Source organism: Abramis brama (genome assembly GCF_963993115.1).
Source record: "Abramis brama genome assembly, chromosome: 21".
Taxonomy (NCBI): Eukaryota; Metazoa; Chordata; class Actinopteri; order Cypriniformes; family Leuciscidae; genus Abramis; species Abramis brama.
In genome coordinates, this window is record NC_139983.1 from 19123199 (window position 1) to 19188635 (window position 65437).

Here is a 65437-nt window from a genome sequence, read left to right on the forward strand (position 1 = left end):
CACCTAGAAATGGCTACTTTTATGTTCTTTTCAATTATTCAGTCACCCATTTTAAATGCTTGCACTTTAACAAATGCACAGGTTTGTGAAAGTCATCTTTGAGTTAAAATATTAAAAAAATCTCTGACTTTTCTTCGTTTATTTTGTCTTAACACTTGATCATATACATTTTTAGTTACTTAGTAAAGTAGGCCTAAAGTAAACTGAACCCGAGAGAAGGAACGAGGACAAAAAGAACAATTAAACCATTCACTACCCCCCTCTCAAACTTCCCAGATAAATGTTTTTCAACAGCAAATGAGTGATCACCTTTACCCCTAGGGTAATATGCATGAGCAAATCGCTGTTCTCCTGTTATCTCCTGTCTGATCCCCTAAGTTAAGCTTGGGATTGAACCACACGAACTCAAAACAAACGGTGAGGGCGGGGGCTTAGAAATACACTTTTTTTACTTTCTTTCTTTTACATATAAATATATGTTTCCCTTGGGTTTTCAAACACTTCAGTAACCACAATTCATTCAGGGCGTATTTTCACCTAGCTCTAAATACTTTCGTCCACTTTTCGCTGATGAGGTAACAGTAGCGCACTCGAACTCTTTTAGGATAATCGGGCAAAAAAACACTATTATTTAGAACTGTAGCCTATTATAGATTTACATTTTAAATATATCTCATTGAAGTTTTTTTTTTTTTTTTTTTGTAGTTATATTTCACAAGATAAAAAAAGAATATTGCGTGATACAATTGCGAGTTATAAAGTCGGAATTGTGAGATATACTCGCAATTCTGAGGAAAAAGTCAGTCTTTTCCCCCTCATAACTGGACTTAATATAGCTCGCAATTGTGACTTTATAAATTGTGAGATAAAAAGTCAGAATTGTGAGATAAAAAGTCGAAATTATCCTTTAAATTGTTATATTCCGTAGCGGACACAAGCTTCCAGAGTTTGGCCAAAAGAGAGTTTGAACGAACTTCAATCTATTGTGTCCTGAAAACTTCTTATTGAAATTCCATTAAAACAGTGAACCCCCCTGAAAGTCACTGTATAATAATAATTTGCACACAGGGTGGGGTGAGAGGGAACCATGGCAAATATCCTACCAGGACAGCAGTTAACTGTAGTTTAGACCAAGCAGCCCCCTCTACTTCCACCTCACGTTGGCTGGCTGTAGTTTCCGCCCTGCTGATCTGTCCAAGCGCGCGCGCACCCCGCGCAGTGATGCAGAGCCATGTGCGCCAATGTGTACCACACTTTGGAGGAGAGCAGTGGTTGTTTTTGTCCCTCGTCTGTTCCAGATTCTGTACACTGGGAAATATGTTTCAGAGTAAGTGCGCTTCTTTTTGACCACTTCGAAAGCTCAGTCATGTATTTTGTTGTGTGTATGTTTAGAAAAACTTCCTAAGTGATTGTAGGCTACACAACTGTTATTACTCATGTGCTAATTCATAATTATTTGAGCTTGTACCTACATTGATCCAGAATGATGATTTTTACATGTTCTGTTCACTCTTCTGACCTCTACTGGTTACAACTTTTCAATGGCTAATTATTTTGTTTCACTTACAGGATAGTGCAAAGTACAATCCTTTATTTATTGATAATTGTAACTATAGCATAGTATAATGTCAGATGAAAACAGCTGCTTAATATTTTTGTGGAAACTGTAATATTTTTTGTTTTGTTTTTTATGAACAGAAAGGTCAAAAGAACATATTCTTTTAAAAAGTTAAAAAAATGTGTATTTAATGTTATTGTGACCTTTTTTCATGCAGAAGACGTTCCATCAGTGAGGCGACCTGTTGAGTCTTTCATTTAAAGACTTCAAGTCATTGCATCAGGTCTGACTGTGATCTGGTTTACCAGACATAGATTGAGGTGAGTCCAGGACAAAATCTAACTCTGGTAATGGTTACTGTCAAGAGTTGGTTGATTGAATGAAGCTTTGTTTCATGTTTACTAATTTTTGCAATAAGTAACTGCTATTGCCCCATGAAGTAGTTTTTGGCCCTCTTTCTTGGCATTGATAGACACACTGTTCCTCGCCTCCCTTTGAATCAGACTAGTGTGTGTTGTAACTTGGTCACTGTCTGTATCATGGAAAGCATCTCAGAGTGTATATGTAGGATAGACACAATTTTGCTCTTATTTCTTTGCCAGGTCTCTCACTCACTAACCAGTCAGTCATAGAGTGGTAACTCCTGAGTTGTGTGTTCACACAAGGGTGAGTAAATGATGACAAGAATGTTAATTTTCTGTCTCAAATTTTTTTTAAATCTCAGAGACATTTAGTATTCAATCCAAACCACGACAATGTAATTTGAAGCAATTTCACAACACAGATTTTTCTTATAATACAGACTGATTTAGATTGCACATACAATTTTAGAAGGCGGCTAGGATTGAAAAAAATTCTGTTTCTGGTGCAGATTTTGCTTGATGGCATTTAAAAGCTCTTCATAGATGAAAGCGAGAAGGAACAGAAGTAATGAGAGAAAAACAGCAAGTAAATACGTCCCAAACAGAGCCGGAGAGAACAAAACCAGCTCAAACTGGACAGAAGAGGAAACAAGAGGCTGAAAGGAGTGAGAGAGTGAGGGAGAGGATGAAGAGAGGACTAGAGATGACTGAAAAAAACTCACATTCAGTGGCCACTCCGGATGGCGGATGGGGCTGGATGATTGTGGCTGGATGTTTCCTCACCACCGTTTGCACACGTGCGGTCACTAGGTCAGTTCATGACTCCCCACAGACATGTTTTTTTATATGCACTTCTTTGCTTGCCAGAAATCAAGGTGATACCATCACATCACCTCTGTTTTGTCAGTTTAAAGAGACCATATTATGGTCTTGATTTTGTTTTTGGAGTCTACTAGAATAGGTTTTTAATGCTTGAAACACATTATTATATATATATTTTACATTGTTGCAGCAACTCTCTTCCCAGTCTGTCAGTAATGCTCTTTTTAGTTTCTGTCTCTATGAAGCCCCTCCTTCCAAAAGCGTAATGTGCTCTGATTGGTCAGCTGGACAAGTGTGTTGTGATTGGTCAACTGCTTCCAACATGTTTCAGAAATGCCATGTCGCTCACCATAACAGCGAGTTTCAACAGTTCTAAGGCAACTCCACAATGCCTCGCCTTTTGGCGGGAATTATTTAAATGAGGAATATTGTGACGTGTACGTTCCTGGAAGAAAACTCAAGACTACAGTCGAAGCGTTTCAGGGAGATCAGAAACAGTGCTTACTGATATAGAGAATAACTCCCTCTGGAGTGGACTTTGTGCTTTGTAACTTTGCAGACATTTTTCATGCTCAAACAGCAACATTACACATTAAAGGAAGTTGAAAATGTAATGAAGCATAATAGATCATCTTTAATGTGAGACTAAATTAAACTAAATGCTGTGGAAATGGCCTTTAAACTCAACCAAGATGAATCATTCAATAAGCAGGATAACTACCCCAGGAAAAATACCCAGTTTTGGATGTTGATTGAAAATGTTGTACTTAAAAGAACTAAAATGAATGTTGCAGTAAGCAACAGATGACCTTTAGCATATTGCTTCCTCAAAACTGTCCATTTTCATGCTGGTTGCAGGTGTGTTTCCATCTTTTTTGTGGAATTCCAGTCATACTTTTCCAGAGATTATTCTGCAACTGCATGGATTCATTCTCTGCTGGACTGCACTACAATGTTGTGTGGTAAGACCCGTATAAGGCTAAAGAAAAAAATCCTCTAGTGTTCACCCTACAGCAAAACTCTGTGACTTAGAGGTGGCAGCTCAACTATATTGATTTTAGGAGAACTTTTAAATCTGTGTTTACAGTTTTACAGTGCATAGTCCACACTAAACCAGATTTATCTGGCTGCCAGTGAGAAAGAATATTCACAGAAACACATTTTATTATTTATGTGGGGGTTTTGGGTGTATCTTTTGGTATTTATTTTTCCACTGTTTCTTTACAAGCAGTTAGATTATTTTGTCATATCAATTGTGATGCATACATACACAATATTCATTAATCATGAGGATAAACACCCATATAAATGCATACAAATTGTAGGGTTTAATTAAAAAAAGTCACATATGTTAATACTAACTGTAAAAAGGGATTTTAAGTAGCTATTTTCACCTAACACTTTATACTTTTTATATATATATAAATAATGTTTCTGCATGATGAACAATTCATCTGTTCCTTATCAGTTGGTGGGCTGATATTATTTTTTTATTTATTGGTATAGGTTGATAATGTATATTTATCAGTCAGTATTTCATTGTGAATGCTCATTTACCCTCTTTTTACATTTAGATTACTGTAATCTAACTCTCATTTAAAGTGCAAATTAAATAATTTAATAACACTTAAATGTAAACAAAAATATTTTTTTTCAATACTGTAAATTCACTTGTGGCTTTTAAAATTTTACATTTTTGTATTTTGTTTTTTTTTATTTATACATGCACGATGTGAGTACAACATGTAGGCCTACTGAATTTTAATATTGTCCATTAATCGGTTATCAGTCATAAAATAATACGAACTTCCACTATCATGCAATCCACCTCATTCTTTTTCTCTTTCTCTCTTTATAGCACCACTGGGTAGTTATATAGGCAACCGCCTCTCTTCTCGTATAGCTGTCATGATTGGTGGACTTCTTTCCTCTGCTGGTCTGGTGCTCAGCTCACTGGCCACTAGCGTAGAGTTCCTGTATCTTACACTGGGTGTTCTTACAGGTTTGATACAGATTGCACACACAGCAGCATACACAACATTCTCAATATTTCAAACTCAAACAGAGACTTCTATTTCAACTACACTGATAATCATCATTTTCCCCTGTAACTATTATGTTAAAGGTAATGAAAATTGCTGTTAATTTACTCACCCTCAGGCCATCCAAGATGTAAAGAAGATTTTTAGCTGAAACTGTGGTCCTTGGTGATTCATATAATGGAAGTCAATGTGTGCCGTCACTTTGAGATAAAAAAAAAAACATATGCCGACAAATCAAAATGAATACCCGCGACTCCTGACAATACATTGAGGTCTTCTTAAGCAAAATGATTGGTCTATGCAAGAACTGATCATTATTTAAAACAATTTTTTTACCTCTTATCCACAGCCTTGGCAAACGGTCAAGCATGAGCGTGTCTGGAGCGCGAGCTTTCTGTCGCATAATGACGTATGTGTAGGAGCGACCTCGCATGTGAGCTGAGCGCTGTTAAATTATGATTTCATATAGAAATGATTATGTATTAATTTTAATTTATTAATGCAAATAAAAGTCAAAGGCGTATAAAGTGAATTGCAAACATTTTAATGAATATATATAAGAAAAAATATAAATGTTTATGTGACAGAAAGCTTGCGCTAAGACTGTCGCTAACTCGCTCAGGACCGTTTGCCAAAGCTGTGGATTAGAGGTAAAAATGTTGTAAATAATGTTCAGTTTCTTGCATAGAGCGATCATTTCACTTCTTAAGACCTCAATGTATCCTCAGGAGCTGCGGTATTAATTTTGTTTTGTCTGCATATGTTTTTTGAATGCACCCATTGACTTCTATTATATGAATCACATAGGACCACAGTTTCAGTTAAAAAATCTTCCTTTACAGTTCTACTGAAGAAAAAAAGTCACTTAAATCTTGGATGGCCTGAGGGTGAGTAAATTAACATCAAATAAAACACTATCCCTTTAAGGGTACATTATGTAATTTTTGGCCCTCTAGCAGTTAAAAATCAAAACTGCTTGCATTTGCCAAAGGCAACTTCACTACTAGGTTTAAGAGATCTAACCAGTTTAGATGGAAAGGATCTCAAGCTGACTAGCTGAAGACGTTACTGTAGATTTACCCATTAATAGACACAGTACTTCCTTGAAAATAAATTCCAGCACAGCACTGCAACAACCATAATGGAATGACCCTTCACAAAAGATAATGATTTAATGAACTTTGTTATGATCTAAATATGGCAGTATCTGTTCAATAAATTAGCCTACTTTACTCACCTTTTGAGTAATAAAAAAGGCAACTCTTCGTCACTTTACAACATTTCAAATCCCTCAGTTCTCAACATATATAAACGCAATTTCCAGTTGAAACCATCCCGTCATGTCTAAAATATAAACACTTATAATAGGCTTATATTCTTTTATAATAGTAAATCAGGATAAGACAAAAACTCGTTTTGAGAGAAAGATTGATGATGTATTGACACATTCTTTAAATTTTGTTAATTTTGAACATAGTGTACATAGTGTACCTTTAATTTACAACAAACTAGCCATGCATATCTGTAGTCTTGAATACTAGCCTTCCTGATTTTCTGCACAGGTTTGGGATTTGCTCTCAGCTACACTCCTGCAATCGCCATGGTGGGTTCTTACTTCAGCGAGAGAAAAGCGCTGGCTTACGGGATCGCCATGTCAGGCAGCGGCATTGGAACCTTCATACTAGCACCAGCTGTGCAACTCCTCATTGAGTTCTTCTCCTGGAGGGGTGCGCTGCTCATTCTGGGGGGTTTGGTGTCTCACCTGTGTGTCTGTGGAGCCCTTATGAGGCCTTTGGAAGGCCAAAGAGGGAGGCAGAAGGAGATGGACTTGGAGGGTAACAAAAAGGTTGATTTGCTGAATGTGAAACTTGCTGATGGAGTCCTCAATGTTGAATTGAGTGCACAGGAACAGAGATCAGTGGAGATAAGACATATAGATACGGATAAAATGATGAAAGACAGAGAGTGGAAAGAACAAGCTGACAATATGCCATGGGATGGAAAAGAACAGATGGAGGCAGATAAGTCAGGGCCCTCTGCTGCAAAGCATACACACTCCGATGAGAAGCTAAACCATAGACAGGATCTCTCTGAAGACTCAGAGACCGTGAACGGAAGCGCAGATGAATGGAACATCTCAGTCCCAGCTTTAATACAATCAGATGACTTGCCAGCTATCCCAGAATCAAAATCCGAAGCAAACGCTAACCACACCACTCTGGCACAATCAAAGGTGGTAAACACAAACATACTGAAGGAGTCCAAGGAAAATGTATGGTCTATCATAAGGAAACCCGTATTGAGAGAATATTCCTTCCTGTTGATACCAGACTTCCTGTTGCTGTTGGTGTCCTTCCTGTTCCTTGCATACGGTTGCAGTGTGCCATTTGTGTATCTTGTACCATATTCACTGAGCGCAGGCGTCAGCCCTCAACAGGCAGCATTACTCATGTCCATACTTGGAGTGTCAGGGATTGTCGGAACTATCACTTTCGGATGGATTGCTGATAGAAAGTAAGTACGGTTGTTGTGAATTTTTTTTTCATTTTCTCGTAAATTACAATATTTGAGAGTTACATCTACGCTAGACATTGGTTTACTTCATAGAACCTGTGGAGGTAGACATTTAATTAAATTTGAGGTACTGTAATCTGTCTTTAAAATCACATTCATGTCTACTAATGTACTGTGCTGGTATAACACATTACAAGTAATCAATTACTTTTCCCAAGTAACTAGTATTTTCCATCCATTTCCATTTTCCATTGCTTTTAAATTTACTACAGAATACCTGAGTTACTTTGTCAAATAAGTAATGCAAGTTTTCCCATTTATTGACCTCTCTTGTCCCCATTTTGAGAGAAATTGCAAAATACATTTAAACATGCATTTACTCATCTCACTTGCACAAAAACAGATTCAGTATTCCTTAAAATTAATAAAAACGGTGAAATGCAAACTCAGTTTATTACTCAAACCTGCAATATTTAAATATATTAATTAGCACAAATATACTTTATGTACTTAATCTCACTTTATCAACCAATGTATCAACCAACGACTGAAAAAGGACAAAAGCACTGAAATGTCATTAGAAGCTTGAACAAACACGTATTCTAAAAATGTATTTACCGTATTGTTAAAAATATCTTATTAATTCCTTGAACGTACTAAAAATACTGTTAATGGAACTGTTTATTACTGTAATTCTTAACAATTCCCATCTAACTCTGTGGTTTGATCTGTATCTGTGTGTGTTTATGTTTAGGTGTTTGAGGCCATATAGGGTGGTGAGTTACATGCTGGCTGTGGGGTCAGAAGGGCTGAGCTGTCTCTTTCTGCCTCTGCTGAGTGGTTTTTCCCTCCTCGTCCCCTTTTCTCTCATCTACGGTTACTTTGACGGAGCTTACGTGGCACTTATTCCTGTGGTGACCTCTGACACTGTCAGCTCCACCCAACTGACCTCAGCTCTGGGAGTTGTTTACTTCCTCCACGCCATCCCCTACCTCATCAGCCCACCTATTGGAGGTCAGAGAAGATTTACCCACTCTCTCTTTCATGCTTACAAACTTTCCAATACATGCCAAGAATCAATCACACAAGTTACTGTAGTTACGGAGTTACTGTTTACACATACAGTTGCTTATTCACTTGTATGTGCCTGCAGTATATTTAAAGGGTCATGAAACCCCCCTATTTCAGCGCAAGTCTAGCTCACACTGTTTTTGAAAAATGCAACTGAAATGGGCGTGGATGGCTGTGAGAAGGGGAGGGGAGTGTGGGTGTGGTATTGCACGGCAGGGATAACTGTTATTGCATATCATTACAAATGTGTCGTAAAACGTAAGCAAAAAAAGTTTTTTTTTTAAAAGCTGGCAATACACTGACACTATTTCTGTCATTTCAAAAGTAACTGAACACCCTGTCATCAAATTCTATCGAATAAAACATATTAAATGTACATATTAATTATAATGTCATTATAAACAACTATATACTTTATATACACACTATAAATTAATATATTTATAGTGTGTATAAATTAATAGATTTCCGGTTAAAAAAAAATTCCGTGCATAGCCTAGATCGACGCGCCACCAGAACAACAATAGTAAAGATGGACAGCGACATAGAAATATACAGTGACGGCAGCGCGCAGGGTTCTGTGGAGGTGGAGGACTTCTCTCCTCCTGCATCACCAGGGCAAAATAGCGAGATAATCGATGGCGGTGCAGGTCCTCTGCCCTATTTATTTGAACCATTAGCCCCTCCCGTGACTGTGGAGGAAAACATGGGCGAACCGGAGGCCGCGCGGATGGGAGAAGTGTCAGAATGGTAGCGACTTATCAGATAACAAAACCCATTCTGCAGGCAAAAGTCCGACCTGAAATTAGCCTAACGTTTTTATTCATAAACGTATAATTTTGCAACAGGTGTACCTGTGGTCACTGTACCAGACTGTCTCCAAGAGAAAACTTGTGCTGTAGGGAAGTTGCACAGGTAAACGCATCTTGACACTCCTTCACTGTATTGCATTTTAGTATCATTACATTTTTTTTAAATATATATATATATATATATATATATATATATGCATTCATATAATATACACAGATACACCAATATATTTATGGAGAAATATACATATAGCGTATACATTTTTTTATTTTAGATTCTACTTTTACTTCCTAACATGTAGGTGATGCACAGATGTGATCAGGTTGGTGGGGCAGCATGCATAACTGCTCATCCAGGTTTTGAACCTGTCGCCTTAAACACATTTGTTTTGCAAGCTGTTTATGGCACATATCGCCAGCTATTCGGTGACATGGATAACACAGTACTCAATAGGTTAGTAATAATCTTACCTGGTGTTAACTAAACAAATCATTTCAAAAATTACCATACATTTACAATGTATCTCAGTTGTTACAGACACCTCGCCTACAGGAATTTTGTCCGGTGGTGCTGGGGGTACCTTGGCCGACACATTAGGGTGGTGATTCCCTCATGTGCTGTTACCCGCATCAGAGAGCAGTTCCCTGACATTACTGGAACATATACAGGTTATCAACCTCCTCCACTTGACTAAATAAAAATAAATAAAAAAAACAATTCCATTTTGCCATGTAATTTTTTTATTTACTTTCAATCACAACTGATCACAGACAGAGGGTGGCCTAAATCGTGACGTGTGTTGTGCAACAGCTTCACTCTTTTCTGGTCTTTGAAATTGTGAGCACAGGTGGTCAGGAACTTTCAGTTCCTTCAGAGATTCCTGAAACAGCTGTGGCTGCTCCAACACACTCTCAAAAAGCAAATCCTGCAATCTTTCAACATAATCTGCAAAACATTAAAATAAAATTGTATACACAGGTGCTTCTCAATAAATTACAATGTTATGGAAAAGTTAATTTAGTTCAGGAATACAACTAAAAAAGCTGAAACTAATATATACACTCACCAAGGATTATTAGGAACCCCATACTAATACTGTGCATTCCTGAAATACATCATCTTTACCACGACATTCTTATTTTTTGAGAAGCAAATTTACAATGATATATATAGATAGATGGATAGATAGACAGATATAGACAAAGACAGACAAATGAATAGATAGATACCTGTAGACACAGACAGATAGATAGATGTACAGAGACACAGATAGACAGACACAGACAGACAGAAATATACTGTAAAGACAGACAGACAGACAGACAAAAGCAGACAAATAGATAGATATTTACAAACAGATTGATAAATAGACAAATAGACAGACATAAACATAGATAGACAAAGACAGATAGACTGAGTGAAAATACCAAATGTTGGATTTCTTTTCATGAGTCGTAGAGTGTGCTCTCCTCTTCTGTAGCGGGGGTACTGTATGTGCCATCGGAGCTCCCCTGAAGCTGTTGTTGCTTGTTGTCTACCACTGTTTTCGTTGTAGTGCATGGCAGCAAGTTGAGTACTAAAAAGTAAGAGCTGAAACATCAGATCTGGTAGTGCATGATCAGATAAAATACAGAAATGTGTCTAAAAATAAACTATGAAAATTTTAAATGCAATTCAACTTAGAACAGACAACTTTGAATAAGAAACTCAACATACCGGCACAACATCCCCACAAAAGAGAATGCCACGCTTTTTGGTGCAAACCTGAGGATCAGGCTGTGATAAGACTCCAGTCCAGACGTCTGGTAGTTAGAACTCAGGTTCTCCAAGTCTTTCAGCAACTTGGGTGCCAAGATGACCTGTGTTAGCTTTTCGCATGCAGCAGTACCTAAATGTAAAATAAAGTAAAACCATGAAATGATAAATTACTAGTTTATATAAAATACAAAATTTAATTAATTAAACTAAATTTTTTTAAAAATTTTCATTACTTGGTTTAAGCCACAGTCTTGCCTGGTCACCAACAAGAGGAGGATGCTGGCATCTTTGGAATTCCCCTTCATGCTCATGTATGTCCTGTACATGGTTGACAACAGATCTCCATTTTGCCACGATTTCTTTTCCTGTTGATGATGAGGCTCCACACCAGTATAGGTGATTCACAATGCTTTTTTTCCATGGGCCAACCTCTTTGCAGATTCTCTGTTTTGCAAGCTCATCAATTTTCTTGCCAACACCTAGATTAAGCCAAAGCATTAATATGGTAGACATTCCAACACATACATAACATATAATTAGGAAACATTGTTTTTAAACTCTCAGATAGCTTTAGCTATTATTAAATCTTAAATCATTTACCTTTTGCCATGTGCCATGCATCATATCTGTGCAAAATATTGGGCCTATTTTCTCTGATGAACTTCATCACACCAGGATGTCTATCAGTTACAATCATGTGCACAGTCACTCCTCTCTGCTCTAGTTGTCTCAGACTTCTCTCAAAGCCCTCCTTCTCCATCCGCTGACTGTTGCCGACTTCATTGCTCTATATAATCATATCAAACTTTGTTAAAAAACTAGAAGTTTAATTGTGTTCAAGGAAACTTTTTATGATCTACTTTCCACTCATTCAACCGTAATAATAAAAAAAATGTAATGCAACCATACCTGAATGAGCTGAATGTCCATAATCTTGTTTGCTCTAAGGTCCATCATCGAGTATGTTCCATACTTTGCACTGTGTCCTAAAGAATGGCATATTAGCATGTATATTTTTACTGCTTGTCTCTGTAATCTGAGTCTGTCTGTAGTCATTTAAAACAGCACATTTATATACAGTCGACATTGGAAATGTTATATTATCAACATAACTGCACATACCAGGGGAGTCAGCACGCATGTCCCCACCCAGAACTAGATTCCTTCCTTTGAGTGCTTCTGCAATCACTGAATTTTGATGCTGTTTCCACTGCCAATTGATAGTTGGTAATAGGAAAGTCCTTTGGTGTTTCAGGTACGTAGTGTGGCAAATCCCCTGAATGTTGAATGCCTGCATAAACTGACCCAAAATAAAAAAAATTAAATTTAAATTTTAAAATTGATTAGTAAGCAAATCACACATGTTATTAGAGAATACATAAATCTTACCTTGGTGACCTGCAAGAAGGATGAGCCAGTAAAGAGAACAGCAGCAGCAAGCTGTAGATTTCCAGCTGGTATGTTATTGACATACGGCTGGCTGGTCCAAACTTTGTGAAATTCACAATGAGCACAGGTCTGGTCCACATGTAAAACCGTGCCCACTGTTCTGCTCTTTATTTCACAGTGTCTTGAGCAGACAGGACAATTCTTGAACAGCTCCATAAGCCTTTCCTCATAAACAATGAATTTTTTCATTATATGTGGAGGTGTTGCAATTACAGTGCTACAACAAACAACATTTAAAAACATTATTAACAATAATCAATTATTAATGTATGTTTAAATAGAAACTAAAGTAAAAAAGCATGAACGGTCTAGGAGTACCTCTCATTATAGATGCTGCTTTCACTCATTCCTGGTTGGAAACTAAAGTCCGAATCCTCAGCCTCTTTTCTGGGCCTTTTCAAGGGGGTAGAGGTAGCAAGAGGATCGTTCTCTAGTGGAATACATGGCGTGGAAGTGTTGCAACCAACATGCCTTTTATGTAGCTTCACCTGAGTGCCTATAACAATATATATTTCGAAATTAATTAAATACAATTGTGCCATAATACACTACAATTAAAAGAAAATACAACTGGTAAAGATTTTTTATGTTCAATACTGTAAAATGTGCAACATACTCTTGCTCCTTCGTTCGGGTTTCCAACGATGTTGCGTTGATATGTGCTTCATGTCTGGATGTGTTTGACATGAAGCATCTTTTTTGGCGGGCTGTTCAGTCTGACAAGCCATCTCGCAACACAGGTTAGGCTGACAATACAGACATATTAATTTCCAAAGACATATTTCACAAACAAATATATATATATATATATATATATATATATATATATATATATATATATATATATATATAAAATTACAATGTGTATAATTACAATAATTAAGCATACCATTGATGTATTATCGAAATATCAAAACTTTTAAGAAATGCTTATTTAACAAAGTCATGTAAAGCAATTAGTAACAATTTAGACACACACATACCTCTGAAGGGTTAGAAAAGTCATCGGGACTTGGTACCGCATTGCTTGAAAGACGCAAGGTGGATTTGTCGTCAACAAGGCCGAAGTCCAACATTCTCCAGTTCGCGAAGCTCTCTCGAGAAAAATGTTTGCTGCATATATATAAATTAGATGTGTCCGTTGTGGATGGCCAACCAGCCGCACGGAGCCAGACTCTAGCCCTGGCAGCATCGCGGGGAAAGCTATGCAATGCGCTTGAACTTTTGCACCACGCATACAAACACTTGCGTCCCATGATCGCCTCTCTCATCGACTACGCAATATCACAGTTTGTTTGACAGGTCTATCATTGGAAAGATCCACGTGGTATCATGATTAATTCAGTGAAATGTCTTCTCATTGGATATGAAGGCTCAGCCTCATTAATAATTATGAGAGAACGATGAGTCATCACTGTACGATCCGTACAGAAAAACGTCACATCCTGTGACGTGGACTTGATGAAGATTTCAAACCCGGAAGACGAAAATAGCCGATACAAACTCAAATTTAACCATTTATATCCTATTATTAAATTTTACAGATTATAACATTGTCTTCTATGGTGTTAAACACACCTACCTCTGTTAAAATCTCAGAAAAATTGGTTTAGGGTTTCATGACCCTTTAACTAAATCAGAGTGTTTTATGAAATCTCTCTCTCTCTTTCTCTCTCTCAGGTTGGCTATTGGATCAGACAGGCTCCTACACATCTACATTCTTCCTCAGTGGAGTCTCTCTGATCTGCAGTGCTGTGATTCTGGCTGCTGTGAGAGTGATCATCCGCTGCACTAGAGGGAGCTCTTGCTTAAACTGACTCACAACCAGGTACAGGAGATTTCTAAAGCAGGAGAAAAGTACAGCAATATTGCTGTCAAGAAACATGAAAGTGCCTCCTCTGGAATTAAACAGGGTTATATGAGAGGTTTTTTTTGTGTTTCTGATCCAAAGCTCTCATCCGTCAGATGGACTGCCACAAACACACGCTCAAACACATGGCTCTACTGTACAAAATACAGGATTTTATTAAGAATTTGGTGATTTAAAGGTGACATTTTGTGCTTGAGAGTAACTTCTGTCATTGTTCCAAATATTTTAATGAGTTTGCTAAAAAATAAAGTGTTTCATTTGGTATTGTAATGTGTCTCTCAAGCTGATATCTGATTGGCTGGTCAGACAAATGAAACAATGTCCTTTGCTCAGTAGTTACATGTATACTGCTTTATTCACAGTTCAAAGTATTTATAATGTACACTACCATTCAAATGTTTGGGGTCTTTAATATTTTAATGTTTTTAAAAGAAGCCTCTAATGCTCACCTATTTGTTGAAAACAGTTGTGCTGCCTTTTTTTTTTTTGGAAACTGTGAAACAGTTTTTTTAGGATTCTTTAATGAATAGGAAGTTTAAAAGAACATCATTGGTTTAGAAATATAAATCATTTGTAACATTAGAAATGCCTTCACTGTCATTTTTTAATCAATTTAATGTTCCTGTGCTGAATAAAAGTGATCCCAACCTTTTGAATAGTAGTGTATACAGCTACAAGCACTACTGTTTTCAAACAGTCAAGCTCATTGGCCTTAAAACACTCAAATCAAATGTCACCATATTCAGTGTCATAAAAGTGTTATTCATTTTAGTGCTGCTATCAATATGATAGCTCGTGGCCCAGATGAAATCAAATCTGCTTCTTTTATTTCCACATTTTCTATGTTGATTTTTTGGGGAATGTTTTGAATTCTGCTGAATGTTGTAATGATTTAAATATGCCAAATGTGTTAAATAGAGCTTTCCTAATTCTGCATCAATCAGCAGAGCTTTCTTTGGACTTTAGACTCTCTTGAAAAATATGGCTAAATCATTACCAAGGAAACAAGAATAATATTAGATACTATATGTAAGCAGTATCAGATAGCCTGTATTTCAGATACAGGTCATGAACAATACTGTGCCTTTGATAGGAATTATGGGTTTTTGACAAGAAGGGAAACAATTTTAAATACCTTGTGATTCTCAACAATACACATTTATTTGAAAGTGACTTGTAACTGTGCTGTTTGCAGTAAATAACATTCAAATTGTTACAATGTATCTTCAGCCTTACTCTGGCAAGCTACAAAGTTCCCTTAAGAAAATAGAAAACAGAAAAATCATGTTTAAAATGCATTTAACTTGTGAGACACTGTAAGAAAAATGTTTTAATTTGTATGTTACTGCACACTGAAAACAAAGTTGCAAAATCAACTGAGCAGGTCAAGTAAATCTTATCAACAAACTAAAAAACTAATCAGAAATGAAAGAGAGACATGTTTTTTCTTGTATTTGAAACATGAAGCTACTTTAAGCAACACATCTGTATATCCACATTTCAGAAATGAAAGTCTCAAAGGAAAGCAGTTGCGAAAGTGTTTTTTGTGAACAATAGTTATAACTAGATGCAATAAGCATATGATCCAAGAAGGTTTTTTTACATCAATTGAAACAATGAACCGGTATTGGAATCTACAGTCCATTAACACAACAAATATAACACTGAATACAGTATATTGACTAGAGATTGAGAATTAAGATAGTTGTCCCATTTATTCATTATGGTTTCTGCATTGAGTGAAATTTAAAGATCCTCCATAATGATTTTTGAGGATTGATGTATGACGTTGGGACATTGTTCATACCTTGTCTGATGCGTTAGAGCACATTTTAATCAGAAGCTTTAATTCCCTCGAGAAAATGCTGAATTTCCATACAGCGAGGGTCTCTGCCCCTCCTCATAATGCTTTTAAGGACTTTTATACTCTTTTGTTTGCATTCTGTCATTACTGGGATTTCTGCTGCTTTCATGTAAAAGGAGACTGAATCTCTGGATTGTGATTTATTATGATTTAGATGTTGGGCATAACTATAAAATAAGTGCTGCTGTCTATGAGGAGAAATATCATTTTCCTCTGACAGGAGATTCTTGTAAATCTCATCTGCCTTCTCAATTTCATGTATGTAACAATGCAGTGATGCAAGGTCTATCTTTACTTTGTATGAGTGAGGGTAATATCTAAGATCCTCCTCAAAGAGCTTAATGGATTTCCTAGCCAAAGTCTCCCTTTCCTCGCTGTCGTTCATGTTGTAAACCTTCCATTTGTAGCAGTCTGCCAATTGTTTCAATGCTTTCACTGAAGAGGGGAACTTTTCATGAGCCTTCTCTGCTATTCGAATAGCTTTATCTAAATAACCTTGTTCACTATAATACCTGAGAATAACATGAAAACTCTCCAGGTTTTCAGTTTCAAGAGATCTTTCTAGTAAACCTTGCATCTCCCTTTCAATGCACACCTTTTTCTGTTTGTACAGTTTTAGTAAATAATGAGAATAAAGGAACAAACTATTTGGTTCTTTTTCATGTGCAATTTTCAGTTGCTCTACAATCTCATCTAGAGTGAATTCAGACTGTGCAAATTCCGTATTCATGGCTATGGCAAGTCCTTTGTGCCATTCCTTCCTATCTGGTTCTGCATTTAGAGCCATCTTAAAGTAATCAATCGCCTGGCGCTTCTTGGACTTGTCAAACTTCACCAGCGTCCAGGCCTTTTCTCCACTGACTTCAGGGTGTAAAGTGCATCCAGATGGAGCAGGATGCATTCGCTGAAGCCTCTCCACCTCTTCTAGATATCCTTTGCTCTTATCCATCTCTCCCAAATGGAAGTAGACCCAAGCCAGGTTTGCTTTATTGACCTGAAGCTGGACTCCTGCCTCTTCTGTTCCCTGCTCCTGGATCACACTTTCTGCTTTGTGCAGGTGCTTCACTGCCTCTGTGTTGGAGCCAAGAGTCTGATGGATGTAGCCCAGCAGGTTGTAATAGTGAACCGGCCAAGTGCATGTTTCCTGGTCCACATAATTCAGCCTGCTCAGTAAATCCTTGAGTTCATTTGTACTGCACTCCGGATCCCAGGTGAAGTGGCACTCCAGCCTCTCAAGACGTTGTTTTAGACTAGAGTTACTGACACATTCAGAAAAAAAGATCTATTAATGAAGATTTACAAATGCTGTGTTTTGGTTTACATACAAATATGTCATAGCAGTCATGACAGATAATCAACAATTTCAACTAAGCCACAACATTTTTACACAATCTTGAGTTTAGTCTGGTAAATCACTTTAAATTCCTACATTAGACTAGATTTTTTCACATTTGTATTGGAAAAGTACTTACTCCATAATAATAGTTAGAGGTGGTCTGGTTTGAGATGTTCCTTCTAGCAATGCTGATTTGATCTTCGTGCGAGTTGCTGAGAGATTGTTCTGTATTTATAATGATCACACTCATAAAACCATCTTCTAATCTACCGGAACAGTCATTAAACACGTCAGCTCATGATTGTTCTCTAGTTTCTATTCTGTCTAAGGTTTCGTTGTTTACTTCAGTGAAGTGTAGTTTACATAATGACAGTGACAAAGTCTAGAGCCTGCCTTCTTCCTCAAGCATAAACTCTTTAGATGCAGGTTTTAAGTGTCATGGATTATTATTAGATCATATATTCCAGACATTTTTTAATCATTTGATATTAATGATATAATGTGGGCGTGCCCTACTGTATTTCTACCTGGCTGTTGTTCAGATGGTGGAATTGATTTACATATTTACCATATTATATTAAAAATTTGGTAACACTTTACAATAAACATGAACTAACATGAACAATGAGCAATATACATTTGTTACAGTATTTATTAAGATTTGTTAATGTTAGTGTGGTGGATTTTTAATAGTTAAGAAAGTAAACTATCTTTTAAACTAACCGTGATTCTAACATCTAAACTTTACTTCCCTTTTAGGCCTAACACTCTAACATTTGAACAAAATGTACTGAAATGTTCTCTGAATATTGTGTCCATTGAAAATTCTGAAGTGCTGACCATGACAATATAAAAAATATACTGTCTTGAATTGTTTCATGACATATTGAGTAATCAACTGAACTCTTAACCCTTTTCTTTATTTTTTCTGATGATTCAAGATCATTTTGCTCAGGCCAGTAACAGAGGGTGAAAGAGGGGGGCTTGCTTTTACAAATTGAACCAATCATATTGAAAGAAGGTGACATGAGTTAGTCACGTTGATCTTATTGTTGTGTCTGTCTTTATCCTATAAAACCTGATGTATTCCTTTGCGGGGGATTCTCTCTGAAATTTGTCTGAGATCCGTGATTAAAGCATGTTCGAAGGCATTGTCTGAAGTTTGTCGGTTATTATTGCTGTGCAGCAAGTTAGTCAGGGGAGCAAGTTAGGGCTAGAAAACTCGAAGCCAGTTGTCAACTGTAGACGCAGCGCTAGAGTAAAAAGATTATTAAGTGTCGACTGTAGACGCTTGGGTGTCGATTGGAGACGCCACAGGTATTTAGGTTCCAGGTACAAAATAAAAATCTACCACATTAGTCAAAATAAATCTGCTCATTTTTAGTTCATGTTAGCTCAGTTCCATTCAATAATATTAACAAATTATACAACTTTTGATTTAAATAATGTATTAATAAATGTTGATATTCACTAAGAGTAATGAATGCTTTATTGTTAGTTCATGTCAACTAATGAAGTTAACTAATGATAACAAATTCAATCTTATTGTAAAGTGTTACCAACAAATTTATATTTGGTTTCACTCTCAATATGTGCTGCTGTTTACAAAGTTAATTTCACTGTTTTTAAAACATTTTATTATTTCCAGCTGATTCTGCAGCTATTTCTCTCTTCATCAGATTCAGTGTGTATTTAAAGTCAGTTTACGCTTACCTTGATGAACAGAAACAGGAAATGAAGTCATAAGGAATAAACAGATTTATTGAATAACTTTGTCACAAGGTCCATTTAACAAGTGCTTTTATTACAGGCAATATGATGGAAAATTGCGACAGTTTTACAGTGAGACATGATAGAGAGAACTCCTTTATCAGCTGATACAATTTTTCTGGCAATTAGACATATAGGGGAATCTATTTATATCTAGTACAGTGTGCTACTTAAATGTCTTAAATATACAGGGGGTGAATAAAGGTGAAGTGTGACACTTTTTGATAATTTGTCATTGCCCTTGTTATAAAATATGATAAGTCCCCTATAAAATGCCATTTTAAAATGTTGTTAAAAAAGACCTTTATTACACTACAGAAAAAAGAAAGAATTATTAAATATAAATTGTTTCAGATAAAATTGTACATGGGCTACTACTGTCAAAATACTCTTAATGAGAAATGTAAAGCCACAACATTAATATACCTGTGAAAAAAAAAAAAAAAATGTTACCTTGTTTCTTGCTATATGAATAGCTGTTATAAGTCATGCAAAAATGAATACAGAAAAAATGTAGAACATATTAAGAAATCATATTTATGATGCATGTACAATACACAAATACATTTCCACCTTTATTTAAGCTGTGTTCACATTTGGTGAAATTTCACAGTCAAAAGTCTATTTCCAATAATGTAGAGATGTATGAAGCACAGTTCGTACAGAAGTCTCATTCAAACCAAGTAGCTTTCTCTTGATCAACACGGTGAATCCACATGACCAACTTGAACCCAATGTGAAATCTGACCAAATTAAACCTATTGCAAATTCTTTTGAACACATGGATTCTTTTTGAAATTACTGGATTTCCCCCATGAAAATTCACCACACAATGGTAAATGTGACACATCTTTACACTTGATGCTTAACACCTATTGAGACATTGGATCTAGGTTGAGTGATTTTTCTAGTTATTGCTATGCTATTCATGTTGCATAAATGAAGTGAAATAAAGAGAATATTTACTCATCTTTGAGAACAATCTTTAGAAATTTTGAAATCTCCTCACAGCGAGAGTTTCTGCCATTCTTAACAGTTTTTTTAAGAAGCATTATGCTCTTCTGTCTGTCTTGTGAAATGTTTTGGATTGCTGCTGCTTTCATGTGATAGTCGATTGATTGGTCTCTGGGCCATCTACGCTGATATAGATCTCTGGACTCTTTATTATAATATAGATGGCACGCATAACTATGGTAAAGAAACTGTTGGGTATGAGGAGGGAGATCATCTTCCTCTGATAGAAGCTGCTGGTAAATCTCATCGGCTCTCTCAGTGTTGTGTGCGTAACAGTGTAGTGTTGCAAGAGAAATCCATCCTCTGATATTATCTGGGTAATCTCTGACAACCTCCTCAAAAAGCCCAATGCCTTTCTGAGCCCAAGCCTGCCTTTCCTGACTGTCTTCCCTCATGGAGTACACTTTACGTTTGTATACATCTGCCAGGATTTTCAAAACTGTAGTGGAAGTGGGGAACTTTTCCCGAAACCTTTGTCCCTCTTGAATAGCTCTCTCAAAGGAAATTAGTCTAAAGTATTCGAAAATAAAACCCAAACCATCCAAGTTTCCGGTACTAAGGGTTCTCTCTAGAATACTTTGTACCTCCTCCTCATTGATTTCGACCTGCGCCTTAGACTTTCTTAGTATATAGAGGGATTGAAGGAACAAATCATTTGGGTCTATCTCTGATGCGGTTTTCACCTGCTCTAGAATATCAGCGTCCAGCTCTGGAGTGAATTCAGACCATATATATGCCCTGCTCATGGCAATGGCATGTCCTTTGTGCCATTCCTTCCTATCTGGTTCTGCATTTAAAGCCATCCTAAAGTAATCAATCGCCTGGCGCTTCTTGGACTTGTCAAACTTCACCAGCGTCCAGGCCTTTTCTCCACTGACTTCAGGGTGTAAAGTGCATCCAGATGGAGCAGGATGCATTCGCTGAAGCCTCTCCACCTCTTCTAGATATCCTTTGCTCTTATCCATCTCTCCCAAATGGAAGTAGAGCCAAGCCAGGTTTGCTTTATTGACCTGAAGCTGGACTCCTGCCTCTTCTGTTCCCTGCTCCTGGATCACACTTTCTGCTTTGTGCAGGTGCTTCACTGCCTCTGTGTTGGAGCCAAGAGTCTGATGGATGTAGCCCAGCAGGTTGTAATATTGAACCGGCCAAGTGCATGTTTCCTGGTCCACATTCTGCATTTTCCTCTTCATCCCCTGGAGCTCATTTCGATGTTGCCCCAGATCCCAGGTGAAGTGGCACTCCAGCCTCTCAAGACGTTGTTTTAGACTAGAGTTACTGACACATTCAGAAATAAAGATCTATTAATGAAGAGTTACAAATGCTGTGTTTTGGTTTACATACAAATATGTCATAGCAGTCATGACAGATAATCAACAATTTCAACTAAGCCACAACATTTTTACACAATCTTGAGTTTAGTCTGGTAAATCAATTTAAATTCCTACATTATACTAGATATTTGCATATTTGTATTGGAAAAGTACTTACTCCATAATAATGGTTAGAGGTGGTCTGGTTTGAGATGTTCCTTCTAGCAATGCTGATTTGATCTTTGTGTGAGTTGCTGAGAGATTGTTCTGTATTTATAATGATCACACTCATAAAACCATCTTCTAATCTACCGGAACAGTCATTAAACACGTCAGCTCATGATTGTTCTCTAGTTTCTATTCTGTCTAAGGTTTCGTTGTTTATTTCAATGAAGTGTATGTAATGACATCTCTTTAGATTCAGGTTTTAAGTGTCATGGATAATTATTAGATCATATATTCCAGACATTTTTTAATCATTTGATATTAATGATATAATGTGGGCGTGCCCTACTGTATTTCTACCTGGCTGTTGTTCAGATGGTTGAATTGATTTACATATTTACCATATTATATTAAAAATTTGGTAACACTTTACAATAAATATGAACTAACATGAACAATGAGCAATATACATTTGTTACAGTATTTATTAAGATTTGTTAATGTTAGTGTGGTGGATTTTTAATAGTTAAGAAAGTAAACTATCTTTTAAACTAACCGTGATTCTAACATCTAAACCTTACTTCCCTTTTAGGCCTAACACTCTAACATTTGAACAAAATGTACTGAAATGTTCTCTGAATATTGTGTCCATTGAAAATTCTGAAGTGCTGACCATGACAATATCAAAAATATACTGTCTTGAATTGTTTCATGACATATTGAGTAATCAACTGAACTCTTATCCCTTTTCTTAATTTTTTCTGATGATTCAAGATAATTTTGCTCACGCCAGTAACAGAGGGTGAAAGAGGGGGGCTTGCTTTTACAAACTGAACCAATCATATTGAAAGAAGGTGACATGAGTTAGTCTCGTTGATCTTATTGTTGTGTCTGTCTTTATCCTATAAAACCTGATGTATTCCTTTTGCGGGGGATTCTCTCTGAAATTTGTCTGAGATCCGTGATTAAAGCATGTTCGAAGGCATTGTCTGAAGTCTGTCGGTTATTATTGCTGTGCAGCAAGTTAGTCAGGGGAGCAAGTTAGGGCTAGAAAACTCGAAGCCAGTTGTCAACTGTAGACGCAGCGCTAGAGTAAAAAGATTATTAAGTGTCGACTGTAGACGCTTGGGTGTCGATTGGAGACGCCACAGGTATTTAGGTTCCAGGTAGGCTAGAAAAATCTACCACATTAGTCAAAATAAATCTGCTCATTTTTAGTTCATGTTAGCTCAGTTCCATTAAATAATATTAACAAATACAACTTTTGATTTAAATAATGTTGTAATGAGGTTCAATGTTCGTATGGGTAAGGAAGGAAGAAGACAGGGGTCGGCGTGACTGAAACACTCACACTTTATTGTAAATCAAAAGTAAATAAACAAAAAGGGCGCACGTAGCGCATTCACCGTGCCACGCACAGCTCACACAAAAATACAAAACAAAAGACAACTTTCACTCCAAAAAGGCAATAACGTCCCGTGAGGTTTCAGTCCAACTCTCTCTCCCTCCTCCTCCCAAATGCTGGCTTATATCCGGTCTCTCCACGCCAATCACTGCAATCAGACACAGGTGTTCATCATTTTGCACTTGACCTACTTACTCACCGATCGGCCCCCTCCTTTCTCTCCTGCTACAGACTTCGCAAAACCACGCCCCCCTCGCCACATACCCCCACCGCCCGACTCAGGCCGGGGAGCCATCCGGCCTGCAGCCTCCCCCCCCCTCCTCCTGGAGAGGAAGTCAGCCACAACCATCTGTACACCCGGCCTGTGGATCACCTTGAACTTAAAAGGCTGTAAAGCGAGATACCAACGAGTGATCCGCGCGTTGGTATCCTTCATGCGGTGGAGCCACTGCAGGGGAGCGTGGTCCGAACAGAGGGTGAACTCCCGTCCCAAGAGGTAGTAGCGGAGGGTGAGAACGGCCCATCTGATGGCCAAACACTCCTTTTCTATGGTGCTGTACACCGTCTCTCTCTTAGAGAGCTTCCGACTGATGTACAGCACCGGCCGCTCCTCACCCTCCACCTCCTGGGACAGGACCGCGCCCATCCCTCTGTCCGACGCGTCGGTCTGTAGGATGAAAGGGAGAGAAAAGTCAGGGGCATGTAAGAGCGGTCCGCCACATAAAGCAGCCTTTATCTGGGTAAAAGCCCGCTGACACTGCTCCGTCCAATGGACCGTATCTGGTACCTCCTTTTTAGTTAGATCAGTCAGCGGGCTGGCGAGGTCCGAATAATTAGGCACAAACCTTCTGTAATAACCCGCCAGCCCCAGGAACTGTCTAACCTCCTTTTTGGTCTTGGGTCTCGGACAAGTCGCAACCGCTGCTGTCTTATCAATTTGGGGACGCACTTGTCCATGACCCAAGTGGAAGCCCAGATATCTTACTTCCACCCGCCCAATTGCACACTTCTTCGGGTTGGCCGTGAGCCCAGCTCGTCTCAGCGTCTTCAGGACAGCCCGCACCTGCTGCATATGACGCTGCCAGTCACCACTATAGATGATGATATCATCCAAGTAGGCAGCGGCATATGCAGCGTGCGGTCGGAGAATCCTGTCCATCAGACGCTGAAACGTTGCCGGAGCCCCGAACAACCCGAAAGGAAGAGTGACAAATTGGTGTAACCCAAACGGCGTGGTGAAAGCTGTTTTTTCTTTGGATAATGGAGATAAGGGGATCTGCCAATATCCCTTGGTTAAGTCCAATGTCGAATAAAATCGAGCAGTACCCAGCCGATCAAGCAATTCGTCCACCCTTGGCATTGGATAAGCGTCGAACTTCGACACAGCATTCACCTTCCTGTAATCTACACAGAACCGGATCGAGCCGTCCGTTTTAGGAACTAAAACTATCGGGCTCGCCCAGTCACTGTTAGATTCTTCTATTACTCCCAACTCTAGCATCGACTCTAATTCGCTTTGCACAACTTTCTTTTTGTGCTCTGGCAGTCGATACGGCCGGCTGCGAACCACCACGCCCGGCTCTGTCTCAACGTGGTGCTGAATGAGGTCCGTCCGACCAGGCAGGGGCGAGAACACATCAGCAAAATCTGCTTGTAAATTATGCACATCAGTGAGCTGGGATGGTGAGAGGTGGTCTCCCCCAGCGGCCAGGGCGAGAGATTTCGTTTTGACATTCGCCTCTGGACCGAGATCCTCCTCTCCGCTCACCACCATCGCCAGCATCACTGATTCCACCTCAAACCATTTTTTAAGCAGGTTGAGGTGGTAAATTTGATGTGCCCCGCCCCTATCTGTTCGTATTACCTCATAGTTGAGATCTCCAATTCGCCGTGTAACCTCAAACGGTCCTTGCCACTTTGCGAGTAATTTTGAGCTAGAGGTAGGAAGTAATACAAGCACTTTCTCTCCCGGTGTGAATTGACGCAGTCTAGCCCCCCTGTTGTACAGCCGACTTTGCTTGTCCTGAGCCTGTAACAAATTCTCCCGTGACAGCCGCCCTAAAGTGTGGAGTTTTGTTCTCAGGTCCAGGACATACTGAATTTCATTTTTACTAGCTGAAGGTCCGTCCTCCCAAGTCTCCCTAAGGACATCTAACACCCCGCGGGGCTGACGCCCATAGAGAAGCTCGAAGGGGGAAAACCCCGTGGAGGCTTGCGGGACCTCCCGTACAGCGAACAAGAGGGGTTCTAACCACCGATCCCAATTTTTGGCGTCTTCTTGTACGAACTTTCGAATCATGGATTTCAAAGTGCGGTTAAATCGTTCGACCAGCCCGTCTGTTTGTGGGTGATAGACACTGGTCCGGATCGATTTAATGCCCAATAATCCGTAAAGTTCGCGTATCGTTCGTGACATAAACGCCGTGCCTTGATCGGTGAGAATCTCTTTCGGGATTCCCACCCGGGAGATTAGTTGAAACAGAGCGCTCGCCACACTATTTGCGGAAATATTGCGAAGCGGAACTGCTTCAGGATATCGCGTTGCGTAGTCCACCAGGACTAAAGCAAAGCGATGTCCCCGTGCTGACCGTTCTAATGGCCCGATGAGGTCCATACCAATTCGTTCGAAGGGGACCTGCATCAACGGAATAGGGCACAATGGTGCTTTTGGGTTGGCCGGTGGATTCACCAACTGACATTCACGACAAGACGCACACCACTTGCGTACATTCTCGTGAATGCCCGGCCAAAAGAAACGGGCCATGAGACGGTTAAGTGTCGCTGTTTGTCCTAAATGCCCTGCCATTGGATTAGAATGAGCCGTCTGGAAAAGCATTTCCCGACGGCTTTTAGGTACCAACAACTGAGTTGTATCCTGCTTTGATTGGGCATCTTGGGTTACCCGATACAACTTATCTTTTATGATTGTAAAATACGGATAGGTGAGCGGTTGGTCTGTGTGGAGAAGCTGGCCGTCGATAGAGCGAACCTGATTAAAGGCATGTTTCAGCGTGTCATCCTGGGACTGTTCCAGGGGAAAATCATCGCGCTCTGTGAGGATGGTTCTCCCCAGTGCGCTCTGTTCCCCTGAACCAGTACCCAGAGGTTCCGGATCAGCTTCTCCCAACTGAGCAATCGCCACCTTCCTCTTATCTTTTTTTAGCCAAGAAGCATCCGCACATAAGTAACCCAATAACTCATTAAACGCTGGCCAATCTGTCCCCAAAATCAGCGGATGCCGGAGGTGCGGGTTAATCGCCACCTCCACACTATGCTTTTGTCCCCTAAATTGAATATCCACAGGCATTAACGGATAATTCACCACTTCCCCGTGCACACACCGTACCTTAACCATGCGGCCATTATCCAATGCTTTAGGTTGAATCAGGCTTTGGTGGACAGAGGTTTGGTTACAGCCTGAATCCACCAGAGCCTGAAAAGTACCCCCCTTTATACTCACAGGTATTTGGTACAGGCCAGCTTGATCAGGGGCAGCTTGCGGCGCGTCGGGGACCCGGATCAGCGTCCCCACCTCCATCACCGGACACCGGTCGATAAAATGACCCGGGTCCCCACAGCGCCAACAAGCCGGCCCGGGCTTCCCCGCCGCTCCAGTGGCAGGAAGCGGGTCAAGGGATTGGCGTGGAGAGAGAGGTAGCGCAGCCTGTGGAGGGAATCCCCCCCTCGATGGGCCCCCTCCCCGGGGAAGAGGCCTGGGGGAAGCTACCGGCTCCGCGGTTCCCCCTGTCCTCCACCTTGGAGCTGGCCTCGGCGGAAGGTTTCCCCGATACCTGGGAAGGGGAGAGGGCTTAGGAGGGGGGTTAGAAAGAGAGAGAGAGAGAGAGAAGCGGATGGTAGGGGTTCGCCGACCCCCGGGCACGCCACCATTTGGTCCTCCGCCAGCTGGATGGCCTGGTTCAGCGACGTCGGGCGGTGGCACTGGACCCACTGCGCGGTCTCTCGTGGCAACCGCGCCACGAACTGCTCCAGTACCACACGGTCGATGATTTCCTCGACGTCGCTTCCGTCGGCCATCAGCCACTTGCGGCATGAGTCCCGGAGCTGTTGGGCCATGATGAAGGGTCGGCCAGACTCCTCGAGGTTCAGTGTCCTGAACCTCTGCCGATGTTGTTCTGGAGTCCGGCCAACCCGCTGAAGAATGGCCCGCTTGAGGTCCTGATAGACCAGGAGATTCTGGACTGGCAGTTGGTGAGCGGCCACCTGCGCCTCTCCTGACAGCAGGGGTATCAGCCGCATTGGCCAGTCCGTCGAGGGCCATCCCCGGTCCTCAGCCGACCTCTCAAATAGCTCCAGGAATGCCTCCGGATCATCCTGGGGACCCATTTTATTGAGAGGTATCGGCGAGGACGAGTCTTTGTATGTTGGGGGGACGGCCCTAACCTCCCGGTCTATCCAGCTCCGGAACAGCTCGCGGTCTTCATGCTGGCCACGGAGGAGCGCCTCGAACCGTTTGTCCTGCTCCTCTTTTATGGCCAGCAGATGTTGGTGATGTTCCTGGTGAAGACCCGCGAGCGATTGAATGATGTCCGCAAATGGCGTACCTGGCGGAGTCTGCATAGCGGCGGCGATCTTCTTCCCTCCCGGTTTTCGGCACCAGTGTAATGAGGTTCAATGTTCGTATGGGTAAGGAAGGAAGAAGACAGGGGTCGGCGTGACTGAAACACTCACACTTTATTGTAAATCAAAAGTAAATAAACAAAAAGGGCGCACGTAGCGCATTCACCGTGCCACGCACAGCTCACACAAAAATACAAAACAAAAGACAACTTTCACTCCAAAAAGGCAATAACGTCCCGTGAGGTTTCAGTCCAACTCTCTCTCCCTCCTCCTCCCAAATGCTGGCTTATATCCGGTCTCTCCACGCCAATCACTGCAATCAGACACAGGTGTTCATCATTTTGCACTTGACCTACTTACTCACCGATCGGCCCCCTCCTTTCTCTCCTGCTACAGACTTCGCAAAACCACGCCCCCCTCGCCACAAATGTATTAATAAATGTTGATATTCACTAAGAATAGTGAATGCTTTATTGTTAGTTCATGTCAACTAATGAAGTTAACTAATGATAACAAATGCAATCTTATTGTAAAGTGTTACCAACAAATTTATATTCGGTTTCACTCTCAATATGTGCTGCTGTTTACAAAGTTAATTTCACTGTTTTTAAAACATTTTATTATTTCCAGCTGATTCTGCAGCTATTTCTCTCTTCATCAGATTCAGTGTGTATTTAAAGTCAGTTTACGCTTTCCTTGATGAACAGAAACCGGAAATGAAGTCATAAGGAATAAACAGATTTATTGAATAACTTTGTCACAAGGTCCATTTAACAAGTGCTTTTATTACAGGCAATAGGATGGAAAATTGCGACAGTTTTACAGTGAGACATGATAGAGAGAACTCCTTTATCAGCTGATACAATTTTTCTGGCAATTAGACATATAGGGGAATCTATTTATATCTAGTACAGTGTGCTACTTAAATGTCTTAAATACAGGGGGTGAATAAAGGTGAAGTGTGACACTTTTTGATAATTTGTCATTGCCCTTGTTATAAAATATGATAAGTCCCCTATAAAATGCCATTTTAAAATGTTGTTAAAAAAGACCTTTATTTCACTACAGAAAAAAAGAAAGAATTATTAAATATAAATTGTTTCAGATAAAATTGTACATGGGCTACTACTGTCAAAATACTCTTAATGAGAAATGTAAAGCCACAACATTAATATACCTGTGAAAAAAAACAAAACAATGTTACCTTGTTTCTTGCTATTGGTATTATATGAATAGCTGTTATAAGTCATGCAAAAATGAATGCATAAAAAATGTAGAACATATTAAGAAATCATATTTATGATACATGTACAATACACAAATACATTTCCACTTTTATTTAAGCTGTGTTCACATTTGGTGAAATTTCACAGTCAAAAGTCTATTTCCAATAATGTAGAGATGTATGAAGCACAGTTCGTACAGAAGTCTCATTCAAACCAAGTAGCTTTCTCTTGATCAACACGGTGAATCCACATGACCAACTTGAACCCATTGTGAAATCTTACCAAATTAAACCTATTGCAAATTCTTTTGAACACATGGATTCTTTTTGAAATTACTGGATTTCCCCCATGAAAATTCACCGCACAATGGTAAATGTGACACATCTTTACACTTAATGCTTAACACCTATTGAGATATTGGATCTAGGTTGAGTGATTTTTCTAGTTATTGCTATGCTATTCATGTTGCATAAATAAAGTGAAATAAAGAGAATATTTACTCATCTTTGAGAACAATCTTTAGAAATTTTGAAATCTCCTCACAGCGAGAGTTTCTGCCATTCTTAACAGTTTTTTTAAGAAGCATTATGCTCTTCTGTCTGTCTTGTGAAATGTTTTGGATTGCTGCTGCTTTCATGTGATAGTCGATTGATTGGTCTCTGGGCCATCTACGCTGATATAGATCTCTGGACTGTTTATTATAATATAGATGGCACGCATAACTATGGTAAAGTAACTGTTGGGTATGAGGAGGGAGATCATCTTCCTCTGATAGAAGCTGCTGGTAAATCTCATCGGCTCTCTCAGTGTTGTGTGCGTAACAGTGTAGTGATGCAAGAGAAATCCATCCTCTGACACAATCTGGGTAATCTCTGACAACCTCCTCAAAGAGCCCAACGCCTTTCTGAGCCCAAGCCTGCCTTTCCTGACTGTCTTCCTTCATGGAGTACACTTTACATTTGTATACATCTGCCAGGATTTTCAAAACTGTAGTGGAAGTGGGGAACTTTTTCCGAATCCTTTGTCCCTCTTGAATAGCTCTCTCAAAGGAAATGAGTCTAAAGTATTCGAAAATAAAACCCAAACCATCCAAGTTTCCGGTACTAAGGGTTCTCTCTAGAATACTTTGTACCTCCTCCTCATTGATTTCGACCTGCGCCTTAGACTTTCTTAGTATATAGAGGGATTGAAGGAACAAATCATTTGGGTCTATCTCTGATGCGGTTTTCACCTGCTCTAGAATATCAGCGTCCAGCTCTGGAGTGAATTCAGACCATATATATGCCGTGTTCATGGCTATGGCAAGTCCTTTGTGCCATTCCTTCCTATCTGGTTCTGCATTTAAAGCCATCTTAAAGTAATCAATCGCCTGGCGCTTCTTGGACTTGTTAAACTTCACCAGCGTCCAGCCCTTTTCTCCACTGACTTCAGGGTGTAAAGTGCATCCAGATGGAGCAGGATGCATTCGCTGAAGCCTCTCCACCTCTTCTAGATATCCTTTGCTCTTATCCATCTCTCCCAAATGGAAGTAGACCCAAGCCAGGTTTGCTTTATTGACCTGAAGCTGGACTCCTGCCTCTTCTGTTTCCTGCTCCTGGATCACACTTTCTGCTTTGTGCAGGTGCTTCACTGCCTCTGTGTTGGAGCCAAGAGTCTGATGGATGTAGCCCAGCAGGTTGTAATAGTGAACCGGCCAAGTGCATGTTTCCTGGTCCACATTCTGCATTTTCCTCTTCATCCCCTGGAGCCCATTTCGATGTTGCCCCAGATCCCAGGTGAAGTGGCACTCCAGCCTCTCAAGATGTTGTTTTAGACTAAAGTTACTGACACATTCAGAAATAAAGATCTATTAATAAAGAGTTACAAATGCTGTGTTTTGGTTTACATACAAATATATCATAGTAGTCATGACAGATAATCAACAATTTCAACTAAGCCACAACATTTTTACACAATATTGAGTTTAGTCTGGTAAATCACTTTAAATTCCTACATTAGACTAGATATTTGCATATTTGTATTGGAAAAGTACTTACTCCATAATAATGGTTAGAGGTGGTCTGGTTTGAGATGTTCCTTCTAGCAATGCTGATTTGATCTTTGTGTGAGTTGCTGAGAGATTGTTCTGTATTTATAATGATCACACTCATAAAACCATCTTCTAATCTACCGTAACAGTCATTAAACAGGTCAGCTCATGATTGTTCTCTAGTTTCTATTCTGTCTAAGGTTTCGTTATTTATTTCAATGAATAATGACATCTAATCTCTTTAGATGCAGGTTTTAAGTGTCATGGATAATTATTAGATCATATATTCCAGACATTTTTTAATCATTTGATATTAATGATATAATGTGGGCGTGACCTACTTTATTTCTAACTGGCTGTTGTTCAGATGGTTGAATTGATTTACATATTTACCATATTATATTAAAAATTTGGTAACACTTTACAATAAACATGAAATAACATGAACAATGAGCAATATACATTTGTTACAGTATTTATTAAGATTTGTTAATGTTAGTGTGGTGGATTTTTAATAGTTAAGAAAGTAAACTATCTTTTAAACTAACCGTGATTCTAACATCTAAACCTTACTCACCTTTTAGGCCTAACACTCTAACATTTGAACAAAATGTACCGAAATGTTCTCTGAATATTGTGTCCATTGAAAATTCTGAAGTGCTGACCATGACAATATCAAAAATATACTGTCTTGAATTGTTTCATGTCATATTGAGTAATCAACTGAACTCTTAACCATTTTCTTTATTTTTTCTGATGATTCGAGATAATTTTGCTCACGCCAGTAACAGAGGGTGAAAGAGGGGGGCTTGCTTTTACAAACTGAACCAATCATATTGAAAGAAGGTGTCAAGGTGACATGAGTTAGTCACGTTGATCTTATTGTTGTGTCTGTCTTTATCCTATAAAACCTGATGTATTCATTTTGTGAGTGGGATTCTCTCTGAAATTTGTCTGAGATCCTCCGGCTGTGATTAAAGCATGTTCGAAGGCATTGTCTGAAGTCTGTCGGTTATTATTGCTGCGCAGCAAGTTAGTCAGAGGAGCAAGTTAGGGCTACGAAACTCGAAGCCAGTTGTCAACTGTAGACGCAGCGCTAGAGTAAAAAGATTATTAAGTGTCGACTGATTTAAATAATGTATTAATAAATGTTGATATTCACTAAGAGTAATGAATGCTTTATTGTTAGTTCATGTCAACTAATGAAGTTAACTAATGATAACAAATGCAATCTTATTGTAAAGTGTTACCAACATATTTATATTCAGTTTCACTCTCAATATGTGCTGCTGTTTACAAAGTTAATTTCACTGTTTTTAAAACATTGTATTATTTCCAGCTGATTCTGCAGCTATTTCTCTCTTCATCAGATTCAGTGTGTTTTTAAAGTCAGTTTACGCTTTCCTTGATGAACAGAAACCTGAAATGAAGTCATAAGGAATAAACAGATTTATTGAATAACTTTGTCACAAGGTCCATTTAACAAGTGCTTTTATTACAGGCAATAGGATGGAAAATTGCTACAGTTTTACAGTGAGACATATGCTTGGATAGAGATAACTCCTTTATCAGCTGATACAATTATTCTGGCAATTAGACATATAGGGGAATCTATTTATATCTAGTACTTCATAGTGTAATGTCTTAAATACAGGGGGTGAATAAAGGTGAAGTGTGACACTTTTTGATAATTTGTCATTGCCCTTGTTATAAAATATGCATGTCCCCTATAAAATGCCATTTTAAAATGTTGTTAAAAAAAAGACCTTTACTACACTATACAGAAAAAAAGAAAGAATTATTAAATATAAATTGTTTCAGATAAAATTGTACATGGGCTACTACTGTCAAAATACTCTAAATGAGAAATATAAAGCCACAACATTAATATACCTGTGAAAAAAAAAAAAATGTTACCTTGAATAGCTGTTGTAAGTCATGCAAAAATGAATACATAAAAAATGTAGAACATATTAAGAAATCATATTTCATGATCCATGTACAATACACAAATACATTTCCACTTTTATTTAAGCTGTGTTCACATTTGGTGAAATTTCACAGTCAAAAGTCTATTTCCAATAATGTAGAGATGTATGAAGCACAGTTCGTACAGAAGTCTCATTCAAACCAAGTAGCTTTCTCTTGATCAACACGGTGAATCCACATGACCAACTTGAACCCATTGTGAAATCTTACCAAATTAAACCTATTGCAAATTCTTTTGATCACATGGATTCTTTTTTAAATTACTGGATTTCACCCACGAAAATTCACCACACAATGGTAAATGTGACGCATCTTTACACTTAATGCTTAACACCTATTGAGATATTGGATCTAGGTTGAGTGATTTTTCTAGTTATTGCTATGCTATTCATCTTGCATAAATGAAGTGAAATAAAGAGAATATTTATTCATCTTTGAGAACAATCTTTAGAAATTTTGAAATCTCCTCACAGCGAGGGCTTCTGCCAATCTTAACAGTTTTTTCAAGAAGCATTATGCTCTTCTGTCTGTCTTGTGAAATGCTTTGGATTGCTGCTGCTTTCATGAGAAAGTCGATTGATTGGTCTCTGGACCATCTACGCTGATATAGATCTCTGGACTGTTTATTATAATATAGATGGCACGAGTAACTATAGTAAAGAAACTGTTGGGTATGAGGAGGGAAATCATCTTTCTCTGATAGAAGCTGCTGGTAAATCTCATCGGCTCTCTCAGTGTTGTGTGCGTAACAGTGTAGTGATGCAAGAGAAATCCATCCTCTGATACTATCTGGGTAATCTCTGACAACCTCCTCAAAAAGCTCAATGCCTTTCTGAGCCCAAGCCTGCCTTTCCTGACTGTCTTCCCTCATGGAGTACACTTTACGTTTGTATACATCTGCCAGGATTTTCAAAACTGTAGTGGAAGTGGGGAACTTTTCCCGAACCCTTTGTCCCTCTTGAATAGCTCTCTCAAAGGAAATTAGTCTAAAGTATTCGAAAATAAAACCCAAACCACCCAAGTTTCCAGTAGTAAGGGTTCTCTCTAGAATACTTTGTACCTCCTCCTCATTGTTTTCGACCTGCGCCTCTGACTTTCTTAGTATATAGAGGGATTGAAGGAACAAATCATTTGGGTCTATCTCTGATGCGGTTTTCACCTGCTCTAGAATATCAGCCACCAGCTTTGGAGTGAAATCAGACTTTATATATGCCGTGTTCATGGCTATGGCAAGTCCTTTGTGCCATTCCTTCCTATCTGGTTCTGCATTTAAAGCCATCTTAAAGTAATCAATCGCCTGGCGCTTCTTGGACTTGTAAAACTTCACCAGCGTCCAGCCCTTTTCTCCACTGACTTCAGGGTGTAAAGTGCATCCAGATGGAGCAGGATGCATTCGCTGAAGCCTCTCCACCTCTTCTAGATATCCTTTGCTCTTATCCATCTCTCCCAAATGGAAGTAGACCCAAGCCAGGTTTGCTTTATTGACCTGAAGCTGGACTCCTGCCTCTTCTGTTCCCTGCTCCTGGATCACACTTTCTGCTTTGTGCAGGTGCTTCACTGCCTCTGTGTTGGAGCCAAGAGTCTGATGGATGTAGCCCAGCAGGTTGTAATAGTGAACCGGCCAAGTGCATGTTTCCTGGTCCACATTCTGCATTTTCCTCTTCATCCCCTGGAGCTCATTTCGATGTTGCCCCAGATCCCAGGTGAAGTGGCACTCCAGCCTCTCAAGACGTTGTTTTAGACTAGAGTTACTGACACATTCAGAAATAAAGATCTATTAATGAAGAGTTACAAATGCTGTGTTTTGGTTTACATACAAATATGTTGCAGCAGTCATGACAGATAATCAACAATTTCAACTAAGCCACCACATTTTTACACAATCTTGAGTTTAGTCCTACATTAAAACTACATGAAGTTTAAATTCCTACATTAGACTAGATATTTGCATATTTGTATTGGAAAAGTACTTACTCCATAATAATGGTTAGAGGTGGTCTGGTTTGAGATGTTCCTTAGCAATGCTGATTTGATCTTTGTGCGAGTTGCTGAGAGATTGTTCTGTATTTATAATGATCACACTCATAAAACCATCTTCTAATCTACCAGAACAGTCATTAAACACGTCAGCTCATGATTGTTCTCTAGTTTCTATTCTGTCTAAGGTTTCGTTGTTTACTTCAATGAAGTGTAGTTTACGTAATGACAGTGACAAAGTCTAGAGCCTGCCTTCTTCCTCAAGCATAAACTCTTTAGATGCAGATTTTAAGTGTCATGGATTATTATTAGATCATATATTCCAGACATTTTTTAATCATTTGATATTAATGATATAATGTGGGCGTGACCTACTTTATTTCTAGCTGGCTGTTCAGATGGTTGAATTGATTTGCATATTTACCATATTATATTAAAAAGTTGGTAACACTTTACAATAAACATGAACTAACATGAACAATGAGCAATACATTTGTTACAGTATTTAATAAGATTTGTTAATGTTAGTGTGATGGATTTTTAGTAGATAAGATAGTAAATTATCTTTTAAACTAACCGTGATTCTAACATCTAAACCTTACTCACCTTTTAGGCCTAACACTCTAACATTTAAACAAAATGTACCAAAATGTTCTCTGAATATTCTCAGCAAGTTAGTTAGGGGAGCAAGTTAGGGTTAGAAAACTCGAAGCCAGTTGTCGATGTTGTGGCAAATTCAAAGTCTTTTTGGTTCGGGTCTCAAAGAAATCTTTCAGAGTCGAAGTTCCAGGCCTCAGAAGAATTAACTTTATTGACAAGCAACAAAGTGAGATGCCAGCTGGCCATCTGGACATCTAAAGTTACCATTCCCAGTCCTCATATCTTATACCTTTTTCTTATCGCTTGGGCACCCTCATATCTATCTCTTCTTTTTTGCCACTCCTTGTATCCTTGCCACCATTAAAACATCTTCCCCTAGACCTTCTTCTATTGGTGGAACATCTCAAAACATCTTATATAACACATTTTTCTTCCAGTGCCTCCCAACACCTGCATCCCTCCTACAGGTTTTTGGGTACTTTTCCATTCTCTTATCCTTGTGACCTATTTTCTGCTTGGTATTACTACATTCAGACTTTTACATGAGACAAGGGAAATTCTCCAGCACATCCCCCTTTTGGGACTAACTGTAGTCCCACCTTCACTTTTGTCCCAGAATGTATCTTCATGAATGAACCTCTCTCTGTTATCTATCAATCATGGCCAATATAGACCATCCATCTTTCTTATCAATAGGCTTTCATCACAAAGGTACACTCTGGAGGAATAATGAGACCAAACATCTCCACCCCCCTTTGACTGGAGTGGAGTAAAAGATCTCACCTTCCTGTTGGATCATCACTTTGAAGGGATAGATTACTTCAAACATTTGATTTCCAGTGTTCCAACATATCTCAGTATACAGACTTGAAGTTAGGATTGTCCCACAGTGCCAGAGGAACTGCACAGGCGCTTCTGGTGGCCTGGAGTGCTGGTCCGGCAATTGGCGACCGCGCTTGTAATTAATTTCTCTTTTTACCCCGTGGAAACATTTTCCAGTAGTCTAATGCATGTACTAAACATTTAATTCATAAAAATATTTAAAATATTAAAAGAACTCTTTAATAGCGAGTAAAGTGATTAATAAGTGATAAAAAGTAGTAAAAACATTCTTATCTTTTCCCTTTATATCTGGTTGCCTTACCTCGTACCACAGGCAATGACCTGCTTCAAACCTTGTATCGTCCCCTCTCATTCACATAAACAGTTTGTGTGATTATATAAAATATACTCAGTAGGATTATATGTAAAAAGATTATATGGCTCTGGAAGGAGCCCTTGTACCAAATCAAAAAACAAAAATAACCCCTCTAACTAACTCCCTACTCTACCCATGTTCTAATGGTCTATCTAATTTTACCCCCAAAATTGTGGTTACCTCCCTCTCTATCAAAAACAGTGTCAAATTGTTAAACCCAATAAAGGTAAAGTAAAAAACAAAAATAACAAGGCACCCTCTTCCTTACTCCTTCATCAGGACTTCTTACAGGAAGTCATCTAGCTCGTCCAGTCCTGGCCCAATTGGGTACATTCCTGAGTTTGTGCACCCGATGTCAACTCCTGATGGTTTGACTGACACATTAATCATCTGTTTGGCGGCCACATAGGCTAGCATGGATCTGAGAAAAGGCACAACACAGCAGAACAACAAAAGAAAAATGACAACAGCCACAGCAATTATTATTCCCACCTTAATGAACCATTCTTTCCAGGACCCAAATATAGAGTCAAACCAGTATCCAACGTGTCTGTCTCTCCCCGCATTTTCAGCAACCTCTTGTCTTAGATCCTTCAACTTCTTCATGGCCCTAGTAAAAGCTCCATCAGGGGCTGTATTATTTGGAATAAAGGTACAACAGTCAGTTCCAAACATCACACACACCCCTCCTTTCTCTGCCAGTAGCCAATTCAGAGCTTGTCTATTTTGCCATGTCATTTTGCTGGTGTGTTTCAGCTAATGGCCTAAGGCATCCATTGCTTGATCCGTGTAGTTAATAAATCTCTGCTGGGTATAATAAATATAGCACTCTTGGTTCTTATTTGGTAATATCCATACAAGTATGGATTCCCAACCTGCTGATATCTCATTTCTAGCTTTAAATTCATGGGGTATTCCCCTTGGTTGTCCAATTGAATCTATCGTTACTTTAGGGTCTGGGACATAAGCTCTCTTAACTCTGCGTTTTTGTCTATTAAGTTTCTCCAGTGTTCCCATATCATTATGATCCCAGTCTACAATTCCCAATTCCTGAGCCAATCTTACTCTGACAGAGGTGGCTCTTAGTCGCTTACCTCCTCACAACCAAAAATAGTCAGCTATTGCTTCATTTTGATTTTCTTGGGGTTCTATCAAAGGAAAAGTCAATGTGGCGTTTTCACAATTCTCTTGAACATTCATTATTGTCATGTTATTGTTTACTGTTGCTGTGGCATATATTATGCTGAAAGATTTATACACATTTGGGTCATAATACATTTCTTTGTCTAGGTGCCATATTATGGCTCACTTGTCTTGGAATGTCCCCATTTCCTGTCGACCATTAGTTTTGTTAAAGCATTCATACTCTAATGATGTGTCTAGGTTGGGTCTATTCTTACATCAAGATTTTTGCATTCACTTCCCCACCCTTTCTAATTGTAAAATCTTTGGTAATAGTGACTCCCCAACATTGCTAAACCTTCCGCTGGGCAGTATGGAATTATTTGACCAGTTTGATTGTCTTAATTGTTCCGTTGACGCGTTAGCAGCCCAGTTTTTGTTGTATCCTTAGTTGTTGTATTACTGTCTTTACTGCTCTTTGGATAAGTGCTGATCCATTGTCAGAGCTAATCTGAGATGGTATGCTGAACCTTGGGATGACTTCTCTGGTTAAAAATTTGATCACAGTTTGTGCTCCTTGGTCTGCTGAGGGTTTTGCTTCGACCCATCTGCTAAATCTGTCTACAATAACTGTCTATGTATCTTTTTCCTCTTACTGATTTTATCATGTCCACATAATCCAACACTAAATGCTTGAAAGGTCCTTTTGGAACTGGGATAGAGCCTATTGGAGTTGCTGTTCCTTTTCTGACATTATTTTGTGCACAAATTTCACATTCACTTAGAAATTCATCAACACTTGTTTGTAAGTATAGTGACCAGAATCCTTGACTTCTTATCTTTATCAGAATCTCCCCCCTTGCCTAATGGTCAAAACCATGCGCATCTGGAATTAAAATGTTAAGCAATGGGGTGGGGGCTATCATATGGCCTTCAGTGATCTCCATATATTGTTAGCGTCCCTTTGCTGCCATAAATGTATTTCAGATGGAGAGGCTCTGGATTGCATTTGAGCAATGCTGTCTACAGTAGGTAGGGGCTGGATCAGAACGGACAGTGCCATAACTGCTAATTGACATCATGAGGCTTGCTTAGCCTGTATATCGGCCGCATTATTGCCTTTAATCACAAAGTCATTGCCTTTTTTATGAGCCTGACACTTGATAATGGCCAATTTGGTGGGGAACATCATAGCTGTGATTAGTTTAGTAATTTGGTACCCATGTTGGATTGGGGTTCATCACTCTTTTTGAATCCTCTTTGTTTCCATACTGCACCAAAGAGATGACATGTCATGGGCATATGCAGAATAGGTATAGATGTTGGCTACTTTGTTTTTAGCCAACATGCAAGCTTCAGTAAGTGCTTTTAGTTCGGCCAGTTGTGCTGAGCAAGGATGTTCACAATGCTGCATCACAACAGAATTTAAATTGTCTCCATCTCTTTGTACAACAGCAAAACCAGCACGATTGCCTAAGTGGTCTCTGAGGCACGAGCCATCTACAAAATAGTCCACGTCTGCATCAACAATTGGTGTTGATTCCAAATCTGGTCTCAGACGAGTAAAGGCCAGAGAGGCAGAAACATATTCATGAGGTGCTCCCTCCCCCTCTAGTGGGACAAAATCAGCTGGGTTTGATGCAGCACATCTCTTTATTGTAATATCAGGATAGGTTGGTAAAGTGGAGTATTAACCCTAGCTTGGGTTAAAACAAAACGTCCTTGTTCTATTAAATCAGCAACTTTATGATGAGTATATATTATGACTGGATAACTCATGGCGACAGCAGAAGCTTTATCAAGAAAAATATACAGCTAAGCCTTGTTGATAGCATGATGGGTAGCCTTGAGCAACATTATCCAATTTGGTGCTATAATATGCCATATGTTTTATCCAGTCTTAGATCTTCCAAATCAAGCTTCAGGACTTGGTTCAAGACATGTGGTGAGTGTCCTTGGGGCATCCTAGTGTATGTATATTGTTTACTTTGGTAAGTGAAGGAAAAAAGAGGTGCCACATCAATTACTTTGGACTTATTGGCCTTTTCAACTGGTAGAATGGGAGTGTTACAATAACTAGTAGTTTTAACCAGCACTTCAGCCTTTACCAATCCTTCAATTGTTTTTCTTATTCCTTCCACTGCTTCACGTCTTAATGGGTATTGTTGTTTTCTTGGCAGCTGAACTCCTGGTTTTACTCTAATTCTAACAGGATTTGCTGACTTCACCAGGCCCACATCTGTGTCATGTTTAGACCACAACTGCATTGGTACCTTTTGTTCCATCTCCAATATCAGCTCCTCCATTTTTGACTTCAATTCATGCTTCTTTTCTGTCTCTATTATTAATTTAGGGATCCCTATCATGGTGGTTGCGCATAAAAATGTAAGATGTGTCATATCTGGTGTTTGAAAAATTAAAGGGTTTTCAGTGGCTTCCCATTGTTTTTCTGTGGCTTTCAACATCATTGGGCCTAAGTCTTTCGCTTGACACCCTTCATTCAGGTATAGAGTAACGTGGGACTGAATCATCTACCCTAAACCATCTTTTAGTAAAGTCACATTCTTCTATTTGCAATGCTGCCCCTGCTGGTCCTACAATTATATAATTTGAGTTCAAATATACATCCTGTCCCTTGGTTTTTTCTAACCAGTCCTTTTCCAATCATGAGTTTCTAAGGGGGTCATTTATCATGGTACAATGATTAGCTTCGTCAGTCTCGAGAATCCTACTGTCTTTACGTATTTTCCAGATCTAGGGAGTTGAGAGGCATAATTTGGGCTTAAGCACGTAAACGTCGTCCCTGTATCAAGCATAGTGGGTGTTATTTAGTCCTCTAAACCCGCAGCATAGGTTCTTGGTCAGCATTAGATGATATCATTGGAAGCTGACCCCTCCCTGTAGGATTCTCAGTTGGTTCGTCCTTAAAGTCCACCTTTCCTTGTACTGTCGGAGTTGCATTCACCAGTGGCAGCTGTTTACCAGTTACATCATAGGGTGGTGCATAAGGGTTGCTATTATGTTACTTTTCTGTTTTCTCTCTATAATTCCCTTAATCAATTTTACTCCCTGGCTTTTAAAGAGATTCAACACATCCTGCTCTTTTCCTCTTTTCTCATCCCTTTTTTTTACTTTTATCATGGACTTTGTAATTTTTTATCAGTGCTCCCATTTCCCTGCACATAGCCAAATCTGGCCACTTAGTGTTTAGCTTTCTAGTCCTTTTTTCCCACTTCTTTGATAGGTTTTTAATAGCATCTCTACATATCGGATATTTTGATAAAAGCTGCTCTGCGGGGGTCTCTTGTGGTGACGTCGAAGCCATTGTTTTAACCTCAATTGTTCTGTATTCCCAACCAATTAGTCAAATTATAATCTGTTTTCTCAATTTTCTGTCAAGTTGAGGAATTCAGGTACCTGTTTGGTTTTTTGAAGATATCTCAAGATGGTTCGGATTTGTACCTCAGACAATGGCTTCGGTGTCTCTTCTCCTAGTCAATGTGTATATTTCGTTTCCAAATGATGTCCTCTCCCAGGCACATCAGTTCGTAACTTCAGACTATGTTCTTCTCAAACCACCGGCCTCGTGCAGTTATATCTCCTGCCCTATTTAGATAAGTAAGAGATGGGGTCAATTCCACTTCATGGCCTTTCCACATGGTAACTGAAATATTTAATTCCTCTTTATTGCAAGTTTCTAATTTTAATGCCAAATAAATCAGTTAAAGTTTTTCTCCTTTTTTAAAAAAAAGATTTTTCTTAGTTTTCTTAAATAATATTTTTTTCTTTTGGTCTGTTAATTCTTGTCTCTGTCCTTCATTATCTACGAATTCCTTTTCCTGCCAAAAAATTATTCTTGATGCCTTTGGTTTGTTCTAATGCCTATTTTAAGGCATCTTCTTCCTTTTTTCTTCTTCTCTCAGTTCCCTCCTATACTCTGCCTCATAATGATCTCTCACTCTGGTCCACGTGTGTTCTTATCTTAAGGCTTAAAAAAAATAAAAATAAAAAGCTCTCTATCACTGTCACCTCTCTCCCTCCTTATTCTCCTTATTTCTTTATCTCAATACAAATGTATTTAATCTGTCACTGCTCATTCACACACCCGGGATTTCATTCACACACACACACACAAACACACACATACACTCACTCGTTATTTTATTTATTTATTTATTTATTTTTCTTGTAACAAATGGAAAGACAAAGTTAATTAATCAAACTTGTGTTCAATATGGGCTGTGTTTCCCAATATGGATCACAATGCTTGCAATCAGGAAAATGGCCAAACAGCCGACAAAACCAATTTCGAGGAATATTCTTTGTTCTTTGATATGTTTGATTTCTTATTTTCCTTTCATGAATTTGTTTTTGTTATCCATTAAACTTTTAATAGCATTAAAATAGAAGATATATTTATTAAGTGTCGACTGTAGACGCTTGGGTGTCGATTGGAGACGCCACAGGTATTTAGGTTCCAAGTACAAAAGAAAAATCTACCACATTAGGCAAAATAAATCTGCTAATTTTTAGTTCATGTTAGCTTGGGTCCATTAAATAATATTAACAAATACAACTTTTGATTTAAATAATGTATTAATAAATGTTGCTATTCACTAAGACTAATGAATGCTTTATTGTTAGTTCATGTCAACTAATGAAGTTAACTAATGATAACAAACACAATCTTATTGTAAAGTGTTACCAACAAATTTATATTCGGTTTCACTCTCAATATGTGCTGCTGTTTACAAAGTTAATTTCACTGTTTTTAAAACATTTTATTATTTCCAGCTGATTCTGCAGCTATTTCTCTCTTCATCAGATTCAGTGTGTATTTAAAGTCAGTTTACGCTTTCCTTGATGAACAGAAACAGGAAATGAAGTCATAAGGAATAAACAGATTTATTGAATAACTTTGTCACAAGTTCCATTTAACAAGTGCTTTTATTACAGGCAATATGATGGAAAATTGCTACAGTTTTACAGTGAGACATATGAGAACTCCTTTATCAGCTGATACAATTTTTCTGACAATTAGACATATAGGGGAATCTATCTAGTACTGCATAGTGTGCTAATAAAGGTGAAGTGTGATACTTTTTGATAATTTGTCATTGCCCTTATTATAAAATATAAGTCCCCTATAAAATGCCATTTTAAAATGTTAAAAAAGATCTTCACTACACTATACAGAAAAAATAAAGAATTATTAAATATAAATTGTTTCAGATAAAATTGTACTGTCAAAATACTCTTAATGAGAAATGTAAAGCCACAACATTAATATACCTATGAAAAAAAAAAAAATGTTATACCTTGTTTCTTGCTATTGGTATTATATGAATAGCTGTTATATATTATGCAAAAATGAATACATGAAAAATGTATAACATATTAAGAAATCATATTTTATGATGCATGTACAATACACAAATACATTTACACCTTTATTTAAGCTGTGGTCACATTTGGTGAAATTTCACGGTCAAAAGTCTATTTCCAATAATGTAGAGATGTATGAAGCACAGTTCGTACAGAAGTCTCATTCAAACCAAGTAGCTTTCTCTTGATCAACACGGTGAATCCACATGACCAACTTGAACCCATTGTGAAATCTGACCAAATTAAACCTATTGCAAATTCTTTTGAACACATGGATTCTTATTGAAATGACTGGATTTTACCCACGAAAATTCACCCCACAATGGTAAATGTGACGCATCTTTACACTTAATGCTTAACACCTATTGAGATATTGGATCTAGATTGAGTGATTTTTCTAGCTATTGCTATGCTATGCTATTCATGCTGCATAAATGAGGTGAAATAAAGAGAATATTTACGCATCTTTGAGAACAATCTTTAGAAATTTTGAAATCTCCTCACAGCGAGAGTTTCTGCCATTCTCCACAGTTTTTTTAAGAAGCATTATGCTCTTCTGTCTGTCTTGTGAAATGTTTTGGATTGCTGCTGCTTTCATGTGATAGTCGATTGATTGGTCTCTGGGCCATCTACGCTGATATAGATCTCTGGACTCTTTATTATGATATAGATGGCACGCGTAACTATAGTAAAGTAACTGTTGGGTATGAGGAGGGAGATCATCTTCCTCTGATAGAAGCTGCTGGTAAATCTCATCGGCTCTCTTAGTATTGTGTGCGTAACAGTGTAGTGTTGCAAGGGAAAGCCTTCCTGTCCAATCTGGGTAATCTCTGACAACCTCCTCAAAGAGCCCAATGCCTTTCTGAGCCCAAGCCTGCCTTTCCTGACTGTCTTCCTTCATGGAGTACACTTTACATTTGTATACATCTGCCAGGATTTTCAAAACTTTAGTGGAAGTGGGGAACTTTTCCTGAACCCTCTGTCCCTCTTGAATAGCTCTCTCAAAGGAAATTAGTTTGAAGTATTCGAAAATAAAACCCAAACCATCCAAGTTTCCGGTACTAAGGGTTCTCTCTAGAATACTTTGTACCTCCTCCTCAATGTTTTCGACCTGAGCCTTAGACTTTCTTAGTATATAGAGGGATTGAAGGAACAAATCATTTGGGTCTATCTCTGATGCGGTTTTCACCTGCTCTAGAATATCAGCGTCCAGCTCTGGAGTGAATTCAGACCATATATATGCCCTGCTCATGGCATTGGCAAGTCCTTTGTGCCATTCCTTCCTATCTGGTTCTGCTTTTAAAGCCATCTTAAAGTAATCAATCGCCTGGCGCTTCTTGGACTTGTCAAACTTCACCAGCGTCCAGCCCTTTTCTCCACTGACTTCAGGGTGTAAAGTGCATCCAGATGGAGCAGGATGCATTCGCTGAAGCCTCTCCACATCTTCTAGATATCCTTTGCTCTTATCCATTTCTCCCAAATGGAAGTAGACCCAAGCCAGGTTTGCTTTATTGACCTGAAGCTGGACTCCTGCCTCTTCTGTTCCCTGCTCCTGGATCACACTTTCTGCTTTGTGCAGGTGCTTCACTGCCTCTGTGTTGGAGCCAAGAGTCTGATGGATGTAGCCCAGCAGGTTGTAATAGTGAACCGGCCAAGTGCATGTTTCCTGGTCCACATTCTGCATTTTCCTCTTCATCCCCTGGAGCTCATTTCGATGTTGCCCCAGATCCCAGGTGAAGTGGCACTCCAGCCTCTCAAGACGTTGTTTTAGACTAGAGTTACTGACACATTCAGAAATAAAGATCTATTAATGAAGAGTTACAAATGCTGTGTTTTGGTTTACATACAAATATGTCGCAGCAGTCATGACAGATAATCAACAATTTCAACTAAGCCACAACATTTTTACACAATCTTAAGTTTAGTCTGGTAAATCACTTTAAATTCCTACATTAGACTAGATATTTGCATATTTGTATTGGAAAAGTACTTACTCCATAATAATAGTTAGAGGTGGTCTGGTTTGAGATGTTCCTTCTAGCAATGCTGATTTGAGCTTTGTGTGAGTTGCTGAGAGATTGTTCTGTATTTATAATGATCACACTCATAAAACAACCCTCTTCTCTAGAACAGTCATTAAACACGTCAGCTCACGATTGTTCTCTAGTTTATATTCTGGCTAAGGTTTCGTTTACGTCAATGAAGTGTATTTTGAATGTAGTGAAGCCTTGTTCCTCAAGCATGAACTCTTTAAATGCAGGTTTTAAGTGTCATGGACAATTATTAGCTCATATATTGCAGAAACTTTTTTAGTCATTTGATATTGATAACATGGGGGAGTGACCTGCTGTATTTCTAGCTGGCTGTTCAGATGGTTGAATTGATTTGCATATTTACCATATTACCAACGCATTCTCATCCTAGGGCGTCATATACTGACGCTTTTGAAATTTCTTCAATATCCGACGCAAAGGGCACCCTTTAGCGTCAATATGAGACGCCGGTTATGGGTAGGTTTAGGTCTGGGGTAGGTTTAGGTCTGGGGTAGGTTTAGGGTTAGACCGCTAGGAGGCGCCTCCTAGACTCATATTTATCTGCGTCTCATATTGACGCCTAAGGGTGCCCTCTGCGTCGGATATTTAAGAAATTTCAAAAGCGTCAGTATATGACGCCTTGGGATGAGAACGGGCTGATATTACATAAAAAATTTGGTAACATTTAACAATAAGCATTTACTTAAATTAACAATGACCAATACATTTGTTACAGTTTTTATTAAGATTTGTTAATGTTAGTCAAACATTTTGAGTTCATGTTAACTGATAATGCTTTTGAAGTATTCTTATTGTTAGTTCATGTAAACTAATGATAACAAATGCAACCTTATTGTACGGAAGCATATTGCATTCACTTGAGGAAAAATAATCTACTCTGTTTTTCTGAATTAACGAGTTAATTATCTCAGAATTACGAGATAATTTTTCATGAAAAAGTTTTTGCTCTTTTTTTCTGAATTAATGACTTAATTATCTCAGAATTACGATAATTTTTCATGAATAAAACGTTTTTGCTGTTTTTCTGAATTAATGACTTAATTATCTCAAAATTATGAGATAATTTTCCATACAAAATATTTGCTCTGTTTTTCTGAATTAATGACTTAATTATCTCGTAATTCTGAGATAATTAAGTCATTAATTCAGAAAAACAGAGCAAAAACTTTTTATTCATGAAAAATTATCTCGTAATTCTGAGATAATTAACTTGTTAATTCAGAAAAACAGAGTAGATTATTTTTCCTCAAGTGAATGCAATACGCTTCCGTATTATTGTAAATTGTTACCAACAAATTTTTATTCAGTTTCACTCTCAATATGTGCTGCTGTTTACAAAGTACTAGACCCAAGCCAGGTTTGATTGGTTGACCTGCAGCTGGACTCCAGCCTCTTCTGTTCCTTGCTCTCGGATCACACTTTGTTTTATACAGTAGATGTCCTCGGCAAACAAGGCTGCAATTACTTGAAACATGCCTTTCCACGTTTCAAGGGAAGTTACCCAGCATATACAGACTGTAGCATTGTAAACAAAGACATTATTCTAAAAAGCATACCTATGATAAACATAATAAAACAGTAACCTTACAAGTTAATAAAGTCAGGGTGGAGGTTTACTGAAAGAAAAAGAAATGACACTGAAATAAGATTTAATTTTTCTGATTGTTTGACACTCTGTTTTGCAAATCGACCTATCAAATTGACCTATTTTGGGGCATCCTGAATAAACCAGGTATTTTCAAATTATTTCTCAATATGAAACTTAAAACTAACAATATGGCTGTTATTTATAACTCTTAAATTTGACATGGTAAAGTGCAATACACAATGTTAAAAATAAAGTACATCTCTTGTTCAGTCTATGGCTGAGCTTTAGCCTGTCCTTTCGCAATGATTTTCTTGATCTCATCTGCTGTTCTTCTTTCCTTTATGGCATGAAGAGATTTGATGAGAGCTGGGTAGGCTTCATATAAACCTTGTGTCTGGGACCAACCCTGCAGAAGTTCATAGGTCCGTTCTTTCGCATCATTAGGGTGGTTTATCTCATGATTGTCAATAGAAGCTTGATTCATGCCACTGTGCAGAGCAACATGTTTCATCACTCTCCAGCTCAGATGATCGGCAATTTCGAACAGGTAAGGGTTCAGGTCCAGTTCTAAACAGAAAAAGACACCACTGATTTAGGTTTCTTACTCAGCTATTTTTTAAACCAGTGGTTCCCAAACTTTTTCTGCCAGGCCCCCCTTTTGTGGAGAAAAATATTTTCAAGAGCAGAACACGCATCATTCATTTATAACTTTCTACGGCTTCCTGCAATACTCAATTATGATTCTTCAATCGCGCAATATAGCGGGTATTGTGTCATCTAGAGGTAATAAAATTTCAAATTAATATTTTGTGTTCAATTAATAACTTATGTGGCAAGTCGCTGCACAAGCGGGATCATTTAGCAATGAAGTCTTGTATCACCCTGAAGAAGTTTCTTTTGCATAAGAATCTGCTGACTGCACCCTTAGCTTTGCTGGACCCCCGTTTTTATCATTTCGAGCCCCCCAGTTTTGGAACCACTGACTTAAATTTCTTTTTCTTTTTTTGCCCTCCATGCACTTTCCAGGAACAGAGTACAAAATACTGTTTTTTACTGTTTTTTTTCCACACACACAAAAAAAAGCCAAAATAAGTGCTTAATCTTAAGAAAAAAGACATTACCCTCACATGGCTAAACCAAATATTAAATTCTGCTTTTTCTTCATTTAAAGGGGTCATGACATGGGATTATTTTATTATTTAATATGTTCCTTCAGGTTCACTTATAATGTTAATGAAGTGTTTTTGCGCACACACACATACTGTTATGATTGGCTTATGTCATTGCATAGGAAGAAGTATTACTCGTTATTGTACGCGAGTAGATAAGCGAGTAAACAAACAAAATCCTCCGATGTGATCCGGGACCCCACGCAGATGTCCTTCTGACATCTGTACAGAGACGCAAACAAGCTGTTTAAACAGGACGTGTTGTTTACGCTTCCAATTGACCTGTTGTCAGCAGACTCAGGAGTGGAGTATGTCAGAGATTGAACAGGCATCTGTATACTGTATTTAGTGTATACAGTGCAGTGATTATAATGGACGATTATAATTGATGCAACACTCGTGTCTGGAGTAGAAAGCAGTCAGCCGTTAAGCGACTGAATGGCAGTGGGCGTGGCTTGTGGTGCGATGATATCGATGATTCGTCAATATCTTGCTCTAGAGGCAGTCATATGCAAAATGTATTTGCCCGTATGATATGATGTCACAGATCCCACAGCTTGGTAAAATAAATGCTTAGTTTAAAAAGAGGGGGCATTTGAAACTTGCAGGATATTTTAATGGTACAAAGAGCAAATTTGATTTCTCATGCCATGACTCCTGTTACCATAATTTGGGACAGTATAGTTTAAATGCTAAAATTGATTTGTGTGATTTTGTCATTTTCAAAGATAAACATTGAATAAACAACAATTAAATAGTTAAAAATGTTCTAGAACTTAAAATCCAGTGCAAGTAGCTTGAATTAATTAATTAAACTTGAATTAACCACTCAGAAGGGGCAAGTTTAGGACCACATGATAATTAGAAGATATACACATACATATATACATACATACACATACATACATATATAGATATACATATATAGATATATATATATATATATACACACACACATACACATATATATATATATATATATATATATATATATATATATATATATATATATATATATATATATATATATATATATACAGTGAGGAAAATAAGTATTTGAACACCCTGCTATTTTGCAAGTTCTCCCACTTAGAAATCACGGAGGGGTCTGAAATTGTCATCGTAGGTGCATGTCCACTGTGAGAGACATAATCTAAAAAAAAATCCAGAAATCATAATGTTTGATTTTTTAACTATTTATTTGTATGATACAGCTGCAAATAAGTATTTGAACACCTGTCTATCAGCTAGAATTCTGACCCACAAAGACCTGTTAGTCTGCCTTTAAAATGTCCACCTCCACTCCATTTATTATCCTAAATTAGATGCACCTGTTTGAGGTTGTTAGCTGCATAAAGACACCTGTCCACCCCATACAATCAGTAAGAATCCAACTACTAACATGGCCAAGACCAAAGAGCTGTCCAAAGACACTAGAGACAAAATTGTACACCTCCACAAGGCTGGAAAGGGCTACGGGGAAATTGCCAAGCAGCTTGGTGAAAAAAGGTCCACTGTTGGAGCAATCATTAGAAAATGGAAGAAGCTAAACATGACTGTCAATCTCCCTCGGACTGGGGCTCCATGCAAGATCTCACCTCGTGGGTCTCAATGATCCTAAGAAAGGTGAGAAATCAGCCCAGAACTACACGGGAGGAGCTGGTCAATGACCTGAAAAGAGCTGGGACCACCGTTTCCAAGGTTACTGTTGGTAATACACTAAGACGTCATGGTTTGAAATCATGCATGGCACGGAAGGTTCCCCTGCCCTGCTTAAACCAGCACATGTCAAGGCCCGTCTTAAGTTTGCCAATGACCATTTGGATGATCCAGAGGAGTCATGGGAGAAAGTCATGTGGTCAGATGAGACCAAAATAGAACTTTTTGGTCATAATTCCACTAAACGTGTTTGGAGGAAGAAGAATGATGAGTACCATCCCAAGAACACCATCCCTACTGTGAAGCATGGGGGTGGTAGCATCATGCTTTGGGGGTGTTTTTCTGCACATGGGACAGGGCGACTGCACTGTATTAAGGAGAGGATGACCGGGGCCGAGATTTTGGGGAACAACCTCTTTCCCTCAGTTAGAGCATTGAAGATGGGTCGAGGCTGGGTCTTCCAACATGACAATGACCCGAAGCACACAGCCAGGATAACCAAGGAGTGGCTCTGTAAGAAGCATATCAAGGTTCTGGCGTGGCCTAGCCAGTCTCCAGACCTAAACCCAATAGAGAATCTTTGGAGGGAGCTCAAACTCTGTGTTTCTCAGCGACAGCCCAGAAACCTGACTGATCTAGAGAAGATCTGTGTGGAGGAGTGGGCCAAAATCCCTCCTGCAGTGTGTGCAAACCTGGTGAAAAACTACAGGAAACGTTTGACCTCTGTAATTGCAAACAAAGGCTACTGTACCAAATATTAACATTGATTTTCTCAGGTGTTCAAATACTTATTTGCAGCTGTATCCTACAAATAAATAGTTAAAAAATCATACATTGTGATTTCTGGATTTTTTTTTTTTGATTATGTCTCTCACAGTGGACATGCACCTACGATGACAATTTCAGACCCCTCCATGATTTCTAAGTGGGAGAACTTGCAAAATAGCAGGGTGTTCAAATACTTATTTTCCTCACTGTATATATATATATATATATATATATATATATATATATATATATATATATATACACATACATTTGATGTAGATGAAAAGTACAAGCACACTTGCCTTTCAGCTGTTCTGCCTGTATGAAACAAAGGAAGACACAATCAGACACAAATGTTTTGAAATACACACACAAACTAATATGCAGTTCCACAGTAACACCACAAGGGTGCCATGAACACTTAAAAAAAGATAACTTACCTCAGGGCCTGTGTCTATGCTCTTTTTGTCCTTTTTTTGTTTCCATAAATAAAAGAGAACCAGGCAGATTGTGAGTAACGGAACCAAAACAGCAGCTGCAATGGCCCCTGGAACAGAGGCAACCATAGGGGTTATTTCTCCATAACCAGTTTACCACCCCCCTGTACTGTACTTTGTGTTTATACTGCATAAGCTTCAAAGTACATTTCCAGTCACATCTTATACTGTGTGTGTGTTTGTGTGTATAGAGAAGAGCACTTGGAACAGAAGCATTTTAACAAATTATCCCTTGGCTATGCCTGTGGATGTGTGTAGCTTGTGGATATACATGCCTTTTGAAATCGTTGTGTCTTTGGCATCTTTGCACACTGTGTTGCTGGTTTCTGTGCATTTTGTTTCCACTTCATCACATCTGTTGGATAAACATGAACACAACAAAGACTGAATACTGAGCTGAAAACCATTTTTCTAAATATAAAGCTTATGAAATACTGAACGCTAAAACAAAAATTCAGATTTTGAAGGAACTGGGTCTTCAATGTTCCCTCTAATTTTTGCTCTTGCTTAGCAAACCTTTTATAAATTAAAGAACAATTTATCAAATAAATTTATACTGGGCATATCACTTCAGGAATCTGAGCAGAAACACCCTGCGTATCAGAAATGTGAAGCCGACTCCCTCTTTAAGCATGATTAATTTTACACAGAAACTAAAAACAAACTAATATTTATTATTCAAATATGAAGGACAATATTGCCAGGATTTAATTGGTTTATTTTTTTATCTTGTCTATTTAAGTTTTTTTTTTTTTTTTTAATGCTGAGATCATGAGGGAAAATTAAAAGACAGGGCTTTTTGTTTTGGACACAGTCACTGAAATCCAGATGGATGCAGCCATTATCTGGGGAATTAGCACACACAGCTTCAGTTTTGCAGTGAAAATCAAATGGACATGCTTTTCCCCCCGCACATTTCGGAATCTGACTTCTGCATGGATTTTGTGTGGGAGCAAAATAAGTGTGCATCTGCACACAACTTTTTAGAAGGAACTTTGATCTCCATTAAAACTAACATAACTTTCTTCACACACACATCTGTCATTCTGTCCTGAGAGAAAAGGGTCTTTGGCTGACTACATACTTGTCACAAGGCTTACACGTCCTGCAGTGTTCACCCTGGTCACAGTAATGATCCTCCTTACACCTGCAGACAGTGTTGGAGTATAGTGAACATCTCTCTTTCACCACCATGTTTGCTAAAGCAGGGAGACAAAGCACAAGTTAGACTTTTTGCCTGTCCTTCAATTTGAGCTTCAAGATGCACCATACTACCCTTTGACAACAATCCCACCTCTGGCATTAGAAACTTTGAGTAATATTTTCTTGTGGTTTGTGGTTGACTGTCTACTGTTCATTTGTTAGATTTGCATGTTTGTTATACAGTATAGAAAAATGGCCACTCTGAACGGGCTTTTCCTCAGTGCATCATCAAATAAGCAATCACAAACATTTGCACAAAATAACCATTAACCTGACTAAACTAACAAGGATAAGATGTTAACACCTACCTTCGGTTTCGCATATTTTACAAGGCTGGCAATTGTGCTCATTGTTCGGGTGGTCCAAATAGGTGTTAGACTCACACCGATCACAAGGTCTGTCATTTATATCAGTGCAGTCACGTGAGACCCGGTAACCTGTAACACACACAAATACATACATTTGTGTGCATATACCCCTTGAGAACATCATATTGTCTTTATTCCTTTTAAATAAAGATAATTACATGGCTCTCTGAAATACTTGATTCTGATTGGTCAATGAGAGTAAAATATCTACTGGCTGCTAAACTTTTTATTTCTCCGTTGCCAATGACAACGCTACTTTCAGGTCTCTCATATCACTCCACAGTCTGTGGAAACAAAAATCACTGAAAAAAAAAGAAAAAAAGAACCCTTTCCAGACCCTAACGCTACACTTTTGATATGGAATAAGACACAAAGTCTACCTCGCTAACCAAAATATAACGTTTAGATCTTACCAGCTGGACAGAGGCAGCAGGTTTTCCCCTCAACCGTGTAGTTCCCGTCAGGGCATGTTTCGCGTCTCGTGCGCCTGATCCTGCCTTCCGTCAAGCCTACAGGGAACATCTGACACACGAAAAAATACATTTCACAGATAAAATAAGAAATTAAAGTTACGTTTTCTTATTGAAACATTCTTTTAAAAAGATCTTTTGTTAACCATTCTAAACCAGTGACGACCTCAAATAGCTTCAGTAGGCTAGCCTACAAATCGAAAGTGAAACTATTTACAACTTATGTTTAGTATACAATTTATAATATTTTCAATCAAAATGGCATTAAATTGGCTTTTTTTAACTGATTAGAATACAATCAACAAATATTGGACAAACCAAGTCCATACATTTCCGTATTCCCCTAGTAAATAGTCGATGAAGGGCGTTGGCTATATTTTTTCAGCTAACGTTAGGACTAAATTATACAGTATAAATTGAATTAGGTTTAAAAGGCATGACTTACCACACAACACAGACATGCGATGAGATTGTAAACATACATGTCTGAAGAGTAACAGGCTCCCTATGGTGCTCTCAGATTGCTTGAACGCAGAAACTTAACTGAGTACAGGAAGTGTTGTAGAGGTATCCGATTCAAATTGTTATTTTGAAACAGATCTTCTCAATCGGTTGAAGCAAAACCAATTTAAACCTGCTGTGCTCGTGCTCGTACTCTACTCTAAAGGAGCGCGGGGTTTTTCCAAAATACGACGTGACGTAAATGAATCACTAGAAGGTTTTTTTTTAATCGGTTCATTGAAACAAACTGTACGAAAGATTCAGCTGTGGTTTTCTTAGAAAATGTGTAAATGTTTTAAGTGCCTGTAGTGAAAGTTATCTTTAGGGTACTTCACAGAACTCAGTGTTCACTTCACTAATATGTGCAATGATTGATTTGCAGGTTTAATTTGACTTAAAGGTAGGGTAGGTAGGATTTTTATAAAAAACTTTTTTTCAAATTTGTTTAAACTGTCTTTATATACCAATACATAATTAAAATGTAAGTGCTCTGAAAAAGAGTTTAAAAATCGAGTGACTGTAGACCTTTTAATCTGCAATAAACACAGCTCATTTCCATCCGGGACGAAACAATTGATTGGTTTGGGCGACTGTCACTCACTCTCGCAACCATGGCTACCACCACTGTTGCTAGATCTGCCCATATGCGCGCGCACCCGTTTGATTTGAAGGGAGTGCAAGAGAGGCGCGGAACCTACGAAGAGTAAAATTATGGCAGAGAGAAAGAGCATTCAAAATTCAAAGCAACTGCATATGCAGTCAGCGAAGGCAAACAAGGCAAAAACTACTTCCTCGGACCCTGGTTGCCCGCACTCTTGAACGACCTCCTCAGCTTCGCCCTCGACCCCGGACCTGTCCTTGAACCGACGATGTACTTGTCACCGGAGTGTTAGTCCTCATCAGAGTCAACAATGTTTTCATCATGTAAACTCTTACATGCAAAACACCATATATGTTATGACTCTTACACGAAATTCACCTTCGTCACAGTTTAACTGATGGTAATGGAAAACGTGTATCAATGCAACCTGTTTTTAGCTTTGCCTTATAAATATAGCTTGTTACCTATATCCTAAATATAGCTCGTTACCGAATCAAAAAAAAAATATTTTAAACTTTACCAGTATCGATATGCTAGCTTGATAGTGAGTACTAAAATCCATCTTATTTGTTTATATTTATAGTGATAAAGTTAGGTATTTTATTACATGTGATTCTGACATGATGTCACTGCATGCACTGCGCTCCTTCCTCTGCACTTGTCTCAGGTAAATAAATGCGTCTTCCTGAGCCTGAGCATTTGGCGTCGCGCGTTCATGTGTTTTGGGGGCGTGGCTTTGGAAGGAGCCCAGAAGGAAGGGGGTGGAGTGAATGGAAATAATTAGCTGCGTTTACAACAGTCGTGAGAGGTCTACAGACACTCGATTTTTATACTCTTTCTTTCAGAGTACTTATATTTTAATTATGTATTGGTATATAAAGACAGTTTAAACAAATTTTGAATGTTTTTTTTTTTTTAGAAAAATCCTACCTACCCTACCTTTAAATCGAAAATGCACTGGCATCACACATCTGAGGCCTAATCCTGGCTTAATCTAAGTCAATGAAACCAGGCCTTAGTGAATAATGTCTCGTATTCAAACCTAAAATATAATTTGAGATGCCATTACTTTCCCTACATTCCTCCACCTGCCTTTAAACCTAACCGTGACAGGAAAAATGTGGGGTACCTGATACTACCCAACCTTTATATGCATGACCTGCAGTTGTTATGCGCAGAAACCGCACGCGAGTGAGCGCTCTTCTTTGTTTGGGTGTTACCACAATGTTGCATCATCTTTTTTTTCTGAGACACACAGAGGAAGGTGACACTTATCTGGGGTTAGGTGGGGGGAGGAAGGCGAGATGGCCATTTCAGATCAACCCTTTCATACCTGAACAACAGTTTCTCAGCAGCCAGGAAGTCTAACTCTGAGACATTATGTGTTCGCGTATTCTTAAACAACAGTGGCCATGCGCATTCTTTCATAGACAGACTCTCAGCTGTGCGACCCAGTTTCTGCCATTTTCTTATTGGTTGAGCCCCTGCTGTGAATTATGGGATGTTTTACTTCTGCTTTGTTACTGGCAGATGGCACCAGAGGACAATATACACATACAGTACTTCTCATTCTGACAAATATCCATGCGGCTCACACAGTATGAATATGAAAATTAGTCAATTTAAATTATGATTTGCCATCTAGACTATGGTCACATAAAGAACTTCAATGGAACCTTTCCATTGCACAAAAGGTTCTTTATAGTGGAAAAACTGTTCTATAGATTATTAAATGTTCTTTACACTAAGAAAAAAATGGTTATTTTAATAACTGTTCACTGTAAGGTTCTATGGTGAACCCAAAATGGTAGTTCATTGTCATCACTGCAAAAAAACACCTTTAGGAAACTTTATTTTTAAGAGTGCAGGAGAGAAATATTTTGATATGAACAAACAACAACTATTATGTCAACACTTTCCTCTTTCACAATACCAACTAGCACCTCTGTCTGCCATAAATCTGACACATTCATTGATGCACCAACCTGTTACTCAAAAGTGACACTGGTGACATGGAAACCACAAAACTTACTATAAGCGTCAACTCAGCTGTTGGAGTGGAGAACATGTCGGATGAAACTTTTTCCTGCATGACAAGTATTACAAGTTATAGAAGACCAAACAAGTTTTTACATTAGAAATCTTAATTTGTGCTTGCTTAAAGACAACCTGTTTCCTCTTTTATGAAAATCCTTTAATACTAAGCAGCCATAATAACCAAATAAATTCCTGTTCTTATGCTTGTTTGTCTTCATAAATTCTCTTTAGCTAGCAGCACCAACAGATGTTTTTTGATGTTTTAAAACCATATAACAAAGCTTCATGGGAACGACTGCATGTGCACGTATTCAAGTCTAGTGCAGCGTTGGTGTTATCTTTATCCTTGTGTGTGTCGTTGGGTATTAGTGCGTGTGTGTGTTTATATCATGACGTGTTAATGTGTCACATCAACAAAGACTGAGATAGTTTCTGCGGTTTTCATAATCTAGGGTCGACTCGAAGCCATTTCAGACCTCTTTATGATCGCCTTTGTGCTCGTATGAGATGTGTGACAGTAAGCCGGGTTCATGGAGAGGACACACTCCTCTGTGCTGATAGGAGAAGTGTTGGTGCCTGTTATCTGAGCCCCATATTAATTTGGCGGTGACGGATGTTAGCCTGGTCTAGCGTGGCCGATCGTCTCTAGGGAAAACACGCCATAATCCTCTAATCCTTTCCCTTTCGGATTCTGTCTAATCAAGCGCCCTTTAAAATGAAAGAGCGAACACACTCTGAATACAAACATCTATACATTGCAAATTCTTGTCCCTCAGAATCTGCCACAGCTCTTCTCCAAGTAAAGATTTTCCTTCAGAGACTTAAAGGAATATTAGTTTAGTGTCTATGTTTATATTGTTTATAGACATTTTCAGGTAACCTATTTGATTTAATCTTAGAAACCTGAAGAGGCAGTGTTTATGTATTGATACTGGAGCTAGTGTGCTGTCCACAAACACAACCATAATGTTTGAGCTTGACAGAACTTAAAGGATTATTCCTGGCTCAACAGAGTTAAGCTCAAATCAAACGCACTTGTGGCGTAATGTTGATTATTTGTCCCTACTTTCATAAAAAAATAAAATCTAGGTTAAAAATTCAAGTGAATGAGGCCAATCCATCAAGGTTAAAAATGTTATACTGTTTCAACAGTATAGCCACAAGATGTAAACAATAAGTTAAGAGTTAAGTTATGATGAAACAGAAGTAGCGGAATTTTTTCTTCTGCATTGTACGTATACATGCAAATGTGTAACGGACTATGGAAAAAGAAAAGAAAGTAGGGCAGTGACTTTGTTCTACCCATCAATTGTTGAAATTCTGAGATATTGGTGTTGCACTCAAAAATGAATGTGAGCTTGCAGTCAATTGTGGAGGGGTGGGGTTTAAGTGGACTAAATGATTGGAGAAGTCTGGTTGGTGTATATCAGCAAAGAGAAGTCTGATGTTTTCACTGGAAGATTTCACTGGAAAAAATAAACGTATATAAATTGTTCACAATAAGGTCATTAAGATGCATTTAAAAGACAAGGTGAATTTTCATTCATGCTGACTTTGAAATAATAATAAAAAAAATGGCTTATTTAGCCTTTTCTGGGTAATTGAATCCAATACAATTTTGTTTCCCTGACAATTTGACACCTAAAATGGCTGTAAAAATGCCATTTTAGGTGTCACATGGTCAGCTCAAAAGTACACAAGTTTTAACAATCAAATTAAGTGCTTCTATAAAATAAGCATCACATTTCTGCTTTTGAATCCTCTAAACACTGGCCCCTTCACTCTTCCATCTAAAGTGACTCACTGTAACCTCGACTTACTGCGGGACTTATTTTTGTAACAACAGTATGCCACAAATGCTGTTGATTGGGCTTAATTTTATTAAACCCAGAATATTAATTTAAGGTCTAAATTGAGGTCATTAGGTTAATTCTAAAACAAGCCTACACTTTCTGATTTCATCTATGACCACAGGTATATTTTCTAAAAATAAAATAAAATATAGTACAGCACAACTTCTCTTAGCTCTTAAATAAATGCAGAACTTGCCACCCAGGCCAGTTAATCCCCACTTTCTGTTTTATTCTGGGCCTAATCCAAACATAGCACAGCTGTGCTCTAACAGCAAGTTTTCGCTAGATTAGTTTAATACTGTCCCACAGTGTAGATGAAGGGTTGACTTGCAAGATTGAGCGAATACTTTCCAAACCAAAACCAAAAAAAAAAGACACGAACATGCTAATGCTGCAATTAGATGAAGCTTGAGTCAAAGCAAAGAGAATTTCCAAACTTTAATCAATTCATATTGCTGTATAAAGCAGCTCTTAAAATCTCCTAAAAATATGCATAGCAGGGTACAGCGGTTGCCATATTGTCGTGGCATTGCATCAGCGGCAAGTTCTAAGATGTAAACTGGAGGCGTAGCCGTTCTTGGTGACTGAACATCTTCCTAATGAAAGAAACCGTGCTTGCCGACAGAGGACAAGCACCTCATTGGTCATTCAGGGCTCATTTCTATGACTCCCCAATGGCCAACCAATTACGGTGTAGTGGAACAGTTCCCGTCTCCATCATTAGCGGCTGTGGGTCTAGTTTGATGTTTTTATCAAAATCAGAAAAAGATAAACGACAGCATCGAGCGAACGGACAAAGGGGAATAAAACCGACCAAGAGGAGAATTAAAAGGAAGAAGGAAGACAGAGCGAGAAGAGGAGAGGGGTGGACATATAGCCTATCTATGTCCTTTTCTCTTTGTTATGAGATTTATATTTCCCTCCATGTCTACATGCTCTAATCTAATGACTGCAGAAAGCTACAGATATGCAGAGACAGCATTACGGCTGGACAATTATATACAGGATAGACTAGTCAGATTACTGATTCCCACAGTAACTATCAAGATTCTTTTATAATCGTAATTATAAGAGTCAATTTTCACTGCTTATATCAAGCACTAAGCCCTAAATAGCTGCCTGAACCAACATCTGCTTCAGAGCACTAAAGTGCTGTGCCTAAACCCATCACAGGGATTTGCATCATTTATGTCAAGCTAAAAATATCCTCATCAACCTGGAAACCGACAGAAGACCCCAATTTCAAAAATGTATAATACTGCATTATAGTAGAGAAACACATTCTCCATTCACAATATAGAAAGTTCAACCCTCAAAGACCCAAATATAGAAAGAAAAAAAAAACTAAAATTTTTTGTTTCACCTTTAAAATGTTGTAGGAGGCCTCTAACGCAGAAATAAATGGGTTTTTATATATTTTACATTTTAGTAAGTTTTTAGGGAAATGTTTGGTAGCAGAATTTCAGATTTCAGGGTTCATTTGCAGGGTGTACTGCTTATGTAGCCCCATAACAGTAGCCTATATACACAATAATAATCACACAATAATAATAATTGGACAAGTAATATTTGTATGAAAATTATTTATTGTAAAAATATGTTCAGATTGTATTTACAAGTCCTGATGAACTGAATGAAAACTTTGGCATTTACGTGATTTAGCTCTGTTCATAGCCATGCTCAATTATGATAATCACAAAGCATCAGCATCTTTTCTCTCTCTCAAAATGCACAAATGGCTTCACAACGATTGTATCCACACCGATTTTGTTTTTCAAGCGAACTGCACTTTAGCGCACATCGTTTTATATCATGACAATTTATAGGCTACATTCAAGCGATTTTAAACTATAAAGTACTCGCACGCTCTCTTAGAGACGGTCTTCAGTCAGTACGTGCTACCAAATCTAACACACAGAGTCCATTTTAGCCGCTTATTACACTTAAACGTTCAAATACACACAGTTATGTCAAAATGCCTGTCTTGGCAAATATTCACGTCGGTTATGTAACTGTGAACAGCATATTGTCTCCGTCCATTAGGTCTTAGTGACAGCAGCCATTAAAACCTGCTACTGTCTACTATTGGCTGTCTGTATTAATGATAATCAAACAACAAAAGAAAAGCTTTAAGAAGGATTTATCTATATTTAACTTATACAGTTATGACTATGCAGAGTTATTTTATACTTGATTATTCAATTTCTGTGGTATTTTTACTGAATTCTACTGTTAGATCTACCTGAAAAAATATATAGCATTGTTTAATTAATATCTTTATTCCATTGTATTTAATTATGCTACTGCTTCTAATGTGTTTATTCATTCTTATTTACTGACTATTGCAACAAAATACCTCATAAAAACACAAATACATTGAGTGAGCAAACATTTCGGCAAGATAACTAATTTCTTTTTAAAAAATAAAGTAACCCCATAAGAGTAACCTAAGGGGAGAATACCCCCCATTTTCCAAAATGAATTTTTTCTTAACCGTGGTATCGACTTTGGTATTGAGTATTGTGTACTTTTGGCTACTATCGATTTTTGGTATCATAACATCTCTAGTTGGGACTGATAAAATCCTTTTTCAGCCAGCGATACCTGTCATGGGACATGGTCTGTGTTCTTGAATGACTTGATTTTCATCATCAGATGGGTGATCACTGGGTTATTTATTTTTCCGGTTCACAGGCATCTCCGCATTCCTCTTCATCACTTGTATCAGAATCCATTTCAAAATCACTGTACCCATTTTGGATGGCATCAATGACGACATAGACTTTGTAGATAATATGGACTTTCCTGGCTGGTGGCATTCTGAAATGGAAAAAAACACTGGTTATTTTCCATATTCCAATCATACACATTTTAAAGAATTCACACATTCCACAGAATTCACACAATACTGTCTGGCTAGCTTATCAGCCCCCACATTACAGAACGTTATCACCTGTCCCTCACGCAGCAAGCATAATATTTGGTTAAAAATAATTTGATTCAAAATCAAAATTGTAACAAAGACGACATTTAAAACTTGTGAATGATCAAAAACATATTTCTATTAGTATTTATTTCACATGGAACAGGTGAGAAGTAAAATTCATCCATGTAATGTGCAAGGTGCACAGGCAAATTTTGCTACCCCTTTCACCCATGTTGTAAAAATAACAAAATTGACATTACAAGCTCAAAAATCTAACATGATTAAAGCATTCAACAGTACCTTAATATCTGCATGATCTAGACATATTATTAATCAAATAAAACATATTTGGGCATTTTACTTACTTGAATGTTGATTTATTCAGTCCAGTAAAACAAGATGAGGTGTTAAGACAATTTCGCAGGTTGTGTGAGTTCATGGCTACGTGAACGGGCCTATTCACAAAACATTCCATCCAATAGCATTGCAATGTTGAACAATAGGACCTATTAGATGTGTAAATGTGGAAAAATCTGCTAAAATTGATGTAATATTACAACAGTGGGCCTTACAGGGTTAAGAGCAAGATTACAGAGGGAATGAGCATCCACCAAGGACAAAAAAACAACAACTTCTACTTAAGGAGAGACTTTCAAAAATGTGAACCTAGAAAACCTCATAAAATGACAAAAACATGTGTTCAAAGAAAAAGAGAAAAAAAGAGGGATATGTTGATATTAATATTCATATTAACTAATAAATAGCCAATACTAAGTGTATTCTATAATTTACACTGTTCAAAAGTTTGGGATCTTATTCAGCAAGGATGCATTAAATTCACAGTAGACATTTATATTGTTACAAAAAAATATATATTTTTCAAATCAATGCCGTTTTTTTTTTAAACTTTCTATTCATTAAAAAGACTCCATATAAAATGTATCACAGTTTCCACAAAAATATTAAGCAACAATTGTTTTAACTGAAAATAATATGAATATAATAAGAAAATGCTTCTTAAGCACCAAAGATTTCTGAAGGATCATGTGACACTGAAGACTGGAATAATGATGCTAAAAAAAACAGCTTTGCATCACAAGAAGAAATTACATTTTAAATACAGTTTTACTGTATTTTTGATCAAATAAATGCAGCCTTGGCGAGCATAAGAGACTTTTCAAAAACAATAAAAATTCTTACCGACTCCAAACTTTTGAACTGTAGTGAAACATTTGGTAAATAATTGAAAATAACAAAAAAACAAAACAAAAAAAACCTCATTTTAAATGAAAGTGAATTTAGGCATGACCACATTATAATGTACAGTATGAAGAAAATAGACATTCATTTTGTGATTTGCTGAAGATTAAATTTAAGTGTTGTTAAATAATTAGTGTTTTTAAAAAAATGAACTAAGTGAGAATTAGATGTAAATGTAAAATACGGGCATGTACTAAAAATACTGATAAATAAAAATAAATAAAAAACACTTGCAAACATAGTACTTGTATATTGTGTTTCACTAAAAGTGCTTTAAAAAAAAACAATTACAGCTTAAGGTCTTAAAACCAATTTACCTTTGTGAATTGATCTCAGACGACCGTTTAAGAGAGTTCTGACACTTCTGTTTTAATAAAAACACATCATATAGCATTTATTAAACATGGACACTGACTCCAATGACATGCACACCAATTTATCCTTTAAATGTTGTGTTAACATTATTGCAAACACTGGTTCCCTGCGCTTTCATGTATTATATTTTTTTATTATCTTAGGATAAAAAAGAAAAAATAAAGAAAAAAACCGACAATTACATGGGATGTCGTGTTTTTCTGCATAATTTATCGTTATACACAGTGGGGGTGGGGAGGGGAGTGGGGCGGGACGGGTCGGGTCGTGAGACTAGGAAAAAGGAATGCTGGCACGTCGTAGCCTTTGTACAACAGCCTGAAGGACTACGTACACCAGCACACACTGCGCAGGAAGGGGTCAAAGGTCTTAGCGCCTGCGGACAGCACGAGAAGCATTCACAGTAAGGAGGGGAAGAGCGAGGGAGAGGGGGAGAGGGTGATTGCAGCACTGGCCTGGGTGAAGACAGGGAGAAGGAGAGATGTGTGGTCTGCTCTACCTCTCCTCCTCTCCCCTCCCCTCTCCTCGCCTGATTGCCTAGATTTTTATTGTCTTTGACACAAAAAAGGGATTTTATATACACAGAATAGCTACAGGACCTTCCCTCCCACCTCAGGCAACGGTGTCGTTATCCACACACCAAAATCAATCAAAATGAAGTAAAACAATATATTGGTCAGGATATTTTCTTCGTTATGATCAATGGCGTCCGACACGACTGTCCTCGAGCTGTTGGAGGGGTGGGGAGGAAGGGTCCTTTTTCTCTTCAGTTTATTTTCAAGTTTTCTCCTTTTTTTTTTATTTCACTGGTGTTGGTTGGTTTTTCTTGTTTTTGTCCGGCATGTATTTGTGTGTGTGTGCGTGTGTGTGTGTGTGTGTGTGTGTGTGTGCAGTTGCCAAAAAGTGTTCAGACTTTTGTAATCTGTGCGTGCTGTTCCTCATCAAAAGGTTCGTTTTCCGGGTCGGAATCAGTGGTGTCTGAATACCGGTAGTGATCTGGTTCATTATCACTCACATCCGGAGTGACAGAAGTTGAAGTGCTCGCTTCTGAGTTTGAGGGCTCCTCCACTGTCTTGGTAAAGTACAACTTCACCTGAGAGAGAGAGAGACAAAAGACAGGGTACAATAAATAAGAGTCATCTGGAGTACACGAGAAAAATAAAATCAATTCTAAATGTATAATTCAACTTATTTTCTTTTTATGTACACCATCATTCAAAAGTTTGTGTCAGTAAGAATTTTGGATGTTCTTGAAAGAATACTCATATGCTCTTCAAGGGTGTATTTATTGAATCAAAAATACTGTAAAATTAATAATATTAATTATAATAATAACTTCTCTATTTAAATATATTTTAAAATGTATTTTATTCCTGTGATGGAATTTTCAGCATCATTACTCCAGTCTTCAGTGTCACATGATCCTTCAGAAATTCTAATATGCTCATTTGCTGCTCAACAAATATTTCTTATTATTATCAATGTTGAAAACAGTTGTGTTGCTTATTTTTGCGCAAACCATGATCCGGGCTCAAGACTAACATTTGAGAGCAGTAGCACTGGTGCCATCAAGCTCTACGGATGGTGGCACCCGCACCTAATTTGGCAACTCAGAGGGGGGAGGGGGGGTTGTTAATCATAAAAGCAATTTAATCATAAAAAATGACTATTGTTTTGCATGAAGTGCAGTTACTAATAATATTTCATGTTTATTTCTTGGAAATGCACATTGGACAGTAAAGCTCTGAGCTTGAGTTGAGATGCTGATAAAATTAACTTTTAAAAAGTAGGTTGTTTATAAAAGGAACATTTTTAATAATCTTCTCTTATTAAATGTACCACTGTTCTTGTATAGTGTCTTACTGAACTGACAGCTTCAGTGATTTTAAAGGAGCACTCTTAACTTGCAGAAGTTTTGTTTCGCCAGCGCTGTTTGATCTGATATCTGCGGTTTGTAAGAGTAAATTTTGTGCTGAATTGACATGCTTCCCACTAGATCTCGCTGCAGAATTAACAACATTGCAGCGAGATCTAGTGGGAAGCATGTCAATTCAGCACAGAATTTACTCTTACAAACCGCAGATATCAGATCAAACAGCGCTGGCGTGGAAACCAGGAGAAACGTTGTAACGAACAAGTTATAGAAGGCTTTTCAAATGCTTTCTCAGTGCATCTTCAAGCCTGTGTAGTAACAGTGTCACGTGATCAAAGACTGGCCCGCAAATACCTGTTCTGAGCTCACGCTGCGCAAATGTTGGTCCAAGCTGATAAGCGGTCCGCGATACGCAGCTCAAATGAGTAGCATGGTTTCGTTCCACTTTTGTTTCGTTGCCACTTGATGTTTCTCATGTGCTAAAGAAATGGCCACTTTTGTCAGTTAACAAACTAACAAATTTAGTCTCACGGGCAGGAAAAGAAAAGTTGCACAGTGTGGAGCCCTGTGCGATACATTTTTGAGTCTTTGATAAAAAAAATAAATGTTCAACATTCAATTAAAATAGAAATAACATGAAATGTCTTAACTGTTACTTTTGATCAATTTAATGTGTCCTTGCTCAATAAAAATTCTACTGACCCCAAACTTTTGAATGGTAGGGTTTGCATGTATATGAATATAATTTGCAGTCATCCATGATTCACTTAACGAAAGATAAGACAGTGAGATAAAGAGTAATATTTGGCCAGTCATGTGATCAACACTCTAAACCCAAGAAGATAAATAAAACATGACTGTAAGTGTACATCATTTTAAACTAAATTACTAAAGTTGCACTATAGGCATCTGGGGAGGTTGCTCCACCAGAGTTTCATTGTACATCTACAGTGACAATAAAAATCTTATCTTAGTCAAACAAATTAATATTTTGAATTGTGATTTAAACAT

General features: G+C 38.2%; 9 protein-coding genes across 14 annotated transcripts in view; 1 reads left to right on the plus strand and 8 right to left on the minus strand.

Annotated features, from left to right (window-relative positions):
- The first annotated feature begins 1224 nt into the window (after positions 1–1224).
- Positions 1225–15999, plus strand: slc16a12a (solute carrier family 16 member 12a). Of its 2 annotated transcripts, XM_084096387.1 has the most exons (10): positions 1225–1327; positions 1776–1878; positions 2161–2224; positions 2430–2730; positions 3601–3704; positions 4601–4744; positions 6347–7298; positions 8053–8312; positions 9218–9284; positions 9484–9604. In XM_084096387.1, exons 4-10 carry the CDS (start codon positions 2489–2491, stop codon positions 9485–9487), a joined length of 1773 nt encoding a protein of 590 aa, XP_083952513.1. In that variant the 5' UTR covers positions 1225–1327; positions 1776–1878; positions 2161–2224; positions 2430–2488; the 3' UTR covers positions 9488–9604. The 2 variants fall into 2 exon arrangements, with proteins under 2 accessions (XP_083952513.1, XP_083952512.1); XM_084096386.1 differs by lacking the exons at positions 9218–9284; positions 9484–9604 and adding an exon at positions 14070–15999.
- LOC311071827 (uncharacterized protein) lies at positions 9926–14009 on the minus strand. 3 transcript variants are annotated; one of them, XM_084096384.1, is made up of 11 exons: positions 13373–13926; positions 13006–13135; positions 12708–12885; positions 12330–12606; positions 12063–12240; positions 11850–11926; positions 11541–11727; positions 11174–11419; positions 10899–11070; positions 10610–10758; positions 9926–10127 (listed from the first exon to the last, which is right to left on the minus strand). In XM_084096384.1, the coding sequence occupies exons 1-11, from the start codon at positions 13658–13660 to the stop codon at positions 9937–9939; spliced, it is 2073 nt and encodes a 690-aa protein (XP_083952510.1). In that variant the 5' UTR covers positions 13661–13926; the 3' UTR covers positions 9926–9936. The 3 variants fall into 3 exon arrangements, 2 of the variants coding, with proteins under 2 accessions (XP_083952510.1, XP_083952511.1); XM_084096385.1 differs by having other exon boundaries at positions 9988–10127; positions 10610–10772; positions 13373–14009; XR_014603929.1 differs by having other exon boundaries at positions 10033–10127; positions 10249–10758; positions 13373–14009.
- Positions 16000–16065: 66 nt separating the features above from the next.
- LOC311071772 (interferon-induced protein with tetratricopeptide repeats 1-like) lies at positions 16066–19203 on the minus strand (the record flags this gene model as incomplete). The annotated part of the gene is made up of 3 exons (XM_084096311.1): positions 16066–17405; positions 17596–17684; positions 19173–19203. The coding sequence occupies 3 exons, from the start codon at positions 19201–19203 to the stop codon at positions 16092–16094; spliced, it is 1434 nt and encodes a 477-aa protein (XP_083952437.1). The 3' UTR covers positions 16066–16091.
- An 893-nt stretch (positions 19204–20096) lies between these two features.
- LOC311071773 (interferon-induced protein with tetratricopeptide repeats 1-like) lies at positions 20097–21736 on the minus strand (the record flags this gene model as incomplete). The annotated part of the gene is made up of 2 exons (XM_084096312.1): positions 20097–21518; positions 21732–21736. 2 exons carry the CDS (start codon positions 21734–21736, stop codon positions 20192–20194), a joined length of 1332 nt encoding a protein of 443 aa, XP_083952438.1. The 3' UTR covers positions 20097–20191.
- A 7687-nt stretch (positions 21737–29423) lies between these two features.
- On the minus strand, positions 29424–30968 carry LOC311072458 (interferon-induced protein with tetratricopeptide repeats 1-like; the record flags this gene model as incomplete). Its single annotated transcript, XM_084097482.1, has 2 exons — positions 29424–30750; positions 30964–30968. The coding sequence occupies 2 exons, from the start codon at positions 30966–30968 to the stop codon at positions 29424–29426; spliced, it is 1332 nt and encodes a 443-aa protein (XP_083953608.1).
- A 2401-nt stretch (positions 30969–33369) lies between these two features.
- Positions 33370–37326, minus strand: LOC311071774 (interferon-induced protein with tetratricopeptide repeats 1-like; the record flags this gene model as incomplete). The annotated part of the gene is made up of 4 exons (XM_084096313.1): positions 33370–34719; positions 36306–36309; positions 37010–37141; positions 37238–37326. 4 exons carry the CDS (start codon positions 37324–37326, stop codon positions 33370–33372), a joined length of 1575 nt encoding a protein of 524 aa, XP_083952439.1.
- A 5454-nt stretch (positions 37327–42780) lies between these two features.
- On the minus strand, positions 42781–45758 carry LOC311072392 (interferon-induced protein with tetratricopeptide repeats 1-like). Its single transcript, XM_084097370.1, has one exon. It carries the CDS (start codon positions 44921–44923, stop codon positions 43685–43687), a length of 1239 nt encoding a protein of 412 aa, XP_083953496.1. The 5' UTR covers positions 44924–45758; the 3' UTR covers positions 42781–43684.
- Positions 45759–46876: 1118 nt separating this feature from the next.
- On the minus strand, positions 46877–53861 carry fas (Fas cell surface death receptor). 2 transcript variants are annotated; one of them, XM_084097371.1, is made up of 8 exons: positions 53449–53778; positions 52947–53055; positions 52474–52602; positions 52047–52161; positions 51238–51317; positions 50906–51012; positions 50768–50783; positions 46877–47436 (listed from the first exon to the last, which is right to left on the minus strand). In XM_084097371.1, exons 1-8 carry the CDS (start codon positions 53485–53487, stop codon positions 47141–47143), a joined length of 891 nt encoding a protein of 296 aa, XP_083953497.1. In that variant the 5' UTR covers positions 53488–53778; the 3' UTR covers positions 46877–47140. The 2 variants fall into 2 exon arrangements, with proteins under 2 accessions (XP_083953497.1, XP_083953498.1); XM_084097372.1 differs by lacking the exon at positions 50768–50783 and having other exon boundaries at positions 50902–51012; positions 53449–53861.
- An 8663-nt stretch (positions 53862–62524) lies between these two features.
- Positions 62525–65437, minus strand: part of ptena (phosphatase and tensin homolog A) — a 15585-nt gene continuing 12672 nt past the window's right edge. For both annotated transcript variants that reach the window (XM_084097373.1, XM_084097374.1), the window contains one exon: positions 62525–63646. In XM_084097373.1, the coding sequence (XP_083953499.1) occupies positions 63461–63646 (186 nt within the window). In that variant the 3' untranslated portion in view covers positions 62525–63460. The remainder of the gene's footprint in view (positions 63647–65437) is intronic.

Coding starts and splice junctions, on each gene's coding strand:
- LOC311072392 (XM_084097370.1), bottom strand. CDS start 44,923: ATGAAGAGGAAAATGCAGAATGTGGACCAGGAAACATGCACTTGGCCG.
- fas (XM_084097371.1), bottom strand. CDS start 53,487: ATGTATGTTTACAATCTCATCGCATGTCTGTGTTGTGTG. Junction 52,603..52,946: donor CTGCTGCCTCTGTCCAGCTG/GTAAGATCTAAA, acceptor TGTGTGTTACAG/GTTACCGGGTCTCACGTGAC. Junction 52,162..52,473: donor TAAAATATGCGAAACCGAAG/GTAGGTGTTAAC, acceptor TCCCTGCTTTAG/CAAACATGGTGGTGAAAGAG.
- LOC311071827 (XM_084096384.1), bottom strand. CDS start 13,660: ATGAGAGAGGCGATCATGGGACGCAAGTGTTTGTATGCGTGGTGCAAA. Junction 12,886..13,005: donor ACCCGAACGAAGGAGCAAGA/GTATGTTGCACA, acceptor ATATTGTTATAG/GCACTCAGGTGAAGCTACAT. Junction 11,071..11,173: donor AAGACTGTGGCTTAAACCAA/GTAATGAAAATT, acceptor TTTTACATTTAG/GTACTGCTGCATGCGAAAAG.
- slc16a12a (XM_084096386.1), top strand. CDS start 2,489: ATGAGAGAAAAACAGCAAGTAAATACGTCCCAAACAGAGCCGGAGAGA. Junction 3,705..4,600: donor CTGCACTACAATGTTGTGTG/GTAAGACCCGTA, acceptor CTCTCTTTATAG/CACCACTGGGTAGTTATATA. Junction 8,313..14,069: donor CATCAGCCCACCTATTGGAG/GTCAGAGAAGAT, acceptor TCTCTCTCTCAG/GTTGGCTATTGGATCAGACA.